The sequence below is a fragment of the Dama dama genome, chromosome 27 (genome assembly GCF_033118175.1).
Source record: "Dama dama isolate Ldn47 chromosome 27, ASM3311817v1, whole genome shotgun sequence".
Classification (NCBI taxonomy): Eukaryota; Metazoa; Chordata; class Mammalia; order Artiodactyla; family Cervidae; genus Dama; species Dama dama.
In genome coordinates this window covers 50,463,810-50,535,286 of record NC_083707.1, presented here as the reverse complement: position 1 = coordinate 50,535,286, position 71,477 = coordinate 50,463,810, and the positions used below count along the sequence as shown (strand labels likewise).

Sequence of the window (71,477 nt, the reverse complement as noted above, 5' to 3'; positions counted from 1 at the left end):
ATAGCAAAAGCAGACTGTCCCAATCACTATATTTAGATTTACACAACTCTATCTGCCTTAGAATAGGAAGTATTAACTATGAATGCTGACTGTGGCGCTGGGAGTTATCCTTCAATAAATCAGGGTCATTAAAAATGCAAACTCTTTAAAAATATAAGAGAAAGTAAACAGTATAACACAAAAGATATTTGTGTTAGACACTGTAGCAACAAACCTGTTAGCCTAGTCTGGGAGTGAGACATAAAAACATTTGGTGAAGGTAAATACTATCATTAAGAAACAATAATGTTTTTGTTATTCCTAAAATACAATGACATGCTAATGATGATAATTACCTCCAAAACAGTGCTAACAACTCCTTACATAATTAAATATAACTTTGCAGACTGTCTGAAAAAGTCAACTAATACCATAATAAGCAGTGTCTTCATTACCAAAATATTTTAAGGAAAGTTCTGGAAATTTTTGTGAAGAACAGAGAGGTTAAATATCATAGGCTTATTGATAATAAAAGAAACTTCACCCCCAAGGAAAAGTAGCATTTTGATGCCTATGGATGATATTGCATCACAATTGATTTTTGTCTAGGACTTTCAAGTAACCTGGAGAGAGTAAGGCAACAATTCACTACTGTCATTGTCATTGTGAAAATACCCTCTAAGTGATCCAAAGTGATTCGGTCTTGCTAAGGCTGCCACTAAGATCTTCCTGAACTGACTGCTTGGTGTTACTTATTCTATATCCTAGTCCTGGCACCATCATTGTCTATAAACCCTTAAGGGAGGACTCCAGGAATAGCAACTTTGGTATCACCTGGGAGCTTGTTAGGACAGGTTCAGGTGGTTCCACACACATTGGCACTTGAGAAGCACAGAAGACTCCTGAGGTCCTAGATTCTGTGATCTCATGTTGCTGTGAATGGGGGGTCTTAGTAACCTCATGGACTGTAGCATGCTAGGCTTCTCTGTCTTTCATTATCTCCTGGAATTTGCTCAAATTCACGTCCATTGAGTCAGTGATGCTCTCTAACCATCTCATCCTCTGCCAACCCGTTCTTCTTTTGCCTTCAATCTTTCCCATTATCAGGGTCTTTTCTGATAAGTTGGCTCTTGGCATTAGGTGACCAAAGCATTGGAGCTTCAGCTCCAGCATCAGACCTTCCAAATGGATATTCAGGGTTGATTTTCTTTAGGATTGACTGATTTGATCTCCTTGCAATACAAGAAACTCTCAAGAGTCTTCTCCAGCACCACAATTCGAAAACATCATTTCTTTGGTGCTCAGTTTTCTTTATGGTTCCCCTCTCACACCCATACACGACTACTGGAAAAACCATATCTTTGACTATATGGATCTTTGTTGGCAAAGAGATGTCTCTGCTTTTTAATACACTGTCTAGGTTTGTCATGAATGTATGCGAGCTAAGTTGCTTCAGACATGTCGACTCTTTGCAACTCTATAGACTGTAGCCCACCAGGCTCCTCTGAACATGGGATTCTCCAGGCAAAGTATACTGGAGTGGTTTGGCATGCCCTCCTGCAGGGGATCTACCACACCCAGGATCAAACCAGCATCTCTTACATCTTCTTCATTGGCAGGTGAGTTCTTTACTCTAGCGCCACCTGGGAAGCCCAGGTTTATCATAGCTTTTCTGTTATTTCTAAGTATAGAATAATAAGCCCGTGTTACTTTGTATACCTTCAAATATTTCCTGAGTCAGGGAAAACACAATTATTTTTTCCTTCTCATAGTGAGGATTTGTAATGCTTAAATCATGAGCAGTGCAATTTTTTTTTGTTAATTCTCCAGATGTGTAATTATGAGCTAGGCACCAGGTGGAATGTTTACACGGAATAGGACGCATGCAAAGTCTCTGAGTGATGTCTAGGAACAAAATCTTACGAAGGTTTGCGTTGATTATCCAAATAGTGTTCCTGGTATCTTGAGTATAACTCTGTATACAGGTCCTTAATAGACCAGGCAGGCTTCATGTTTCTTTGACTACATGGGATGAAAAGCTACCTCTGAGGTTCTATCTCTTGGGGGCAGTACAGGGACATATTTCTATAAAGTGCTTAAGATTTCTCTGGCCAAGAGGGTAACTACAGAACTTGAATTCATAGAGAGAATTTGATTATCCAATATGTTTTCCTACCGAGCAATAAATGGGGAGTGCTCAGTACATGGAATATCAGAAATCTAAAACAGCTCTGACATTGTTAAATTGGATATTTCACCTTTTTTTTACATCAAGAAGATGTGGTCTAACCACAAAGGAAACCTAGTTGCCTCTCCTCCAGTGCTCTTTGATCCTAGACTTACTAGCATTCTGAAATGCTTCCTAGAATGAATCACCTCCAGCAGCAAGCTGCACTCCTGGGCTGGGAATTCTAGATGTTCTTTCCATAGCCATTCATTGCCTTAGGAATATCTGGGGGACCCCAGGACCTCTCTGGAGGTTTTATTCCATTCTGATGGTTCATGTCAGGGTCTACACCAGCTCCGGCAATTAATTGGGAGCATTCTGCTTCAACAGGCATCCAAAGGGACATAGAACATCTTTCCTTTATTACACTTGAACCAAAATTAAGTTGCACAGAACAACATGGAGTAAATGATTAGTCCTAAACAACACAACCTTGCAAACATTATATCCGCATTCTAACTTATTAAGGCACCAAATGGTATAAATCTGGTTCATATCTTTGTGCCTGCAACTAGAAATGATGAACCATAAGCTTTATTCATAAAGTACCAGACCAGGGTACTTAATCTTCTGTGTGTAATGATCAGCATTGAGAGTCTGGTGAAGTTTACAGACTCTTCTGAATTTTTTTTTTTTAATGCATAAAATAAAATACATGGAATCACTGAAGATCTAATTATAATGAAATAAAGCTACAAAATATTTTTAAACCTCAAATTTCTGGCATAATGATACATATGCTACTTTATAATGCATTAAATAAAAATCTAGTGATAGGCTGAATAACTAGTAATGATGAGTGTAAATCGTGTTACATAGTACCTGCAATAGTTGGAAGGTGGTACAGAAATTCATGGTTTCTATAATCCTAGCAGTTTGTTACCTACGTCCCTAATTGAAGAGAATGCTAAATTCCAGGTAGAGTTTACTGAAATGAATAAACTTTTCTCAGTCCGAGTTCACATACTCTCTGTACTAGGCTGTTTTTGTCTGAGTTCAGCTAAGAACCTCATTCCACCTGTTGGCAATTTATGAGTTCAACTCTCACTACTGGAAAATAGTCTTCTGTAGCAATATCTTTCATCAGAGCTCCAATTTCACGGTTATGTTGAGACATTCTCTGTCAAAAGGTCTTTTGTGACTTTCAGTAAATTTCCCTCCGTTTTCACCTGTTGAGCGTTGCTTGAGACACTGTTGCCTGGGATTTCCCTCACTCTGGTGATTCAGCCTTATGACACAAAAGTAGATTTACCTGGCTAGCATTGTAGGGGTTGCTTTCAGGTTGAAACTTGGCTAGATTTCCCAGCCTCCAAGGTGTGTAATTTAGAAAACTCCTGTTAGTCATTTTCTGATCCTTCTTAAGAGGCATTTGTTCACGTCTCTCCCTGTTGCCAGAGGCACATACTGTTAGACATGCTAAGAAAGTAATGTATTTTCTACGTTCTTACTCATGGAGTAAAACTGCTCTAGAATACATTTTTTAAAGAGTCCATGAAGATATTTTTAAAAAACATTTAAAATTTTTTTCTCTTGGTAGAAGAATGTATGTTAGCACCTTTTGTGGGGGATAAAAAAAAGACTTTTTGTTTTTAGATTTCATTCACAATTTCTGAATAGACATGAAAAGCCACCAGAGTCCTTATGTAAGTTTGGGGAAGGAAGAGAATGTTATTTTATGCCAGCTGTGAAAATAGCATTCAATAAACATTATGCTAACAGCAAGAAATGGGAAACTGAACTCTCTGTCATGAATTCAACCTATTCTGTACTTCTAAGGGCAGAAAGAGAAGGGAGAAGAAAACGTGAGAAGGAGTCTACTGGAGCTCCTTTTACTTTATCCAAATAGGGGAGCTAGACTCGCCTCCATGCTGCTAAGCTCTTTCAAGAAACAGCCCACGTCTCTGCTCTCTTCTGGGAAATCATTCCCTTCTTCATTTCATAAATCTGGCTTCCATTGCCACAATGTTTTTTAAAACTGTGTAGAACGTCCTCCTTTTAGAGGAATTCACCCCCCCCTCCTTTTTTTTTAAGTCCTCAACTTCCTCATTCTTTCAGCAAAATATGACCCAGTGGACTTGTCCTTCCTTCTTGAAACTCTTTTTTTTTTTTTTAACGTCCCTGGCACAGTAATCCTCTGGATCTCTGGCCTTGCCTTTGCTATCTCCTCTCCCTCCTGCCCCTCAGTGAAGGTTGACCCCCAAAGCTCAATCTTAAATCATCATCATTGAGATGATGCACAGATCTGGATCCTACGATGAATTCCCACTTCTGGTCCTGTTCTTTTCCCCTCAAGAGGCTCCATTCATTCAGTAAACATTTTTTCTTGAGTGCTTGCATGCGTGCTCAGTTGCTAAGTGACATCTGACTCTCTGTGATCCCATGGACTGGGAAAAAACCCTGATGCTGGGAAAGATTGAGGGCAGGAGGATAAGGGGACAGCAGAGGATGAGATGGTTGGATGGCATCACCAATTCAATGGACACGAGTTTGAGCAAGCTCAGGGAGACAGTGAAGGACAAGGAAGCCTGGTGTGCTGCAGTCCATGGGGTCACAAAGAGTCAGAGATGACTGAGCAACTGAACAACAACCATGTATAATGGGGACACAGAGAGGACACACCTAACCCATCTGGGATAAGGGTGAGGAAACATTAATTTCATTTACTTGTGTCGTATTATTTTTTACTCCAGTGTTACTGAGATATAATTGACACAGAGCATTGCGTAAGTTCAAGGGGTTCAGCATAAGGACCAGACTTATGTACATTATGAAACGGTTACTGCAATAAGTTTAATGATCATCCATCATCTCATATAGAGATTAAATTAAAGGAAAGCATTCATTTTAATTCAAACATTAATTGACATTCATCCAACAAACTGTAGCAAGAAACAAACCATAGCAAGGACCTATTATGTGCTGGTTATCAAGTCAGGCACTAAGACTCCAAGACAACCCTAGTCCTTGCCTCTGTGGAGCTTGCAGTCTACCAAGTGGGAGAAACAGGCCTTAGACAAGTCATACAATTTTATAATTGAGATATTTTCTCCAAAGAGAGAAGCATAAAGTGACAGAGAGTGTTTAAGACGGGGAGGTGAACTGGCTTAGAAATCCATGAAGGGACTTCCCTAACAGTCCAGCGGTTGACTCCGTGCTCCCAATGCAGGGGGCACAGGTTCCAGCCCTGGTTGGGAAACTCAGCTCCCTCATGCCACACAGTGTGGCCCCCCAAAATGAAAAAGAATCAGTGAAGGCTTTCCTGGGGAAATAAACATTTATGCTGAGGCCTGAAGCAGAGTAGAAAGTGGGCAAAGTGAAGAAAGAGTATTCAGGGTGTATGATGACCCAGCAGAAGGAGACTTTGAGGAAGGACTATTTGGTTGATACCAAGATGATGAGCTGAGAAGGACAGGCCCAAGATGATTTGCAGGACTTTGAAGTTAAATAATTTAGCCTTTAAATTTTTAAAGACAAATTACTATTTAAAAACAAAGATCAACCAACCAACAGTTTTTAAACAGCTGATTGACAAGATCAGATTTCCATTCCCAAAAGGTCAGTTTGACCCCTGCTGCTGCTGCTGCTAAGTCACTTCAGTTATGTCCGACTCTATGTGACCCCATAGACAGCAGCCCACCAGGCTCCCCTGTCCCTGGGATTCTCCAGGCAAGAACACTGGAGTGGGTTGCCATTTTCTTCTCCAATGCCAGAAAGTGAAGTCGCTCAGTCGTGTCTGACTCTTAGCAGCCCCATGGACTGCAGCCCACCAGGCTCTGCCATCCATAGCATTCTCCAGGCAAGAGTACTGGAGTGGGTTGCCATTGACTACAGAATAAGAAATTGAGGGAGGCAGGATCCAGCAAGGAGAGAGACTATTAACAGTCTTCTAGATTGTTCCTGGAGAGCTGTTCAGATTGAGATGTGTGTTGGAGGGAGAAACTCTAAAGTCTGGAGGTTGGATGTGCTGGTAAAGGAGAGGTGTACATAGAAAACTTCACAGGAGAATCTGCTTCGACAAGAAGTTAGGGGAACAAGACCTGGAAGAGCTAGAATATCGCGGGGGCAGAGTGGGGTACGGACAGGGTGCCGTGATTCTGGAGGTGAAAAACTGAAAGAGGAGCCCGAGCTCTGGTCCTCTTTGAAGAAAGAATTCAGCAAAGAGACTGAAATCATGAAAATGATAAAAGCATTTATTAGAAGCAAAGTATGTGTGGAAGAAGCGACGTATGTGTGGAAAAAAACAAAACATATGTGGAAGAGCACACAAGTGAGCTTGGAGTGAGCTGCCCGCAATAAGGATGGCTTAGGTTGCTTATATAGGGGGCAGTTTTCTGGGTTTTTTTTCTAGCCAGTCATCTCCAGGTTTGGCCCTGGTGTGAGCAGGCATCTGTCAACCAAGATGGCTTCCAGTTGGCATCGTCCCCCTCCTTTAGAAACTTCCCCTAGACTGAGGGCTTCTCTGCACAAGGGTCAGGCAGGGAAACCCACAAGAATGCACGCAGTGAGGGCCAGTGCTCCTGCCGGTGTCCCATCCTGAAGCACCAGCGGCTGCTCAGCCTCAGGCCTGTCCGTCTCCTACCTCAGCAGGACTGGGCCACCAGCGAGTCCAGTCTGGCTCTGACAGTGGGGATGGAGCAGCCTGGGGACCAGTGACTGGAGGGTGGAGACACCTCTCTGCCTGCCTCGACACTTGTCATGCCTCACGACGCGAGCATCTTCGGAGTGCTGGGGAAGGGTTTCGGGGCGAGGCATCTGCCCTGAGTTTGTCTGCTTGCCGTGAGTTTTGAATGAATAGCCTTAGCTCCAAGGGGCTATGAAGGAGGAAAGGTTTTCCAGGCAGAGGAAATAAAAGATGAGAAATAGCAGGCATGCGGTTCTTTACCACTAGCACCACCTGGGAAGCCCAAGAAATAGCATAGCTCGAGGAATCCAGAATTGCTGGAGCAGGCGACAGGATGGGGAGGGGCAAGAGATGATGCCGGGGAGGAGGCAGGGCCAGAGGAGGGAAGGACAGGAGCGAGCCACCGAAGGCTTTATTACAGGAAGGGAGAGACGTGGGCTTTGAGTGGACCACTTAGGCAGCTGTGTGAGTTTAAGGGGGGCAAGAAGAAACAGAACATTGAGGAGGTTATGGAATCCGCCAGGGGCAACCGAATGGCGGCCTAAACTGGGACCATGGAGCAGAGCTGGAGCAGAAGGGAGGGAGGATCTGAAGAGATATCTGAGAGGCAAAGAAGCTATTGAGAGGAGGAGGCTGCAGGCTTCTGGATGAGCTAATGGGCCTGGGTGGAGCCTGGCAGAGCCAAAGAATGCAGGGTTAGAAGCAGGCTGAGGAGGAAAGATGACAAGTCCAGTTTGTAGCCTGTTCAATTTGTGAGCCACCGCCCTGGAGATTTCGAGCAAGCAACTGAAGAGAAAAACATGTCTGAAGTTCAGTAGAAAGATACAAGTTTGGGTGTCACCATAACAGTTTACTGGGGCTTCCCAGGTGGCGCTAGTGTTAAAGAACCCTCCTGTCAATGCAGGAGACTGAAGAGATGCATGTTTGATCCCCGGGTCAGGAAGATCCACTGGAGGAGGGCATGGTAACCCACTCCAGTATTCTTGCCTGGAGAATGCCATGGACAGAGGAGCCTGGCGGGCTACAGGTTCATAGGGTTGCAAAGAGTCAGATATGACTGGATGCAACTTAGCTTGGTATGGCAGCAGGTAAGAGTTTACTACTAGAAAATTGAAAAGCCTCCTCTCAAGTGGGTTTAGTAGAATGGTGGGCCCAGGCTAGAACCCCAGGCTCAGCGTTCATGCAATGTCTCCAGCTCCACATCCGCCCTCTAGACTCTTCGCTGAGGCTACTGCTGGGACTTCCGGTCCCCCCCTCCCTCCCCTTCTTCCCCCGCCCCGGCCCCTGCCCCTTGTCCCCCTAGTCCCCCTCCTCCCTTACCAGCTGGATTCCTTCTGGCTTCTGCCAGTGAGACCACTAAAGGGAGACAGGGAGGCCTGAAGGGGGCAGAATGGACTTTCTTCCTGCTTGTAATTGTTAACATTGTCTCTCAAGTCTCAGCACTGAGCAGCTCTGGTGAGGGTCCAGGTACCAGCTGGACTGCATGGAAGGGGCCCTCTGAGAACTTCTAGTTGCCCCTTGGGGATGTGGGGGAGGGGACATTTCCCCTTACTCTTCTTGTGCACTTTTGGCTGGCCCAATAATTAAAATGGATATAACACAGTTTAACAGGAGAAAAAAAAAAAAAAAACAGGTTCAATTTATACATGGAGGTCTTATAGACACGGTCAAAGCACTTTTATACTTTTTAGAGAAATGATAAATGTGTGAAGAATTGAAAGGACAAAGAAACCTAGACTTTAGGTACGTAATTAGTGAAGAATCCAAACAGAGTTTGGGCTTGGGGTAGTACATTAAAGAAGTAACAAGGTTTGTGTGTACAGAACTGTCTGCCTGAATTCCCAACTCTGGCAACAAGGGTGTCCTTCTCCTTCCAGGTGCAAGGAGGGAAACTTTCACAGGGGAGATTCATTTCCTGCTTTTAGGGAGGAGCGTCCAAGTGTCTCTCTCTCATAGGCTGTTCCTTTCCTGTTTTGGCCACACCTTGGAGCAGGCAGGATTTAGTACCCTGACCGGGGAACGAACCCGCAAGCGGTGGAAGCATGGATCTTAACCACTGGAGTGCCAGGGACGTCCCCATAGGCTGTTTCTTAAGTAATTTTGATTCAAAATAATATGCCATTGTGGCAAATTTTGGGGAGGCCCACCCTGAGCCCCAGCAATGATGAGAGTTCACCTCATCTCTTCCTTTGTTCCCCAGTTCTGGGAGTGGGAGTGGTTTCCTATGGCTACTGAGCTGGGCTACCTTGACATCCCCCTTCACATCTTCTCAACTTTCCATTGACTGTGTAACCGACCATCTTTCTGCATCAAAGACCCTCTCTTTGAAAGGCAGTTTCTATTTTTCTGAATGGACCCTGATAGGTGCAGACCCCGTAGGGCAGGCAGAGGGAGAACCAGAGAGGAAATGGAGAAAGAAGGATACAAAGAGAACTGGATGTGAAAACAAGGATGGTGTCTCACAGAAGCAGTGCAGCAGAGAGCCTCAGGAAGGAGGAAACGACAGGCTTTAAAAATGGAGCAGATGATCTGATCTAACAATCCCACTTCTCTGGGTATCCAAAAGAATAGAAAGCAGGGTCTCAGAGAGATATTTTTGTACCTGTATTTGCAACAAACAGTAATCTAAGGTGGAAGCAACTGAAATGTCCATCAACAGATGAATGGATCAAGAAAATGTGGTCTCTCCATACAATGAAATGGTGTGCTGTGCTGGGCTGTTGCTCAGTCGTGTCCAACTCTTTGCGACCCCATGGACCATAGCCCACCAGGCTCCTCTGTCTATGGGGATTCTCCAGGCAAGAATGCTGGAGTGGGTTGCCATGCCCTCCTCCGGGGATCTTCCCAACCCAGGGATTTAACCCAGGTCTCCTGCGCTGCAGGCAGATTCTTCACCATCTGAGCCACCAGGGAAGCCCACAATGAAATGGTAGTCAGCCTTAAATAGAAAGGAAATTTTGACCCATGCTATAGGATGGATGAACTCTGAGAACATTGTGCTAAGTGAAATAAGTCACACACACACAGAGACACAGACACTTATATACGTTATCTAGAGTTGCCAGATTTAAAGAAATAAAGTGGAATGGTGGTTGCCAGAGGCTGAGGGGAATGGGGAGTTGTTTCACTGTTACAGAGTTTCAGTTTTACAAAATGGTTGCACAATGCATATACTTAACACTATGGAACACTAAAGATGGTAAGAGAGTACATTTTATGTTATGAGTGTTTTGCCACACCCCGACACAGAATAGAGCAGAGAGGTCCCGGAAGATAAAAACTCTCTCAGTTCAGACCGTTGTTTTATGAGCTGGTTGGAGGTGAAAGTCAGGCTGCAGCGGGTTGAGGGGCAAGTGTGAAGTGAGGAAGTGGAGACTGACTCTCGAGCGGTCTGAGTGAGCAGCGGAGAAGTTGGGCAACAGTTAAGGGGACAAGTGAGGGCAGGGGAGGTCTAGGAGGAGAAGCTGGAGCATGTTTAGAAGCTGAAAGAAAGGAGTCGGCTGAGGAAGAGAGATGGCGTGTAGCCTGTGTGGGAGCAGAGGAGGCTGGGGCCTGGCCTTGGGCAGAAGGGACAGTCCATTCTCTGTCGTGGGAGGAAACACAGTAAGGAAGGGAGTGTGTGTTGATTCATTTCTAGATGGGAGGGTGACAGGGAAAGCATGCATGGCGCTCCTAAGGTTTTCTCTGTAACAGGAGGCAAGAGAGAAGGAGGGCTTCCTTGGTGACTCAGTGGTAAAGAATCCGCCTGCCTATGTAGGAGACTTGGATTCGATCTCCGGGTGAGGAAGAGCCCCTGGAGAAGGAAATCACAACCCGCTCCAGTTACTCTTGCCTGGGAAATCCCATGGACAGAGGAGCCTGGTGGGCTACAGTCCAATGGGTCACAAAAGAGTTTGAAACAACTTAATGGCTAAATAACAACAATTGACAGGGAAACCAGGCAGAGAAAGGATTCAGGTAGTTGCTGAGGGCCCAGCTGAAGCTGGAGGATTTGTAAGTGTTCTCTGCAAGATTGAGACATTTTTCTCTAGTAATTAAGTAAGCAGGAAGGCAGATTGTAACACTGAGCCAGGCTTGAAATGTTGTTTGAGATGCTACAGAGGAAGAGGGTACAAGGGAATAAAAGGTGCTGGTAAGAGCAGGATCTAAATGATCAGCCAAGAAGTCTGGGGTCATTTAAGGAGCTGGAGGAGCCAAGAAGAGTAAAAGAAAAGTCAATCAGGAAGATCAAGGGATCAATGTTTCCAGAAAGTCAAAGCATATGTAATGGGACATTACTTTGCCAACAAAGGTCCGTCTAGTCAAAGCTATGGTTTTTCTAGTAGTCATGTATGGATGTGAGAGGTGGACCATAAAGAAAGCTGAGCACCAAAAAAGTGATGCTTTTGAACTGTGGTGTTGGAGAAGACTCTTGAGAGTCCCTTGGACTGCAAGGAGATCCAACCAGTCCATTCTAAAGGAAATCAGTCCTGAATATTCATTGGAAGGACTGATGCTGAAGCTGAAACTCCAATACATTGGCCACCTGATGTGAAGAACTGACTCATTAGAAAAGACCCTGATCCTGGGAAAGATTGAAGGCAGGAGGGAAAGGGGACAACAGAGGATGAGATGGTTGGATGGCATCCTTGACTTAATGGACATGAGTTTGAGCAAGCGCCAGGAGTTGGTGATGGACAGGGAGGCCTGGCATGCTGCAGTCCATGGGGTCACAAAGAGTTGAACACAACTGAGCAACTGAACTGAACTGAATGGGAATGAGAAAACTGCAAACCTGGGAGGCTCAGCAGTCATGGGCAACAGGTAGGGTAACTGGGTGGAGCAGTTGCTTGAAATGGCTGAATCCAGTGTGACCTGAGGAAGAGGTGCAGTGGACGCCCGGACTCTGGGGAAGGACTGCGTTTAAGTGAGTGGGGATGGAAAGCAAGACTGTGAGCCAGGTCAGCACTGAACATCTATCTCCAGGATGTCCCATCACGGCTCACATTCATGGATCCAGAATCAAATCTAGCCTGTGTCCCTTCTGTGGGCCGCTCCTCCAGCTGTGCCGTTTCTGTAAATCCCGCTTCTCTAGATCCATAATGTCTTTTTATAAAAATGTATTTGTTTTTTTTACTTTTGGCTGTACTGGGTCTTTGCTTCTGTGCATGTGAGGGCTTTCTCTAGTTGTGATGCGTGGGCTTCTTATATTACTGAGAATGGGCTCCAGGGTGTGTAGGTTTCAGTAGTCACAGCACACAGCCTCAGTAGTTGTCGCATGTGGACTCCAGATTGCTCAGTAGTTGTGGCACATGGACCTAGTTGCCATGAGGCATGTGGGATCTTCTGGGATCAAGGATAGAGCCCATGTCCTCTGCACTGGCAGGCAGATGCTTCATCACTGGACCACCAGGGAAGTCCCATAGATCCATAATGTCTTGAAAAAAACATGAAACTCGGAGTTAAGACATCTAGATTCAAATTCTATCATTTCCTAGCCATGGACCATGGTGATTTCCTCAATATCTCTTATAAAACTTCTTTCTGCAGGGTTGTTCTGAAGAGCAAATTAAATGGGCATGTGAAAGCACCTACCCAAGTATAAAACCAGAAATATAATCAATGCTCAATAGAGAACAGTGGAGTCTGAATATGATATTTCCTTCATCTCCTATAATCCAGTTATCACCGAGACTCAATTCTTTCTCTTTATATTGCCTTCTCTAGCCTTCAGGAATTGTCACAACTCCTACCTGGTCACAATTCTGTCTCCCTTCTCTTCCAGAGCTCCTCCATCTCACTAATGGTTGTCTAATTTATCTTTCAAAAACAACACTTTTGTCACATTATGCCCCCATGTCAGGGTAGTGGGAAGAAGCAATGAACTTCAAGTCATAAGTCTAGAAAATATTTTGTTATTTTTAGATTCTTCATCTTTCTGGAATCCAGGCAGTCACAGAGTAAAGCCGGCAACCAGCAGCAAGCCAGTACAAATTACAGAAGCCTAAAGGTGCAGAAGGGGGCTTGTCAAGATTTGTTCAAGGACTTTATTGATGGAGTGGGGTCCTGAAATGTTTTATTCACCTGTAGATGAACCTGCTCACCATCCCTTTATCTCACACAACTCTTAGGGTACTTACTGTGAAGATCAGATGAGATAAGGGAGGTTTTGTAAAAGTCTGAAGTCCAGTATTTTCTGCCCTCTTCCCCTTTCCCGTATCAAGATCAGATTTTATAGCCCAACTCTCCAGACTTTCCATAAGTGGAGCTCATTTTGTTTCATCCCCACTTTGTTAGTTTTTTTCAACCGTGTTAGTCTTAGTTTCCCTTTATACTTCACACAGATGCAACAAAGTCATGCACTCGGAATATCTGATCAAGTGAAGCGACTGCTCCAGATTGCAGCATTAGGGTTAGTAGGGGAACCGTGGTTCCCTCAGTGGCTGAGGAGCAGCTAACACCCAGCTCCTCTGAATGCTGGGCCAGAACTCACCCAGGAGGTACCGCACTGCTGGGACAGTTGTCTGCCCGCTAGATACCTTTCTTTAGTGTCATGTGCAAGATGCTGGTCAAATCACCTTGTTTATCAATTAGCACCTTCATCAGCTGCTTCATCAGCTGGCACACCAGGGAGCTCAGCAAGAACCTTTCTTTCAACCTTGCAAAGTTCTAAATCTAATCTCGTCCCTCATTTGCTGGGACCTTGAATTTGTTCCTTATCTGTCTGGTTTCCTTTCTTCCTCTGACTCAAGGAATGCAAAAGAACTGTGTAAAATGCCAGATAAGCATACAGTTATCAGGAATAGAACATACTTGGATTTATTATTATTTAAGTTTATCTTTGTATAGATTAACCTTTGGACTGAGAGTACAGTTATATGAGAAATGATTAACATAATTCCTGGCAAAGCTATTTATTGATACACAAAGTTGTGGACGAAACTCAACACTGGTGTATTAAAGGGCTTAACAAATAGTGTTTAAGGAAATTTATGTAAGGAGATGTGTTAGATGTTGAAAGACATAAAAATCATGGACTTCCCCTGGTGGTCCAGTGGTTGGAACTCTGTGCTCCCAATGCAGGGGTCCTGGTTACATCCCTGGTCGGAAACCCTGGATCCTGATCCCCAACTAAGGATCCTGCATAAGGCAGCGAGGATCCCACCTGCTGAAACTGGGACCTGGCGCAGTCAAATAAATTCTTGAAAAATCGGTAGTACTTCCTTGGGCCTTTGGAGTTTGTGGTTTGGAAGAGGAAACAGGATGTGAATATGCTGCTGCTGCTGCTGCTGCTAAGTCGCTTCCGTCGTGTCCGACTCTGTGCGACCCCACAGACGGCAGCCCACCAGGCTCCCCCGTCCCTGGGATTCTCCAGGCAAGAACACTGGAGTGGGCTGCCATTTCCTTCTCCAGTGCATGAAAGGAAAAGTGGGCGTGAAGTCGCCCAGTCGTGTCCCCCTCCTAGTGACCCCATGGACTGCAGCCCACCAGGCTCTTCCATCCATGGGATTTTCCAGGCAAGAGGACTGGAGTGGGGTGCCATGGCCTTCTCCGGTGAACATGTCACTGTGATACAAATAGCAGGTGAGGGCTCTGGAGAAGGTGTGTGGAGGTGCTGTGAGCACAGAGTACGGAGAAAGCATCTCAGGTGGTGAAAATCAAGGGAGGCTTGGGAAGGAGCGTCATTGTTTCTGAGCCTTGAAGGATTGCCCAGGTTTGTCTTTTAAATAGACTGTTTATTTTAGAGTAGTTTCAGGTTCACAGCAAAGCAGAGAGGAGGGTACAATGTTTCCATACACTGTGACCCCACACTTTGCACAGCACACACAGGTTCAACCCCACCCCAGAGCGGTCCATTTGTTGCAACTGATGAACCAAAGTCAGTACATCATTATCACCTAAAGTCCATAGTTTACATTAAGGTTCACTCTTGGTGTACATTCTATGGGTTTGTGCAAATGGATAACATATATCCATGATTATGATGTTATGCAGAGTTAGTTTTAATGCTGAATTGAACTTGGGTCCATTTGCCCATGGTACACCAAAGCCAGTTGACTGACACCACTTTGTGGTGAAGGAAAGTACAGTGTTTATTGCACACACCAAGCAGGGAGAATGTGTAATTAAGATCCGAGTACCTTGCTCAACCATTTTGGTGCAGTAGACCCAGTTAAAAGGAGGAGGAAGAGTGACAACCCAAACTTCAATAAATCTTGGGAAAACAGATCTCATTCCCTGAGGAATTCAGGAAAATAAGTCTGAGATTCAATCTGGACCTGGTGTTTCTGGGGAAATTTTGTTGTAGCCAGGTAGTCAGTTGCCTAATTTTATCTAAACTAGCTTTTAACTTCTGAAGTGGTATTATACACATAACAGAAGCTATGGCCATTACACATATGTCTTATTTTTATGCTGAAATCTAATCTAAAGCAAAAAATTTAATAATTACACGAGGAGACCTTGAGACCATAAGGTTTCATTTCAGCTGCCAGCTGCCAGGGGACACTGCTTGAAAGCAACTGGTAGTGTGCCCAAGTCCAACAGAGTTCAGAAAATTCAAGTCCTCAGCAACACAATGTGTCCGAAATCTTATCCACAGTGGCCACACAGCCCCACTTTGGATGCCTGAACCACAGCCACTCCATTTTGACTTTCAAATGCGTTCCCTTCCTCAAGAGCCAAAGCAGATGTACAAAGCATGATCAGTGGGCACCAAACAGGCTACTCTGGTCATTATTAAGTTCAAGTTAAATTAGAAGGACTTCCCTATACTTCAGAATGTGAGTTTTTCTCCTATCATTTCCCTTTTGGTTTGCAAATCTTTCAATATTTATCCCTTGACCCCAGGGTGATTACTTCGTGTCCCGTGTCCATCCTATCCCTCGGTGCTAAGTAGGCCTTCTCTCTGTGTGTGTTTACACACACATACACATTTGTGTAATTATCCACTTTAGGGGAAAACTAATCAGACATTGTGAAGAAGCTCAGAGGTATGCTAATTTATAAGCTATGCATGTTATCAGTCGTACCTGATTATAGCACCAATATTTTACATAGGCAGACGCTTTACCGTCTGAGCCACCAGGGAATCTCACATGGGCTTTTAGCAGTGGACTTAAAGCAAGCGATGATACATGTCATGAGTAGTACATACTCTGTGACTGGAGAATTTTCTTTTCATCCTAAACACTGGGGGCAACAGTAAGATTAGAAGTAAAGCAATACCACTCAATGTTACAGGGAGACAAACATTTGTTAAACAGTTCAATTGAGTTAGGAGGATGGGTCTTACAGGCCTGGTCTGGGTTTCGGTTTCAACTCCCTACCGCTGCTATCTTCTTCTTGCTCTGATATGGGTGTCATTTCAGGTCAGCAGGCTTTCTATAGACCAGTCCAGGGCAGAGGCCCTTTCAAACTGGGAATTCACAATAAGCTAGTTAAGAGTACCCAGTTGTTGTTGTTGTTGAGTAGCTAAGTCATGACTGACTCTTTTGCGACACCATGGTCTGTAGCCTGCCAGGCTTCTCTGTCCACAGGTTTCTCCAGGCAAAAACAGTGGAATGGTTGCCATTTCCTTCTCCCAGTAAGGGTCCTTTTAGCTAGGATGGAGACAGTTCTTCAAATTATGCCCTTTCCAGTATGCATAATCTCCTGGTTGCAGGTTGTGGGGCATCTGATTTTTATCCAAAGATAGATCATTGTGATAAGCTTCAGAAACAAATTTAGAAACAAATTATCTTTTAATAATTCAATTAAACTTTACAATTGTGTAACATAACAAAGAATTAGCTCAGAGGTGAGTCTTAGATACGGACCTCAACTAAGAAAACTAGAATTTAATATCCTTTGAAACATAATCTTTTCCTCTCTAAAATTGCCTTCATTTTTTTGCCAAATATAGCCAAATTAAGATTAATTTGTTTGCTCAGACTGAACTTTTAAAAGGCCTCTCAAAAGCCATGCCAAGGGCTTTGCCTCCAGGTTCTATAGATTTGGGTGAATTCATCTCTTTTCAGGTTCTCCCAAATCTCTTGAGATTCCTTCAGCTGTCAGGCGGTGACCTTTCTTATTCAGTTTAAGGCTGCTGGGAACCTAAGTTTCCAATTTCTGGAGGGATGGGTACACAGAAAAGATAAATGTCTCAATTTTACCTACAAAGTTACAATTTACCAAGTTGCTATGAGTCATAATGAGTTTGAGGGAAGAGGTTTACTTATATCTGGAAAACAGATTAAAAGCCAGTAATATTTCACAACCCCACTGGTAGGAGAGAAAGGACCCCCTAGCCAGGGCCCAAACCAAGATTCCCTGGTTATGAATAAAGTTGCTATAGAACACCCGTGTGCGGGGTTTTGTGTAAATGATTGCTAGGGCTTTGATAAGTAAAAATGTATTCCAGACAGAGAGGTAGATTTGGAATCTTAGATCTTGTTCCAATAGCTGGAATGTAGACTATGAGAATGTAAGAGTGGCAGGTTGGGGCTCGGATGTGGAAGCCTAGAATACCATGCTCAGTAAGTTTGTCCTTGTTTTGTAACCAATGGAGTTGCCCAAAATTTTAGGGGAGGTCATACCTGGACGGAGAGACAGTAGTCACATAATGAAAATGTGCTTTACATTGAAACATGTGTATTATCATATGTGAAATACATCACCAGTCCAGGTTCGATACATGAAACAGGGTGCTCCGGGCTGGTGCACTGGGATGACCCTGAGGGGAGGGATGGGATGGGGAGCGGGGTGGGAGAGAGGGACGGGATGGGGAACACATGTACACCCACGGCTGATTCATGTGAACATATGGCAAAAACCACCACAATATTGTAAAGTAATTAGCCTCCAATTAAAATTTTTTTAAAAATCCAAAAAGAAAAAAAAAATGTGCTTTAGAAGTATCATTCTGGGATGATATCAGAGATCAAGTGACCACTTAGGAGGACAGAGGGATAAGCTAGACTAGTTCGCCTATTAATATTAAGAGAACCTAAAACAGGACAATGGGGATGGAATGGAAAGGAAGGGATAGAGGATAGAGCTTGCAGTTTTGCGGGAGATGGAGGAATTATTCTAAATTTTAAGACCAGTTAGCTAAAAAAATAGACCTAAGAAAATGGAAAGTGGTCACTCTTTGGCCAGAGACATGGAACAGGAGAGTCTTAGAAATGCAAACCACCTCTTGATAGAGGACAGTGAAACAGTTCTGTGAGCCCTGTCCACTCCTGGGGTGAAGATCCAGCCAGAAGAAGGGGGTGGGTGTGAGCTTTGCCTCTAGAAACAGAGCCTGGGAACCCCCTACTGCTGTGACTTTTGAACACTGAAAACTATGCAGTGTTTATGTATAGATAGCTAGTGTTCCTGTGCAGGGAGTGGCTACCAAACTCTTCCTAGGAAAAATGATTAAGCTTTGTTTTGTTTTGTGTGGTGTGAATAGTCATTATCTTTTTTATTTTTTTTAACTTTTATTGAGGTAGAATTGATGCTGAAGCTGAAGCTCCAATACTTTGGCCACCTGATGTGAAGAACTGACTCCTTAGAAAAGACCCTGATGCTGGGAAAGATTGAAGGTGGGAGGAGAAGGGGATAACAGAGGATGAGATGGTTGGATGGCATCACCAACTCGATGGACATGAGTCTGAGCAAGCTCCAGGAGTTAGTGATGGCCAGGGAAGCCTGGCGTGCTGCAGTCCATGGGGTCACAAAGAGTCGGACATGACTGAGCGACGGAACTGAGTTGATTTATAATGTGTTAGCTTCAGGTATGCAGTAAAGTGGTTCAGATATATAGACAGGTAAACGTGTAGATACATATATATATATATATATATACATATATATATATATATTCCTTCTCAGATTCTTTTCCATTGTAGGTTAGTATATGATAGTGAGTATAGCTCCCTGTGCTATATGGTAGGTGTGATTTTTTTTCTTTTTTTTTTTTTTTTACTTAATTTTGGCTTCAGTGGCAACTTTTGCATAAGGAGGGGAACTCTGGCTTCATCCCTGGAGTTTACAGCAGAGATGGGTGGAGATCCTGGCATCTGATTAGGCCCAAGAGAGAAAGAGCCTTTAGGGCTGGTTAGTAGATAGGTCTGAAGGCTTCCTGACCTGGGAGAGTAGGGTTAAATCAAGGCTTGAGGAATCAGGAAGAAAAGCAAACGATATGTGAAAAGGTGAAGGGTTCTATTCTGGACACTTGAGTCTGAGGTGCTGGCTCTAGGAAGACCAGACCTGAACTGATGTACTCAATGGTTGGAACGAAGCTAGTGTCAAATGAACATAGCTCTGAGTTGGCAAGGATGATCACACAGCAGTGTGTGGGTGATATGCCTCTATCTAAGACAAGGTTCTGCCCCACCCCCCACTGACCCAGGCTAAGATGATTTATCCCGGGTGAGCGAAAGACAGCCTGGCATTGTAAGAACTGGCTTGGACTTTGTTGAAGAAGAAATGATTTGGCTGAACAAGATGTTCCAGTGATTTCTTTGTAGGAATGAATCTGCTCACAGACAGTTGAGAAAAATTCCTGAGTCAGTCAGTTGATTGCTCTCAGAGGAATAGTCCTTACATTCTAGGGAAGGAATTAACTTGGCTTCTCAGAGTGCAAGCCTGTCTGCAGTTACCACATATACATGCCTAGCTCTCACTTCTTTCTGCTGGCAAGTCAACACATTGAGCAAGCGGACCCAACAAGCAGAAGGAGAGACAAGGGAAGGTCATGAAACAAAGTATCTCCCATAAAGAAAATGTTCCCAGCTGCATCCCTCTCCCCCCTTTCTCTGCCCCTTGTTTGTTTAGATATAATCCCTTTCTCTGATCTGTTGGCTTTTTTTTTTCCATTTATTTTTATTAGTTGGAGGCTAATTACTTTACAATATTGTAGTGGTTTTTGTCATACATTGACATGAATCAGCCATGGATTTACATGTATTCCCCATCCCGATCCCCCCTCCCACCTCCCTCTCTACCCGATCCCTCTGGGTCTTCCCAGGGCACCAGGCCCAAGCACTTGTCTCATGCATCCCACCTGGGCTGGTGATCTGTTTCACCCTAGATAATATACATGTTTCGATGCTGTTCTCTCGAAACATCCTACCCTCGCCTTCTCCCACAGAGTCCAAAAGTCTGTGTCTCTTTTTCTGTTTTTCATATAGGGTTATCATTACCATCTTTCTAAATTCCATATATATGTGTTAGTATACTGTAATGGTCTTTATCTTTCTGGCTTACTTCACTCTCTGTTGGCTTTTTAACCCAGCTCGCTTTCCTTTTCTGCTTCTACACTTTCTCTTGAATACTCCCTTAGAGGACTTCTCCAGGTAGAAAATCCTTTCCTTTAACTTACAGACTTAAAGTTTTGTTAGTTTTTTTTTTTTTTTTTCCTTCTTCCCTTGCTTCATTCTTCCTTGAGTTTACTGAGAATCCATTTCTTGTAGGATCTTCTGCTAAATGTGCCTAGCTACACATGAAGTCCAAAGACTATTCTCAACACCGAGGACTTTACAACTGAATAGAGCAAGCAATATTTTTTTACATCTTTTACTATAATATTCAGGTAGCACTAGTGGTAAAGAACCTGCCGGCTAATGCAGGAAACTTAAGAGATGCAGTTTCGATTGCTGGGTCGGGAAGGTCCCCTGGAGGAGGGCATGGCAACCCACTCCAGTATTCTTGCCTGGACAATCCCATGGACAGAGGAGCCTGGTGGGCTACAGTCCACGGGGTCACACAGAATCAGACATGACGGAGCACCTTGCATAGCACAGCACTATAACACTAAATGCAAAGTTGGAAGAAACTGAAAAGTGAGATAAAATAGTATGAAACAAGACAGGAAGTTCAAAAAAGGGCAGATTGCTTCTGGCTGTGTTATGCCTGATGTCCGAATCCCAGAGCAGGAAGAGAGAAGGCCTCCAAGACAATGCAACTCGCAGGAAGGGAAGTTTATTACTGACTCGAGCCAGGACTCTCCGCCCGCAACCAACGCAGTGGTGTGAGTCAGAGAGCCCCGAGCCCAAGCTGTTACACAAATTTATAGGGTGAGAAGCGGATTGGTTACACGTTTGCAAAGCAATTTCATTGGTCAATACTTTCACACGCACGCGGGACTTTCCTGGGGGTTTCCGCCCCGTTCCTAATTTCCTAATTGGCAAACATTGGTGAAAGCTAATTGGTCCTAATTGGCAAACAGTGGTCATTGTTAAGCAAAAGCTACCAGACAGTAGGAAGGCCTACTCCTAATCTAAGTTGCCTTACTTCTGCTCGCCTCACAGCTGGAAGGGGTGGGGAAGACTTCTTGAAGGGGGAGGACATTTGCATTAAGCCTTGAAAATTAGAGACAAGTGAAACATGTACTGTGTAGATTATAAAAAGCTATGGAAAATTCTTCAAGAGATGGGAATCCCAGGCCACCTTACCTGCCTCCTGAGAATTCCGTATGCTGGTCAAGAAGCAACAGTTAGAACCGGTCATGGAACAACAGACTGGTTCTAAATCGAGAAAGTACGTCAAGGCTGTATATTGTCACTCTGCTTATTTAACTTATATGCAGAGTACATCATGCAAAATGCTGGGCTGGATGAAGCACAAGCTGGAATCAAGATTGCAAGGAGAAATAGCAATAACCTCAGATATGCAGATGACACCACCCTTATGGCAGAAAGTGAAGAGGAACTAAAGAGCCTCTTGATGAAAGTGAAAAAGGAGAGTGAAAAAGCTGGCTTAAAACTAAATATTCAAAAAACGAAGATCATGGCATCTAGTTCTGTCACTTCATGGCAGATAGATGGGGAAACAATGCAAACAGTGAGAGACTTTATTTTTTGGGCTCCAAAATCCCTGCAGATGGTGACTGCAGCCATGAAATTAAAAGACACTTGCTCATTGGAAGAAAAGCTGTGACCAACCTAGACAGCATATTAAAAAGCAGAGACATTACTTTGCTGACAAAGGTCCGTCTAATCAAAGCTATCGTTTTCCCAGTAGTTGTGTATGGTTGTGAAAGTTGGACTATAAAAAAAGAATTGATGCTTTTAAACTGTGGTGTTGGAGAAGACTCTTAAGTCCCTTGGACTGCAAGGAGATCCAACCAATCCATCCTAAAGGAAATCAGTCCTGAATATTCATTGGAAGGACTGATGCTGAAGCTGAAACTCCAATACTTTGGCCACCTGATGCAAAGAACTGACTCATTGGAAAAGACCCTGATGCTGGAAAAGATTGAAGGCAGGAGGAGAAGGAGACGACAGAGGATGAGATGGCTGGATGGCATCACCGACTCGATGGACACGAGTTTGAGTAAACTCCGGGAGTTGGTGATGGACAGGGAGCCCTGGTGTGCTGCGTGGGGTTCATGGGGTCTCAGAGTCAGACACGACTGAGCACTGAGCGACTGAACTGAACTGAACTGAACTGAACCTTACTTCTTGTTTTTTTAAATTGAAACATTGTTGACTTATAACATCATATTAGTTTCAAGTGTGAGCACAGTGATTCAGTATTTTTACAGAGTTTACTCTGTAAAAGAGGTTTACTCTCTTTAAACCTATCACAATGGAGAAGGAAATGGCAACGCACTCCAGTATTCTTGCCTGGGAAATCCCATGGACAGAGAAGCCTGGCCGTCTACAGTCTATGCGGTCATGAAGAGCTAGACATGACTGAGTGACTGAAAACAAATTTTTTTTTTACTCTGAAAGATAATGTCATGTTTTTCAAAGGTGCTTTTGTAGCTGGAGGGGTGGCTTGATGCCTTTCAAATCTGAACACGTAATGCACCTCTTAGCTCCTCCTGGAACCCCATCCCTTCATCACATGCAAGTGTCTAGGTGGCCAGCGGCCACTGGGGCTGGAATGCAATCTCCACTGTCTCTGCTTATGCTGGTGGACAGAATACATCCTCCTTTTTCTCTATACCAGCTACAGTTTAGAAAGAAATTAGTTTCCAGTGGCTACTGTAACAGGACCTCAATTATGGACTTTGCGAGGCAGTAATCTACTCATTATAGCTTAAAAAAAAAAAAAGTATCACAGGGTAGTGGCTGTAATTCCTTGTTCTGTATTCTTGTTGCTTATCTATTTATATATAGTAGTTTATATCGCTTAATCCCATACTCCTAATTTGCCTGTCCCTCATTCTCTCTTCCCTTTGTAACCACTAATTTTTTCCTCTGTCTGTGAGCCTATTTTGTATATACAATTGTTTGTATTATTTTTTTAGATTCCACATGTAAGTGATATCATGCAGTATTTTATTTCACTAAGCTTAATAGTCTCAGATTTATCCATGTTGCTGCAAAGACATTGTTTCATTTTTTATGGCTGAGTGATATTCCATTGTATATACGTTAGGTTGGTGCAAAAATAATTTCAGTTTTGCATTGTTGAACTTTTCCATTTGATATTGGAATACATTCTTAAATAAATGTGCTTGTGTTATACATCATTTTAATGCACATTTTTTGCTTTATGTTTTTTTGCTAATGAATTATTACTTGCTGTTTCTTTTATATATATATATTAGACTATGGAAATGGTGTTAGACAAAAAGAAAATTCGAGGGATTTTTTTATTCAAGTTCAAAATGGGTCATGAAGCAGCGGAGACAACTCACAACATCAACTATGCATTTGACTCAAGAACTGTTAAGAAATATACAGTGCAGTGGTGGTTCAAGAAGTTTGGCAAAGGAGACGGGAGCCTTGAAGATGAGGAGGCCGGCCATTGGAAGTTGACAATGACCAAGTGCAAACAGTCAATGAAGGCGGTCCTCTCACAACTACACAAGAGGTTGCTGAAGAACTCAACATCGACCATCCTGTGGTCGTTTAGCATTTGAAGCAAATTGGAAAGGTGAAAAAGCTCCATAAGTAGGTGCTGCGTGAGCTGGCCACAAATAAAAAAAATTGTCATTTTGAAGTGTCATCTTCTTTTATTCTATGCAACAGCAACGGACCATTTCTGGACTGGACTGTTATATGCAACAAAAAGCAGATTTTATATGACAACCAGTGGCCACCAGCTCAGTGGTAGACCAAGAAGAAGCACCAAAGCACTTCCCAAAGCCAAGCTTACGCCAAAAACAGTCACGGGCACTGTTTGATGGTCTGCTGTTGGTCTGATCCACTACAGCTTTCTGAATCCCGGCGAGATCATTACATTTGAGAAGTATATTCAGCAAATGGATGAGCTTCACCAAAGACTGCAAGGTCTGCAGCCAGCATTGGTCAACAGATAGGGCCCAGTTCTTCTCCACGACAATTCCCAACTGCACGTTGCAAATCAGTGTTTCAAAAATTGAATAAATTGGGCTATAAGGTTTGCCTCATCTGCCATATTTACCTGACCTCTTGCCCACTGACCACCACTTCTTCAAGCATTTAACAACTTTTTTCAGAGAAAATGCTTCCACATTTTCTACACAGAAGATACTTTCTAAGAGTTCATTGAATCCTGAAACATGGATTTTTTTGCTGCAGGAATAAACAAACTTATTTCTTGTTGGCAAATATGTGTTGATTGTAATGGTTCCTATTTTGATTAATAGAGTGTGTTTGAGCCTAGTTATAATGATTTTAAATTCAGGTTCAAAACCATAATTACTTTTGCACCAGTGTTATACTATATCTTTATCTATTCATCTGTTGACGGGCATTTGGGTTGCTTCCGTACCTTGGCTGTTGTAAATAGTGCAGCTATAAACATTGGGGTGGAGAAGGAAATGGCAACCCACTCCAGTATTCTTGCCTGGAGAATTCCATGGACAGAGGAGCTTGGCAGGCCATAGTCCATGGGGTTGCAAAGAGTTGGACACGACTGAGCCGACTGTCACTCATAAACATTGGGGTGGAATATGTCATTTGGTTCTTCTATTTAACACATATTCCAATGCCAAAATGTTATATTTTCTATTTATAGATGATAAAATGGTGGACTTACTTGTGCCCTTATGTGCAGATGGGGAAGCTGGATTTAATGCATCCTAGGTCACACAGAGGAAAAGAAATGATGTCAGGATGATAACAGATATCAGTCTGTGACTAAGTTTTCATTAGTCTGTGGTGAAATGAAACAAAGAGGTTGCAATGTGTTTTTAAAAATAAAGTAAATGTTTTAAACATGAGGTTTATCTTTTATCCAGAGACTAAGTTTTTGGCTTTAAAATGTCTTCTTAAAATCATATGATGGTAATGATTGGCAGCATGGTGTTGCTTGAAATAAAAAAACCTCAAAGTAAATAGCTTCCAACCCTCTGAATATTCCATTGAAATACACTGGAGATACAGGAGTTTACTGGCCTGTGTGCTTTTAAAACTAAATGCTCAAACTAATTAACTTGCTAATTTAAGGAGCAGAAGATGATTGTCTAGCATATGAAATAAAATAACACCAAAATTGAAGGGAATACAGAGATCATCTGGTTTGCACAAACTCATTTTACAGATAAGGAATCTGAGGGCTAGAAATGTTAAGTGACTTCCGCAATGATGTGTTCTTTTATTTTTATATTTTCAAGTGGCGCTATTTATAGTTTATCTGATTTGTGTGAAAGGGTATGTGATCAAACAAAACAATGTTCTGTGGTCAGAGAGCCTCAAATTCTGTACAAAATGAAGAGGGTTTCTGGACCCAGTTCCATCCGGTGTCCTTGGAGGCTTTCCCACACCAACAAGTGAGTCATGGATGGCAGCAGGGTGTCTCGCAATTCAACTCAGTTCTGACACTGTCTCACCTGGAGATAGAATAAGATTCCACAGGTGAAGGGCTCAGTCCCACAAACTTGCCCCCTACTTCAGGGGCCAGGACAAAGTCCAGATTGTTACCTGTGTTTCTGACTGTTTGGCCATACATCAGAGGTTCCCACAACCCCCTCCTTGGGTTCCATTAATTTGCCAGAATGGTTTACAAAACTCAGAGAAGCATTTTACTAGCTAGAGTGCCAGTTTATTATAAAAGGATATTAAAGGGCATGAACCAACAGCCAGACGAAGAAATACATGAGGAGAAGTCCTGAACAAAGGAGCTTCTGTGGTTGATGTGTTTAGGGTCTGGCTCAGGGACAACGGAAGTCTTCTGGTTCCCCAACATGAAAGGTCCCCCAAAAACAATCAAGAAGCTGTCCTTTTTGGGTTTTTATGGAGACTTCATTACATTATCATGATTGACTAAATCATTGACCAAAGGCAACTGATTCAACCTCAGACCCCTCCATGTTCCCCAGAAATGAGAAACGTGGGGTGGAGATGGGGGTGGTACTGAAAGTGCCAACCCTCTAAAGTCATGGTCAGTTCTTCTGGCAACCAGTCCCACGCTTGAAGGGACTCTAAATGTCAACTTCCCTAAAGTGTTTCCGGGAGCAGAAGACAAGAGACCAAATATCCCATTGCTCTTATTGCTCAGGCAATTCCAAGGGTTTGGGGAGCTGTGAGCCAGGAACTGTGGATGAAGACCAAACATATATTATTCCTATAAATCACCACATTGCAGTCAACTTTAAGAAATATTTGACATCAATTCTTCTGAGTCTATACTACCATTTACAAGTACTCATGATATAATTGTGTTTTATTGTTCTGCACTCAAGAGAAGGATTGCAAGAGCTTACAAGACCAGGCAAAGTACTGACCTGTCAAAATACTCTTTCTGGGCTTTATTGCCTGTATGAACACAAAACATCCACACTACTTATTAACTCTCTGCTCCACTAATTATAGTCAAATGGGTGATATGGCCTACGCTGTGGTCTTCAAGGTTCGTTGGTGGTTCGTTTGGCTGGTATTTACTCCCTGCCTACTCCGTGTGACAATGCGGGATTGTTAAGACCAGCCTTGCCATCCAGAATTAGAAAGACTAGTGGAGGAATCTTGTTTGTGAAGGACTTCAAAAACCTGGTAGGGGATTACAGGCTGAAGTTGGAGGTTCCAGGGGGCCACCATTGTATGTGTTTGTGCTGAGGAATGACTCAATGAAGATGGCATCACAGGGGTTCTGGTATGGATGTATCAAGCAGATGAGATGGGGAGGAGCTTAGGGCAAGATGTGATCAGCATGTAGTTACTGAGGACCTGCCCTGGCTGAGGACTGAAGAAGGGAGGATGTGAGACTTTTCAAGGAAATAATGCTTGGAAATTGATGACTAAAGGGATTAGGGCCACAAAAGAAAGAAAAGTGAGTCAAGGGTACTTCTTTTGGAATTTTAAGTGATTAAGAAATGGGTAACGGCATTACAACAAAGCTAGGGGTGTTGGGAAAGAAACCTTTTCCCTAAGTTGAGGGGAAGAAACTCTGGGTCCTAGTACCTCTCCTTGTTGACCTGGATCTGTCTGTACATTCAGGGTTCTATATTTCAATGAGTTCATATGAAAGTCAATTAATGCTGCTAATGGTAGCTTATTTTATTACTACTAGATAATTACATTATAGAGAAGCAAACACATAATCTGCATGAAAGTTCTGGATTATCCTTTTTGATTACATCTCAAAAATAGACAAGCTCTGTCTTTGTTTTGGCTGAGGGAGAGGTATATGACTGGGCAGAGTTTGTGTCTCTTTGTAGAATCCCGGTCTTTTTCTACATTGAGGGTGGTGCACATTTCCAGTTCTATTCTTGGACCTGAAGAGCTGGAAATTTGGGTGTGGACTGGCTTGTCAAGCTAGAAGGGGCGTGAATTGAAGCAGGAGTATCAGAGCAACTTTGACCATGCTCTGACTTTTGATTCAAAATTGATGGGACTTGCCTGGTTGTCCAGTGTTTAGGACTCCAAGCTTCCAATGTGGAGGGGTTCGATCCCTGGTAGGGGAACTAAGGTCTTGCTTGCCACATGGCCATAAAAAAAGTGCTACTACTGGGCCAGAGATCAGATTTTAGGACTGAAATATCTTTACACTGCAAAGCAAAGTCCAAGCAAGTGTCTATAAGCCTAACTCACTGATAAGAATTTGGCCCTAGCCTAGTTTGGCCATCAAACCAGAGCTGATTCTGGGTTTATTATGCTATTTTGCAATCCAGTACCTACCCCACCCCAGTGTGCTGTGGACAGAGTATATAAACTTGTCTCCTACCATGCTTTCTTTTATAGAAACCCCATCACCCCAGAATAATTTTACTCATTTGTTTTATAAAACAGTAGTGTACTAGGTGGGAATCTTCAAACTGCACATCTTTGAAGATAATGCTTGAAGCCTATGGGGCTAGAAGTTTGAGGGGGCTGCTAAGTGCTATGCTTGAAGTCACTTTAGTAAGGAAAAGTGACAAAAAGTCTAAAGAAACTAGCGTCTTACGGATGCACATAATTAGAAGAGAAATCCCCCTTCCTTGTAAATTGTTTTTCAACCAAAAAACTGTGTGACCTATGACATAATTTATTGTGGCATTTCCCATCATCCTTTCTAAAGAATGTGAAGAGAACTAATTGGTTTGCCTTTTCCAAGTGGGGGTATTGTGGCAGGACTTCTGAACAATGAATATCATGTTTTTTTGCTGACATCCACGTTACGAACCAAACCCTAGGTGTGTGGGTAGCTTGTGCTTCAGACTGGGATGGCTCTTTACTCTCTGAGAAGGACACTTTGTACCTGCTTCTAAGGGGGGATAAACAAGATGCTTAAGCAGAAGACTGTAACACCCTGATGAACATGAGTACAAGAAGCAGATATCTAGCTCCAAAATCATACAGCTGGGATAGCCATGGGATTTACTGACAGATGGAAAAATTCTTGGGAATATTAGTTCTTATTTTGGCACTTAGAAAAATGAGTATAACTGAACAGGTGGCTGTCTATCAGTATCTCAAATTCCTCCCTGGGGAGGAAGCCCTGTGGTTTTTCTCAGCTAGATTCTAGCCCTGGACTAATCTCCAGGCCTCCATTTCCTTAATTATGAATAGAGCTTTAGATCCTTCCTCTGCTGGGGGTGGTGAATGGGGAGTAATTATTAATGGGTATGGAAATTCTTTCGGGGGTGATAAAACTGTCCTATATTTGATTACAGTGATGGTTGTGAAACCGAACAGGACCCTGTGGAGCCTTCCCAGATACAAAAGTCCCTCTGTTTCTCATTTGTAGGAAAAAGGTTTTTGTTTCCCAGTACTTCCCTGAGTTCCAAAGAACAGGCACTTCTGTTACTAATTAGGAAAGTGAAGGAACACGGAGACCAAAGAAAAGCAGTTGAGCAAAAAAAAAGAAATGACAATCATTCAGCAATGAAGTAGAGTCCTAGTTCCACCTTGAGGGGTATGCATAACAATACGGTATATATCCTTGAGCTATTCTGCAGAAACTAAGATCCCCCCACCCACCCAAGTGGAGAATGGTGACTACCTACTGACCAGAAGCACGTAGACCCCAGACCAACTGGAAGAAAAAGGGTGATGGTTATCATTCCCCAAATATCACCCCATTACCTCACTACCAACCCATCAGAAGGAAGTCCACAAGCTGCAACCTTCACTCCAAATGCTGCCTTTAAAAACCTCTCCCTGGGGACTTCCTGGTGGCCAGTGACTAAAACCCTGAGTTCCCAGTGCAGGGGGCCTAGGTTCAATCCCTGGTCAGGAAACTAGATTCCACATGCTGCAACCAAGACCTGGTGCAGCCAAATAAATAAATTAATTAATTTTAAAAAACCCTCCCTGAAATTTATCTCAGGGTGCCCTACAAAAAAGCATTCAGGTTTTTGGTGCCCTACAAATAAATGCTGTACTCTCCTTCACTACAATCCAGTGTCAGCTCATTGACTTTGCTGTGTCGCAGGTGAGTGGACCAGAGTTCAGCGGTACAACTCTGTGAATGTGTTAAAAAAAAAAAAACAAAAAAAAAACATTGAATTACACACTTCCAGTGAGTGAACTGAATTGTTGCTGAATGCAAATTCATGTGTCGGATGCACCATGAGGCCAGGCAAACCAAAATTGTTGGAGTTTGGAGAAGAGAAAGGTTTATCGCAGGGCCAAGCACAGAGAATGGGTAGCTCATGTTCAAAAAGCTCAGACACCCTGATAGTTTTCCAGGAAGAGTTTTATAGGCAAAATATTCAGGGAGGGCTGCAGGGCATGTGAATTTTTCTGATTGGTTGGTCCTGAAGTAACAGAGTGGTATTCTAGGAGTCTCAACCATCAGCTCTCTGTTTCCATCCAGTCTGGGGTCTCAGCATGTGGTTACCATCCTCCACCAACTAAGGGTGGAGGCCTTAGTTTCTGTGGAAGAACTTGGAGATGTATTATATTGCTTGAGGAGGAACTCAGTTCAGTTCAGTTCAGTCAGTTCAGTCGCTCAGTCATGTCTGACTCTTTGCAACCCCATGAACTGCAGCACGCCAGGCCTCCCTGTCCATCACCAACTCCCAGAGTCCACCCAACCCCATGTCCATTGAGTCAGTGATGCCATCCAACCATCTCATCCTCTGTCGTCCCCTTCTCCTCCTGCCCCCAATCCCTCCCAGCATCAGAGTCTTTTCCAATAAATCGGCTCTTCTCATCAGGTGGCCAAAGTATTGGAGTTTCAGCTTCAACATCAGTCCTTCCAATGAACACCCAGACTGATCTCCTTTAGGATGGACTGGTTGGATCTCCTTGCAGTCCCAGGGACTCTCAAGTCTTCTCCAACACCACAGTTCAGAAGCATGAGTTCTTCTGCGCTCAGCTAAGAATCCTTCCTAGAGGAGGAACTAGGACTCTGCTTTGTTGCTGTTCGGTTGCTCAGTCATGTCTGACTCTTTGTAACCCATGGACTGCAGCACACCAGGCCTCCCTGTCCTTCACCATCTCATGGAGTTTGCTCAAACTCATGTCCACTGAGTCGGTGATGCCATCCAACCATCTCATCCTCTCCTCCCCTTCTCCTCCTGTCTTTGATCTTTCCCAGCAGCAGCAGGGTCTTTTCTAATGAGTCAGTATTTGCATCAGGTGGCCAAAGCATTGGAGCTTCCACTTCAGCATCTGTCCTTCCAATGAATATTCAGGGTTGATCTCCTTTAGGATTGACTCGTTGGATCTCCTTGCAGTCCAAGGGACTCTCGAGAGTCTTCTCCAACACCACAGTTCAAAAGGACTCTGCTTTATTGCTGCACTATTGTTTCTTGACTACTCTTCCTTTGTTTATGCATCCCCTCACTTCCCTGGTTAACAACTGTTTGAATCTGTCTTTTGGTACTCAGGGAAGGTCTAGAAGGCTGAAGCCTTTTCTTTGCAAACGAGAAACAGGGGACACAGAAAGTCTTTTTGTACCAGGAGGGCCCCACAGGGTCCTGCTCAGTTTCAGAATGGTACCTTTACAAGCTGAATTGTGTCCCTCTCAAAAGCCATTTGTTGAGATCTTAACCCTCAGCCTTTCATAATGTGACTATATTTGGAGAGAGGGTCTTTAAAGAAGCAGTTCATTTAAAAAGAGGTCACTAGGATGAAGACTAGTCCAATATGACTGGTGTCTACTTAAGAAGAGGAAATTAAGACACAGACACAGAGGAAAGACCATGTGGAGTTCCAGGGAGAAGATGGTCATCTGCAAGCCAAGGAGAGTGACCTCAGGAAAAAACAACCCTGCCAACACCTTAATCTTAGACTTGAACCCTCCAGATTTGTGGCAAAGTAACTCCTCGGCTTTAAGCCACCCGGTTTGTGATATTTAGCCATGGCCGCCTGCAAAGATTACTTTTAAGCATCAACTTGGCAGAACAACCAGTGCTCGTATATTTGGTTAAACATTATTTTGGACTTTTCTGTCAAGGTGTTTTTGAATGAGATGAATGTTTGAATGGTTGACTTTGAGTAAAGCTGTTTACCTTCCCTAATGTGGGTGAGTCTCATCCAATCAATCAAAGCCTTAATAGAACAAAGACTGACGTTCCTGAGCAAGGAGCTCTGCCAGAAGACCGCGTTTGGGCTGCAGTTCTTCCCCGGGTCTCCAGCCTGCTGGCCTACCCTGTCGATTGGGACTTGCACCTCCACAATTGTGTGAGACGATTCCTTAAATTAATCAACAAATCTCTCTCTTTCTGTCTCTCTGTCTCTTTCTCTCTCTCTCTCTCACACACACGCACACACAGACACCCTTTACTGTTTCACTGGAGAACCCTAACTGATGTCTTGTCCTAGCAAACTAATACAATAATACAATGAATAATACAAACTAATGCTAGACAACGATGTAATGAATTGTATTTCGATAAGGTTGTGTAAAAAAAATCTTAGAAGCTTATACCTAAAATACTAACAATAATTTGTTGGTAGAATTTGGAGTGTTTTAGTTTTACTTTTAGTTTAACTTTTCCAGACTTGTGATTTTTTGTGACCATGTGTTATTTGTGTAATGATAATATAAGAAAAGATTTCCATTCAGCAGAAAGTTTAGAAGCTAGGTCAGAAAACACAGAACCAGAGGACGTGGGAAGATAGTGGGATGCATGGTAACACCACTTATTTGAAGATTAGATGAAGCATGAATCGGATTACATCTACTACAGTGAGAAAATCTCAGCATACAACACAATTCATTTATGAAAGAGCTATTAAGCTTGTTCTGGAATATGGGGAGTAAATGAATTTCTTTTTCCTATCAACTATTTTTCTGCCATTTTCAGTGATTCATTCAGCCAGCTAGCGAGCTTTTGCTGGGCACCAGCTATATCCAAGGACCTCACTAAATACTAGAGATTGAGAGGCAAACAAAACAGGCTCACTCCAATCAAAATGTTTACACTATGGTGGGGGAGAGAATACGGTACAACGTGATAAGGGCTCCTCTAGGGTAAGAATTGTTTGTGCACATAGGACAGGCTGTCAGCCTGGGAAAGAAGGAGATGAGAGGAGGTTTTTCGAATCCTCAGCACAATCCTACAAGTTTATTATGACTCCATTCTGTAGATGAACGCACTGATGCTCAGGGCTTCTCTGGAGACTCAGCAGTAAAACAATCTGCCTGCAATGCAGAAGAGGCAGGAGACACGGGTTCAATCCCTGGGTCAGGAAGATCCTCTGGAGGAGGAAATGGCAAACCAGTCTAGTGTTCTTGCCTGAAAAAATCCCGTGGAAAGAGGAGCCTGGAAGGCTATAAGTCCATGGGGTCGCAAAGAGTTGGACAAGACTGAACGACTATGCACGCATGTACCCTGAGGCTCAGAGAGGTTAGGTGATTTGCCCAAATGTCTCAGGAAGTAAAAGACAGGGATGTGAGCACAGTCTGACTCTGAAGTCCATGTTCTTTCCACTGTGTGATGTGCTGTGTCCCTTATGCTTTGTTATGTGTACAAGCAGACAAGTAGGATGCACTGAAATACAGAAAATTTAATTTCCACTTTGAAGTAAGGACACTTGTCTATAAACTCTATTATTTGTCTTAGTCTGAATTACCTTATCCTACTCTTTCACCAGTTCTCATGGTTGCTAATAATTGTAACAACAATAATGAACATTTATTGTTTCCTGTTGTAATTGGAAGTGTGGTCTGGCTGCTGTCTGCTCAAAAACCAATAGTTATAGCAGAAAGGAAAGTTTGCTTTATTTTGGATGCTGGCAAACAGGGAAGGCCATCCTGTCCAAAGGTTGACTCCCCACAACTAACGATCAGTGGGCTAGAGCGTTTGTAGACAGATGGAGAGGACTCCAAGCAGAAATAGCACAGTCAGCTCTGACAGTCATCTTGAAATTGGTCATCAGCTGTCTGACCAGCGTCATCTCGATTGTTTTACATACAGTTGATCTTCAGTTCAGGGTCTGTTTGCTTCCATTTCTTGAGGCCAGTTCTCAGAACTGTGGCAGCTCATGTCATCTACAATCGGCCATTGCATAGTTAACTTCTCCACCTGGTGCTGGTTTCGGTATCTATAAGACCACTCACAGGATATGGCTCAGAATATTATCTATAGCCCTTGAGAAGGAACTAAAGGTCCTTGACTATGCTTAATGACTAAACCATTATTATTTGGTCTCCTTTGACTGTTTTCCTTTGTTTCTGCACATTCTCACTTCCTTGATTAAACTTATTTATTGGCTAAAGTTTTTCACAGACTGTGAAGGGCAGGCAGAGGACATGGGGGCCAAGGACCACAGGGTCCTGCTCTGTTCACCTATGAGCCAGATACTATACTCGGTACTTAAGATCGTTTCTTTTAATCTTATCCTCATAACAACCTAATGTGGTAGGTTGTGGAATTATCCTTATTTTATAGATAGAGAAACTGAGGCTTAGAAGGTTAAGTGATGTTAAGTGGCAAAGCTGGGATTTGACCCCAGATCTAGATTTAGCCATTTTGCTGCAGTGCCAAAAACCGGACAAATGACAGATTAAAAACTCCTTGCTGGTTGCTTGCTTTTTTTAAACCAGAAGATTCTGGAATGCAATTGATCTTCCAGATCACACAGGAGTGATCAAGAATTTCTCTTCAGTTTCTGAGGAGGAGCCCCTTAAGGAAGTTTCAGCGTTCATTTTTATGTTGCTCTGTTCATTAGCTGTCTACATTGGAAAGCTGGGACTCTGCGTTGCTCTAAGACACAGACAAGGCTGCTGTGAAGTTTGAATTTGGGAAAGGTGAAAGTGTTAGTCGCTCAGTCGTGTTCAGCTCTTTGTGACCCCATAGACTGTAGCCTGCCAGGCTCCTCTGTCCATGGAATTCTCCAGACAAGAATACTGGAGTGGGTAGCCATCCCCTTCTCCAGGGGATCTTCCCCACCTAGGGATCGAACCCGGGTCTCCTACATTGCAGGCAGATTCTTAACCACTGAGCCACTAGCGAAAACAGAAGGCACAAAAATGGACCGTTTTGCAGATTCTGTCTGGGTAGTGGGCTCTGGTGTTCTATCCCAGTGGGGCCACATCTATGCTCCCTACAAAAGAAGCTTTGACGCTTAGATGGGAGAAACATGCCTGACCTTCAGGGGCAGGAAAAGGGGATGTGATAAGCCCCTGCTCCAGGAAGCGCTGGAACACGGGCTATGGCAGCAGCTGTGAAACCTCAGAGCTCTGGTCCTGCTGAAGGGCACTCTGTTCGGCTGTAGGGATGGCGAGGGGGCCTCTGGGGTCCTCCCCTACCGCCTCCCCGGGTTGCTCAGATTATCTGTGGACCATCACGGTCTGATCCCCTCCACCGGGCTGAAAGCAGGTCAGAGGCTGAGCCTTATTGACTGCATTCATCACCAGATACCCCTGCCACAACTCCCCTCCCCCGCAGTCTCCTCCCAACACTCCACTCTACTCCCCTGGACCCTCAGGCAGAGAACCGAAGAATTCGTGGGATGATCTAGCCCACACAGCAGGGAGACGGAAGCACAGAAGGGCAGATGGGATGGTGCAGGCCCCAGCAGGCTTGGCCCAGATCTGCAAGCTGGGTACAGCCTGTGATCGTCGTGGGCACTGGGAGTTCTGGATAGTGGTGGCCCCGCCCACCAAGGGACAGGGAGGTTGCGGCTCCCGGGAAGAGCGACGCCTATGATGGCAGTGCCGGTGGGGGTGGGCGGTCATCACAGCCAGAAAAAACCAGCGCTCAGCATCCACGGCGTGAAAGAGAACGCCAGGGACAGGTACCTGTGACAGCATCTATGCTCAGGGGCCAGGAACTTGTGCTGAGTGGCCGGATTGGCTGTTAGGCAGCAGTTTGGGCCAGCACAGGACAGATTAGGATCTGAAACCTCTGTTTGCTTATGACCCAGGGGCTTCCCTAGTGGCTCAGATAGTAAAGCGTCTGCCTGCAGTGTGGGAGACCCGGGTTCAATCCCTGGGTCGGGAAGATCCCCTGGAGAAGGAAATGGTAACCCACTCCAGTACTCTTGCCTGGAAAATTCCATGGACGGAGGACCCTGGTAGGCTACAGTCCATGGGGTCACGAAGAGTTGGACACGACTGAGCTTCTTTACTTTCTTTCTTTCTCAGGGGCTTCCTGCTTTGTAGGATCTGTTCGGGACACTCTTTAGAGACCTTAGGGTCTATTTTATACAGCAGGTGGGGGCTGAGCCAAATTAAAGGTTATCAAGCAGTCCTGGTAAACAGAATGATTTATTCTTAAAAAAAAAAAAAAAAAGAGCATTTACTGAAGCTGGTTAACCTTTGAAAGCCTGCTCTCATCCTTCATTTTCACAAAATTTAAATGAGGGGTTATAATGGTCAATGTCATATACACATACAGGCTTAGTGTTTGTTGAGTAAATCTACAAACACACGTACAAATCAGGTCGATTCAACAAATATTTGCTAGATGGTTATAAATGCCTTTATGAGGATTAGAGTCTAGATCAGTGGCTTAATTTTCTCCCTGTGACACAGTGAGAAATACAGTTTATGTTGTGACCACACACACACAGGTGGGAATAAAAAATTTCACCAGTTTTTATCTTACTTGATGAAATGCATCCTGATATTTTCCATTTTACTTTCTTCTATTCTACTTCTTTTTATAAAAGCTGATTAAGACCCACTGAACTGATTTCATGACCTGTTAATGAGTCACAATCTGCAGGTTAAAAACACTCATTGATATAAGTCACTGAATTTTAAATTTCATCCATATTTAGCTAAAAGTTGAGGAAACGAATTCAGAAGTTGGAGATCACAAGTAGACGTCTGCTCACTTGCTAGTGCTGTGTGCTCCTGTTCGTCAGGAGAGCCAAGCGACCGAAGGGAAAAAGCCAGTGACTTCCCATTGACCTTGAAGGAAAGTAGGAATTCACATTTGCCTTTTGGCTATCTTCCTATAAACCAGTGATCGTCAAGACAGACATTGACAAATGGATCTGTCATCACTGCAAACACAAAGGGTTTCCCCAACTAACAGGACTTTATTAAAGAGCTTATGACAGGGCCTACCCTGGTGATCCAGTGGCTAAGAGTGCTGGATCAATGCAGGGGGCCCAGGTTTGATTCCTGGTTAGGAAGCAAGATCTCTCATGCTTCGACTAAAAAATCCTGTGTGCTTCACCTAAGACACGATACAACCAAAAAACTAAGAGTTTTAACATATGCCATTGTTAACTAAGGGAAGACACATCTGAGGAGTCCTTGAAGATACAATCAACTCAGGAAATGCTAGCTCTGGAAAAGGTCTCTGATGTTAACGACTCAGATTTTAAATTCTGAGTCTATTTCATCAGGAACTGATGACTCTGGCCTTTCTGTCCTCCACCCTTATAATTCTCTGGTAGACATATGACACCCAATTTCTTATGTTATTGGCTTATAAATCTGGCTCTTCTACATTATAAACTGCTTGTAGACCAAAAACATGGTTTCTTCTCCATTTTTATATTCTCAGAATGAGACACAAAATAAGAGCTTTGTCAATGTTTCTAGAAAGATTAAATGATACTGGTTTGAACGGTATTAGTAGGAAAAATACAGACAGTTAAATTATTCAGGGAAAAAAAGCCACAAAAAAGAAAAAGTGGACTTTATGAAAATGATTTTATTTATTAAAAAAAAACTTAGCAAGTATAGCTGATTTACAATGTTGTGTTAATTTTTGCTATACAGCAAAGTGATTCAATTATATATATATATATTTCTATTCTTTTCCATTATGTTTTATCACACGGTATTGAATATAGTTCCCTGTGCTATATAGTAGGACCTCATTGTTTATCCATCCTGTATATAATAGTTTGTATCTACTAATTCCGAACTCCCAATCCTTCCTTTCCCCATCGCACTTTCCCCTTGGCAACCCCAAGTCTGTTCTCTTTATCTGTGAGTCTGTTTCCATTTCATAGATATGTTTGGTAGTTATAGTTTTAATTTTTTGAGGACCCTCCATACTTTTTGGAAGCCCTAAAGTCAAAAGTTTCAAGCAGATAAAAATCAATAATTCTTCATTCCTATTTCCTTTAAAATAATCAACTTCCAACTAACTAATTAAAAAATCTCCTTGATTTCAGAAACACATATACTGAGCAGTGTGAGCTTCCCTTTATTTATTTTCTGGCTATAATGTTCCCACGTTCCAGAGCACGTCTCCCGAAGGTGCCCTGGGGCTTCCACATTTGGAACCTTTCCTGGTTGACAAAGCCTATATTGATGGCAATTGTAAAGTCATCGTGGGTTAGAGACACCCTATTCTGTTCTACATTCGGCAAGTGGTGCTTCTTTTGAGTTTTACATCTTTAATGCGGAAGAGGATTGATGCCTGGATGTGGAGGGAGGAAGGAGGAAAAACAGATCACAGAGAATTTTAGCTAACATCTTCCAAGAAAGATAAGCGTTTCTACTCAGTATTCTGAATTTGCTGGCCTAAACTATATTACCAAAATCAAACTGCATTATATAGTCACCGCATGAAGACAAACGTCTCCTCCGGCAGGCCCTTAGCGTATGGCAACAGCAAGAAGAGGGAATGACTAGTCTCGAGGCCAGTGATTGGGCAGATTCAAGCTTTGGCCCACTCAGTTAATTCTAGGATGGATTTCACACAAGCTCAGGTGGGATCAATACCAGAATAATTGTGATAGATCAAATGCCACTGTACAGAGCGAATGCCATTAGTAAAAACTATGCTAAGGGCCCCAGGCCACTAACTCCTCCAGGACACCATCTGTTTTTTTTATTTTGTATTGGAGTACAGCTGATTAATAACGTGACAGTTTCAGGCGGACAGCAAAGGGACCCAGCCGCACATACGCATGTATCCATTATTCCCCAAACTCCCCTCCTGTTCAGGCTGCCACATAACATTGAGCAGAGTTCCCTCTGCTATCTAGTGCGTCTATGTTCGTTACCCACTTTAAACACAGCACATGAAGGGCACCATCCTGAGAAGCACTCTAACTCATGTGCTTAGATGCCCGTCTGTGCTGGATGTGTGGTGTTTCTGACAATTGGAGTGGATTAGCAATACATAGAAAACGCTGCTTATAAAATTGGATGCATCCAGTTCTATTCCACAACACATTATCATCACCAGGAAAGAGAAGATCTTGCGATTGTTGCCCAATTTGAAGAGGGTCACCAGGGTGATTCTTTATTAGAAGCCATTCAGTAGTAGCCCATAGACCTTCCCCCAGTGGCCATCTCTTACACCATAAATAGAAAGCCTATTTTGTCCTAACCAATTTACTCCCTCCCTGCCACACAGAGGAAATTAGTGCTGAACAAAATGTTCATTTACTTAATCTGTTGTTGCATTTAATTAGCTGTTAGGAAAAAAAACACACACACATTTTTTTTCTTTTTTAGCAAGCTAACTTCTTCTTTTTTTTTTTCCATTTATTTTTATTAGTTGGAGGCTAATTACCTTACAATATTGTAGTGGTTTTTGTCATACATTGACATGAATCAGCCATGGATTTACATGTATTCCCCATCCCGATCCCCCCTCCCACCTCCCTCTCCACCCGATTCCTCTGGGTCTTCCCAGTGCACCAGGCCCGAGCACTTGTCTCATGCATCCCACCTGGGCTGGTGATCTGTTTCACCATAGATAATATACATGCTGTTCTCTCGAAACATCCCACCCTTGCCTTCTCCCACAGAGTCCAAAAGTCTGTTCTGTACATCTGTGTCTCTTTTTCTGTTTTGCATATAGGGTTATCGTTACCATCTTTCTAAATTCCATATATATGTGTTAGTATACTGTATTGGTCTTTATCTTTCTGGCTTACTTCACTTTGTATAGTGGGCTCCAGTTTCATCCATCTCATTAGGACTGATTCAAATGAATTCTTTTTAACGGCTGAGTAATATTCCATGGTGTATATGTACTACAGCTTCCTTATCCATTCGTCTGCTGATGGGCATCTAGGTTGCTTCCATGTCCTGGCTATTATAAACAGTGCTGTGATGAACACTCCCAAAGCAGTGTCTCCAAAAAAATTAAAACTAGTTTTTTTAAAGTTGGCTGGTGATAAAGGCCGTTGCAGGAATGCAAGTGCGTGGGGAGAAACTGACCAGGCTCTTAGGCCTGGGAAGGACGTTCAAGGTGGGGACTGAACAAGGCCTGGAAGAAATGGTTAAACTCGGGATGGTTACTGGGAGGGTAACCTGGGCATGAGAAATAGACACCGAGTGTAAACACCTGGGGGGAGTGACTGAGATAAGCGTGAGTGTGTCAGTGAACTGGGAGAAGGGCACCAGATGGGAGGAAAAGGCCATGTGGGCAGCTCAGGCAGCCAGTGTGGCCAAGGGATGCCATCTGCCTTCGCTCACCCCTGGGAATGAGCGGCTCCTAGAATTTTGTCCTACTGGGTAAGTTGGCCTTACTTCAGTCCTGGCCCGAAATGCACAGGAAAAATCATCCTCATGGACATTGGATGGAAGAGCCCGTAGCCTGCCAGCCTGTGACCTCTTAGGGGGCGGGGATCATGTCTTTGTATTTATATATTTATCTTCATCTTCCCTATGTCCTTGTGTTGAGCAGAGAGCCTGGCACAGAGGAGACTCTCAATAAATGTTTATTGAATGAATAAATATTTGTTTAATAACACAGTCGGGGGGCACACAGGGCAAATGTGGTCAGCAAATAAACACTGAGCTCTAAATTATGTCTCCAAACAGAAATTCAGCAAAGTAGAAAGATTATTTGTTACATTAATGGGTCGAGGGAAGACCTTGCCCTGGAGTTCCGTATTTAAAACTTACTTTCCAATGTGTAGAATGTGTATAACTTGTAATCAAAATCAAGGTCTGATACTCTTAACACTGGAAAAAATGCATGATTCACCAAGCTCTGAAGTAGAAAAATGTTCTGTAAAAGTTATCGCATTCAATGTGTTCTCCTCCTACATCCCAGAGAGACTTTTAAAAGAAATACAAATAGCTCATCCTTAAAAAAAAAAAAAAAAAAATAGAAATGTCACTTTATTGTTAGAGTTGGGGTTGCTACGTTACTTAATGAAATTCAATGTCACTTCTGCTCATCCAAGAACAATCATTCTTTCCTTCTCTCTCTTTTTCTTTTTGGAATTATGTATCTGAAGCCTAAATAAATATTCATTTGGGGAGAGTGAATTCTTAGCACAAAATTTGTAATAATGAATTCAGTTTTTTTTTTTTCGTTCTAATGAAGTTTTAAATTCAAGAACAAATAGAGAGGAACGATTAGAATTCTCTTTTCTCCAGAGATCAAAGAGAGAAAGACAGCTCATCTGATTCTTCTACGCCCACTTTGTACTGTAAAGTGAAATGACATACAATTATCAGCTTTCTACCAGGTCCCTCAGTTTTAAATGACAGGCAACTCAGGAAGAGCTGAATTTACACCCAACAAGAACTGAATTAATAAAGTGAGGTTAATAATGCTCATGTTCTATGATTGAATGTACTTGTGGTCTAACAGACACATGAATTTAGTCTCTGTTTTCAGAGGCACAAAGTGAGAGGTGAAAATGCCCTAAGAGGTGCAGAGGATTCTGTCTTTCCGTTCCTCCACCAGCTTCCTGCCCACTCCCACTCCTCAGCCCCACTGCTACAAGAGAAAACACAGAACACTGGAGGCTGAGTGATACATTTATGCCCTTGACAAAGGTAACCAGGGTGGTATGCTGAATTTTATAAAAAAAAATTTACCACGTGAAGCAAATCAGTTAAGTAGATTGAATATGTCAAATTTAGATGGACCAGGAGTTTGCATATTAGCTAAATCTTTGTATTGGGCTTTGTTCTCTTTTTCACTTTGTATTTCTCAAGTTACCTTAAATATTTATAAATTGAACTTCTTTTACTAAAAAAAAATTTTATCAACAATGTTTACAAACCGAAAAAAACACCATAGTTTATTTTTTAAATGTATTCTATGGGAGGATGTGCACAGCAATTAAAAAATATTTCTTAGATATTTTTATGCTCAAAAGTGCAAGAATTAAAAAAGATCTGTAAGGATTTCCCTGGTGCTCCAGTGGCTAAGACTCTGCTCCCAATGCTGGGGGCTCCAGTTGCATCCCTGGTCAGGGAGTTAGAACCCACAGGCTGCAGCTGAGGATCCCATGTATGCAACTAAGACCCAGTGTAGCCAAATAAATAAATAAACATTTATAAAATAAATTAAAATTTTAAAAGACCTGTAACTTTCTATTCTGATTACCCTTGTTGATTTTTTTTTTAATTGAAAGCAATAAATACATTTGGTAAGAAAAATTCAAACTACACAAAAAGGTATACATTTGAACTAAAAGCTTCCTTCTTCCCCCAGTTATTCTTCTCCAAAGAGACTCCTGTCGATTTCTTGAGTGTCTTGGAAGAAAAAAAGGGCTATATCAGATTTCTTCTAAAAATTTTACATTGAGTTATAATATATTCTCCTCTGAACCTTGCCTTTTTTACTTAGTAATATATCTTGAACATTTCTTTATATCAGCACATATAGATCTACAGTGGCCAGGACTTGAAAAGGTCAGGTTTCATTCCAATTCCAAAGAAAGGCAATGCCAAAGAATTCTCAAACTACCGCACAATTGCACTCATCTCACATGCTAGCAAAGTAATGCTCAAAATTCTCCAAGCCAGACTTCAACAGCATGTGAACCGTGAACTTCCGGATGTTCAAGTTGGTTTTAGAAAAGGCAGAGGAACCAGAGATCAAATTGCCAACATCTGCTGGGTCATCGTAAAAGCAAGAGAGTTCCAGAAAAACATCTATATCTGCTTTATTGACTATGCCAAAGCCTTTGACTGTGTGGACCACAACAGTGTGGAAAATTCTTAAAGAGATGAGAATACCAGACCACCTGACCTTCCTCCTGAGAAATCTGGATGCAGGTCAGGAAGCAACAGTTAGAACTGGACATGGAACAACAGACTAGTTCCAAATCGGGAAAGGAGTACGTCAAGGCTGTATATTATCACTCTGCTTATTTAACTTATAGGCAGAGTACATCATGAGAAACGCTGGGCTGAATGAAGCATAAGCTGGAATCAAGATTTCTGGGAGAATTATCAGTCACCTCAGATATGCAGATGACACCACCCTTATGGCAGAAAGTAAAGAAGAACTGAAGAGCCTTTGGTGAAAATGAAAGAGGAGAGTGAAAAAGTTGACTTAAAGCTCAAAATTCAGAAAACTAAGATCATGGCTTCTGGTGCCATCACGTCATGGGAAATAGATGGGGAGACAGTGGAAACAGTGTCAGACTTCATTTTTGGGGGGCTCCAAAATCACTGCAGATGGTGATTGCAGCCATGAAATTAAAAGACTCTTACTTCTTGGAAACAAAGTTATGACCAACCTAGACAGCATATTAAAAAGCAGAAACATTACTTTGCCAACAAAGGTCCGTCTAGTCAAGGCTATGGTTTTTCCAGTAGTCATGTATGGATGTGAGAGTTGGACTATAAAGAAAGCTGAGCACCAAAGAATTGATGCTTTTGAATTGTGGTGTCGGAGAAGAGTCTTGAGAGTCCCTTGGACTGCAAGGAGATCCAACCAGTCCATCCTAAAGGAGATCAGTCCTGAATATCCATTGGAAGGACTGATGCTGAAGCTGAAACTCCAATACTTTGGCCACTTGATTCGAAGAGCTGACTCATTTGAAAAGACCCTGATGCTAGGAAAGATTGAAGGTGGGAGGAGAAGGGGACGACAGAGGATGAGATGGTTGGATGGCATCACCGATTCAATGGACATGAGTTTGAGTAAACTCCGAGAGTTGGTGATGGACGGGGAAGCCTGGTGTGCTACAGTCCATGGGGTTGCAAAGGGTCGGACACGACTGATTGATTGACTAAACTGAACTGAACTGATAAATCTACTTTTTTATTCTTGTAAGGTTCCCTAGAATTCCATTATATAAACGTGCCCTAAATTTTTATTTAAACTGTCCCCTACTGATGGACATCACAACAATCCTTTTGTTATTACAAAAAAGTTTCTATCAACATTTTTTAACATATATCCTGATGTTGTTCTTCGTTATGTATTTATAAGGTAACCAGGGCTAATGTGGGCGTCCCAGGTGGCGCTAGTGGTAAAGAACCTTCCTGGCAATGCAGGAGACATAAGAGACGTTGGTTTGATCCCTGGATCAGGAAGATCCCCTGGAGGAGGGCATAGCAACCCACTCCAGTATTCTTGCCTGGAGAATCCCCATGGACAGAGGAACCTGACAGGCTACAGTCCATGGAATCACAAAGAGTCGGACACAACTGAAGCCATTGAACATGCATGCAGGCAGGGCCAACGTAGACAGTTGTACAGGTAGTACACTACACAAAGTGACTCCTTTGTATGGGCACCAATCACTTTGTAGACGTCATAACTTTAGTTTTTTAATTTTTCATTTTATTTAAAGATTTTTTTATTGGCCTATAGTTGATTTACAATGTTGTGTTAGTTTCCGGTAGATGTCACAACTGCAAATACTTATTATGATAATTTTCTGGCAGATAAACATAAAACGTCTTGAGGAAGAAATCCTTTTTTTCTAAGTTACAAAAAATCATCTCTGCCCTGGGTGAACAACGAGCAACTGAATTGCTGAGCCAAAGGGCACATGGGGGCTTCCTGGCGGCTCAGTGGGAAAGCATCTGCCTGCCCGTGCAGGGGACACAGGTTTGATCCCTGGTCCGGGAACAATCTCCCATGCCTCAGAGCAACTAAGACTGTGGGCTGCAACTGTTGAGCCTGCACTCTACAGCCTGGGAGCTGCAACTACCAAAGCCCACGTGCCCTAGGGCCCGTGCTCCGCAACAAGAGAAGCCATGGCAATGAGCAGCTCATGCACCACTAACTAGGGAGTAGCCCCTGCTCCCCACAACTAGAGAAAGTCTGAGTGCAGCAGCGAAGGACCAGTACAGCCAGGGCAAAACTGGGTGATTTGCCTGCTACCTCCTTCCCCTTCCTTCCAGGGCACCATCTAATGTATCGTTTCTCGAAGGAACACAGACCGGCAGGAAAGGGAAGCAGCTGCTCTAGAACCTAAAAGCCTGCAGACTTGATTCCTAAACAGACGTGTGTTGATCAAACTGACTTCTTTTTTTCTTCTCTGGAGGGATTAAGTGAACAATATCAGGAAAGGCGTAGGAATACTGTGATGGAGCTATGGTGGGATGTTGGTATTATGGGATCAAAGATGGAATTGTTGAAATACATCTGTTGTGGGCTATTAGAAAGAGTGCTCTAGTGCTATAATTTTCGCCAGTCTCTCAAAGAGGAGTCAACCGTCCCAGTCGCAGCCTGGATCTCTTTCTTTCTTTTTCTTTTTTTTTTAAATGTTTGACCCCATCCCGTGACATGTGCGATCTTCGTTCCCCTGACCAGTATCACCAGTATCGAACTTGCAGTGGCAGACAGAGTCTTAACCCCTGGGCTGCCGGGAAAGTCCCCGAGTCTGGGTTTCTAACCCAGCCCACGTTATAGAGCACTTCTGAATGTGGATGTATTGTTCTGATGGCCAAACTGTGACTGAGGTCTTTCTCATTGTCATCAAATGGCTACATACTCATCAGTCGGGAATTCTACAGGATTCTACTGTAAATGCAACATTGAAGGGAAAGTAAACACAATCCTAAAACCAAGTCGTTGATGAGGAAGGAGCGTGTGTAGCGATGCCCACAGCGAACTGAAGAAAGGGACAAGGGAGGTGGCGGAGGGGAGGAGAAACCAAGGTGGCAAAGGTCAAGGGTGAGAGAAGGGAAGACCGCAGAGGGTGGGAACGGCCTGTAGAGGTGAGTGCCGAACCCTCCCACGACTGTGACTGCTCAGAGCAGGAGAGGAAGCCTGGTCCATCAACCAGCTTGGAGTCTTTGGGCAAGACCCCTATTCACTTTACCAGCCCCTCAGCCTCCCTGCTGTCGAAGAGGTCTGAGAGCGATCCCTTTCCTAGGACTGTGGGAGACAACACGACGGAGAGCATGAGAACGCCTGGGGATGTGAAAAGCAGGGAGAATGTGACCTGTGATCGTGTTGGTGGGCTTGATTTTACTCTCCGGCTATCTATTGTTTCAATTCTCTGCCGCAGTGAGGCTCCTGGGGCTCTCTCCCTGGGCCCTTGCAGAAACAGGAAACGAACACAAAACTTTTCAAAGTTTGCAAAACAGCATGGCCTGTAATGAATCTCTAGCAACTATCAGGGACAGATAGCCTAAAAAGGCCTTATTATGCATTTCCCACTCACGATAAAATGTCAATCTGCTCTATGTTTCATCTTCAAGGACAAAAACGCAATTGACGGCCAGCCCCGAGCGTGTTTAAAGGACTGCGATGTTCCTGGGAGTAATCACTTCGTCTTTCACCAGGATGAGTTCCGAGGAGGAGGCCTCATCACCCAGCTCAGGTAAGACAGCACGGAATATTTTCTGGATTCAACCAATTCTATTCAACACTGTCGCTCAACACAGTTCATTGATTGCTATAGATTGAACCAGTTGGGCTGAGAAATGTTTACATATTTCTAGGATTATTTTTGCAAGTAGTAGGGGTTTTGATGATGGTGTGGGGGTACGGGTGATGGTGTGGGTAATTAATGTCTCAGCTAGGAAAGATGTTTAAACTTGAACTCTTAAAAAAAGAGAAGAAGAATCAGCCTGCTAACTCAGGTTCGATCGCTGGGTCTAGAAGATCCCCTAAAGAAGGAAATGGCAACCTGCTCCAGTATTCTTGCCTGGGAAATCCCATGCATAGACAGAGGAGCTTATCCATGGGGTCATAAACAAACAAAAAACTTGAACTTCTTCTTTTTTTATTTTTATTTGCACTTATTTTATGCTGAATTTATTCCTGCACCATAAGGTTTTGCTTCCTCAGTTTCTTCTGGGGCATTGTTTTCTTCTGTCCAACCATCTGCCCTTTTTCAGTAAGGCTCACTGGCCAGTGGCTGGAGTTCATGGGGGTTAATCTGACTGTGAGCTCTGTAAACCCAGAGGCATACCCTGGGGCTTTGCTCACCTGAATGAGCTCAGCACCCAGTGAGAAGTGACATCAGATTAGTTCAGGATCACTCTCTGCGCGTTAAAGCATTTTCGGCAAACATGAAGCACTCTAGGGTCCACCAACCCTGTGCCAGCCCTCTTGGCCTGGGCGTTCGGCCACTGGGACGACGGAGGGGCGCATGTTGCTTCTGCAAAGTGACATCTTTCAGAGACTTGCCGGCTTTTCAGATACGCACACTTCGATGATCTGGGCAGTGAACATGAAGATTTGAGCCTCTGGATTTGCATGACTTTGTGGGTTTTCTGGGTTGAGTAGCAAACTGTTTTCCGAGATCATCTCAGGCTACTTAACAGAAAAGTTGGAACATATTCTTGCTTTCAGTACTGACAATGACTGTCAAGTGATATAGTCAGGAAAACAGACCGCAGGGCAGCCAGATGCTGGGCTGGACAAGGAAACGGCTGAGAGCAGCTTCTTGCTCTTGGTTGGTAGAACTGGAGAGACTTCGTAGGTAGGCTCCTGCCTCCCTGTGCCTGAAGGTATTTAAAGAGGGAGAAACCCTGTGCATCTCCTTGTGCTATCTATTGTATTCAAAGATTTGAAACAAAAAGTTGCTTTTGTATTAAAATAAACCAGCTCTGTAGTAGAAAGTGAAAAGTGAAAATCGTTCAGTTGTGTCCAACACTTTGTGACCCCCATAGACTCTACAGTCCATGGAATTCTCCAGGTCAGTATACCAGAGTGGGTAGCCTTTCCCTTCTCCAGGGGATCTTCTCAACCCAGGGATCGAACCCAAGGCTAGCCTGAGGGACTGCTCTTTGTCACCTCCTCTCCTGGGCCCTTAATGACTTCTACAGACATGGAAGACCATGTCTTCTCTCTGCCCTCTGTGGTCTCCAGAGGGCACCTGGGAGCACTCTGCCTTGAAACGAGGAGCTCCGTGAGCAACTGAAGAACAAGGAAAGAATGAATGAGAAACTGGCATTCCTAATTTGTGGCTGAGCAGGCAGCTGATTAGATTTCTTTTTAGAAGTGAAAATCAAGGGAGAGTTTGGCCTGACCTGGAGGTATTTCCTGAAAGAAGATGAGAGGGAAGAAACTCAAAACCATCCCCTTTAGGCAAGTTTCCCGAAGCAACCACACACAAGTACAGAAGGAGGGTCTTCTGAACATCCTGACCCTAAAGAGGAAACCATATTGATTGCTGCCAGCCATTTGTCCTCATGTGCCAAGTCTAAGTCGACAGTGAATTGCTGACCAATTTAGTTCTGCCTGTTGTCTTTTTCATCAGTAACAGCAGACTCAATAATTACCCTCTTTGATTTTTCCAGAGGCATCAGCCCCTGAACTTCCGACAATAAGGAAGTATTAATTGAGAGTGAAAATAGAGTTGTTAAATAATAAAATGAAATAATTACAGTATGTGAAGGATATTGTGTCATAAGTACATCAGTCTGTTGCAATCAAATTATCAAAGAGGCTTCTAATTCCCAGAAGAGCTGAGCTGTGTCCCAAGGCCATATTAGGTGAACCTTTGTTGCTTCGGCATTATGTCTTGGTCTGGATGCTTCCCAGATTTTGCTGTGTCTGGGACTCTCTGAGGTCGTTGGCTATGTCCATGCTCTTTGTGGGAAGTGTTTAACAGAGCAGAATTTGGATCAGCAAGGCTCCTGAGTACCAATTCTGGTTGTGCCCAGATTTTCTCTATGACTTGAAGCCAAACAGGCAAACTTGTCTGCCTTTTGTTTTCCCGTTTGGCAAATGAGGAACACATTAATTCTCTGCCAAATGTATCAACACCTGCATACAAAGAAACTTTAGACCTGAGGGGTTATTAATAGTCTATCTGTTGTATTTCCGTCCATGGGGGCAGGGGGGCAGGTATATTTCAGTCCTGAGTCACCCGTGAGACTTGGCAGAGAATCCTGACACTTGCATCATAGATTTTATTTCTCTATCTGCTTCTGTGGCCTGGCTTAATTTTATCTGCTTTTTGGTCATCCTAAGCACTGCATAGATTAGTTCAGTGCAAGGATATGACCTCCTCAATCTTATTCCCACTCTTGGCAGATAATCCAACTCTGGTCTTCCTGAGAAGATAGAGGCTGATTTGGATGAATCGAACTTGCTCATTCTTCTCATTTTCACGTTGATGCATCTCCATCTCTGTGGTTGTCTCCCAGTTTCAGATAAAAATTGAGGAGTGGGTGTCGGGAGGGTCCTCTCTCTCTCCCCTCCAGAGCCAACTCTCTCCCCTGTCCCCTTGATCCCTCCGTTCAGCTGTTCCTATCTTACTATTCACTGCTTGCACTACCTACCTCTTAGGTCTCCTTTGCAACAGTTTTGAAACACATCCAAGTTGTATTCTATTTTAAAATCACCCAGCAACACGGTAGTGCCTTTCTTGACCTTGCTGTCTCCACTAGTCTCTTTATTGCCTTCCTTTTACAGTAAGATGCCTTCATTCCCCTCTCTCTTCCCCAGCTCTGTAGTCTAGCTTCTTTTCCCTGTTGAAACGGCATTTTCAGAGGTCATCTGGGTGCCCGTGTATGCCCGAAGAGGCTTTTGTTTTAGCCTCATTCTTATTTTCTCAAGGCATCCGTTTTCTCTCCCTCTGCTTTGTCTTCCAAACTTCCACTCTGATATACTTCAGTTTATATTTGTCCACCTGTCACCCAGTTAGATTTCCCAAACTTGCCCACTGCCCAGTATCATGGCCAAGGGTCTAAGCTCTGACATGAGCCCACTTGTGGTTGAATTCTAACTCTGCCACTAATTAACCATTCGACCTTGAGCAAGGTCATCTCTGTGCTTCAATTTCCCCATTATGAAAATGAGAATCATAATTAAGAGTACTAACCTAAGAATCAAACAAGATGGTCTATGCACTATCTACCCCAGTGTTTGGCACTCAGAAATATTCAATAAACATTACCTATTAGCATAACCAGAAGCTCCTGGAACTTTTAAAAAATAGAACTTTTTCCTTTTTCCCACACGTTGCCCAAGTTACCCAACACACACTCAGACAGTAAATAATTATCAACAAATAGATGTATGCACTTGGGTGGAGAGTCCAGGGAAGAAAGAATGATGGAAGGGAGGTTCTTAAATTGCACAAGGACTTTTTATACACAGGCTTTTTTGCTTGACTTGGTTTTCCCAATAAATCATTTACATTATTGAGAGTTCAAATCAGTCCTTTCAGGACCTGTTTGCTGGGCAGGAAGCGACATCAACGGTCAACGCTCTGGCTGGTGGTGCAGTAATCAGTCACAATGAAGCCTCCGCTTGGCCGGGAACACCGTGTCCCGTCCTGAGATTCAAAACTATTCCAACTGGATTAGGGAGGGAAGCGCCGCAGCGCCTGCCGTTCGCAGGGGCTCCCTGGAACCGGTCCACTGAGCGATGCCGCCATCTAGCGTCCGCCCCCGGGATCGCGGCTGGGCAGGGCCCTCTCATTCCGCGCAGGCGAAGGAGCCTCAGAATTGCAGTCCTTTCTTTAGAAACTGTGGGTGGGACTCGGAGTGAGGGGCGAATAAGGGGCAAACACGGCACAGAGAGGTGGGAAAACACCTCATCCCGGTCTGGGGAAGGAAAGGATACAAGGGGGCTTGTGTCCACCTAGGACAGGGCTGTGGTTATCAGAGGTCGGCCCCCTTCCCCACTTCAAGCCCATCTAAACTTTGATTTGTGTTGTTTTCCCTCATCTGAGACTTTCCAGCACTCTGCGCTGACCCGTTATCCTGAACAGACCCTGCTTCTCGTTTCCTTTCTTCTATGTTAGGAATTCAGGGCTGGGAAAATTGAGCCGAGTCATCCCATCTGGCGGCTACCCCGGGAACAGCAGCTCTGCGCGGTGACCCGGGCTCCGGCCGCACCTGCCGCATCGCCACGTGACCGCAGGTAAGGGCCGGCTCCCGGCTGGGGCCACGGGGCTGCGGCTGGAGGAGGCCACGGTCCACTTGCATCCCCAGACCTTTCTGGAATGTCACTTGGGTCACCGCATCAGAGAGTTGATATTCCCTTTGTAAAACTGTAGTAGGCGATTTGATGAAGACTTTTTTCTTTTCTTTCACAAACTATGCTAATCTATCTATGACCAATAGATTTTGATTATTATATTAAGATCATTGTATTAAGAGCTTTAGATGAGGGTGGGGCCGAAAAGATACCGATGCTTCAAACTCAAGTGTCTCTGTGGTGTGTCCTTACCTGGCCAGCACTCAGGAGATCGTCTAGGAGCTGGATACAGGCTTAGAACACAGTCATGGGAAGTATAGTTTTGGCGTCTGAAACTCCTCTCTGCTAGTAGCTATTTTACTTTGAGTTGTTTATGGCCTAACCAGCTGGCTCAGTGGTAAAGAATCTGTCTGCCATGCAGGAGATGCGGGAGACCGGGTTCCATCCCTGGGTGGGGAAGATCTTCTGGAGGAGGAAATAGCAACCCACTCCAGTATCCTTTCCTGGAGAATCCCATTAACATAATAATCCCTGGTGGGCTACAGTCCATAGGGTCGCAGAGTCCGACAGGACTGAAGTGACTAAGCCTGCACACATAGACATGGGTTGTTTATATTACTCTAAACTTCAGTTTCTCCTCTAAAGTGGGCATAAGTAAACCCATCTGTCAAAATTATTGTAAAGGTTAAATGAAATAAAACAAAGACTTCTTATTTGAGAGATTGGGAATGGATTTTAGAGAGCTTATGGTTGAAGGAGTGAATTACTGATATAAAACATGATATTGATATAAAACATGACATCAAATATTTTACCTTAAAAGGTAGAATTTCCCAGTTTTTAATGTGGGGCCATGGCCTTTTCTTTGAACGTAGAATCCTCCAGGGGGTGTTTTTTGAGCTTTTTTGCATAAGCCACATGCATAACACTGCATCTGTGAGGTCTAGGTTGGGTTTCTTTCAATGTAGTGAGAAATTAAAGACATCTGGGAAGACTCAGGTAAAATAACTTTCTGTACGAACATTCCAATTCCAGTAAATCATTACAGATTATTAACACTGTTTTCAAACTTCTGTCCACCCACACAAATCTTAATTGGACAGCATTTTTTTTTAGCCACTTCCCCATTGTTGAAACCTCCCAACATATTCAATTTTGTTTTCACAGAAACAACTCCCTTTCTCATATTTCATCAGTTTCTATAATAGTTAAAATTCACAGTTACAGTAACAAGTACAGCTGCTATAAACTGATTCTTGGTAAGCATATGAGGACTAATGCAGCAGAAGTTAAGTGAGTACTATGAGCCGCAAGCACTGGTGTGTATGTACCATTCGCAGAGGGCCTGCAGAATATGGTTAACCTGGCAAGTCGTTTCAGTAGAGGTCAGCTAAACAGCCTCTCCTGCAATGTATACAAAGTGCTAAATGTAGTGCCTAGCATACACAAGTGTCCAGTTGTGGTAGCTACTAATATTATTATTATCATTAATAACTTCAGTGTTGGAAGGATTGTTGCAAACCTACCAATTTCTTTCCCTCTCCCTCATTTAACAGATAAGAATTTTGGTCTTCATAATATAGCTTTTAGTTTTAATGAGTTAAAAGATTATTGATTATAAACCTAACATTTTGAGTCAGAAGGAATTAAATTTGCAGAGGCATTTGGGAGTCAGCCTAAAGGGCAAAACTCACCTAAGTCATGTCTGTTCAGAAAGACCAGGTAAGAACACAACGGGGCCATGAAGACAAGCTTCAGGGTCGCTGTGACGGTGAAACTGTCCCCATCGGGGGCAGGTCATCAGCACAGAGGGAAGGACTTTCCAGACGGGGAAGAATTCACTGGAGAAGGTGCACAGGGGTGAACAAAACTCCAAGCAGAGCCTGGCCTTAGGCTCAAGGCGTTCAGGTGTCCTCCAGACTGAGAGGACTCAGTCATGCTAGAAAAGGCGTCTGAGTCACCCAGTAGAAGAACCCAACTCTCGTAGTGAAGAATGGCTGTTTGGGGCCAGTGGGCTTATGAGTGGAATTATGAACACCTATGGAGAAGGAAATGGCAACCCACTCTGGTATTCTTGCCTGGGAAATCCCATGGACAGAGGGGCCTGGTGGGCTATGGTCCATGGGGTTCCAAAGAGTTAGACGTGACTTAGCAATTAAATCGGAGAAGGAAATGGCAACCCACACTCCAATATTTTTGCCTGGAGAATCCTGTGGACAGAGGAGCCTGGTGGACTGCTCTCCCTGGGGCCACACAGAGTTGGACACGACTGAAGCGATTTAGCATGCATGCATGCGTGGACACCTAAGTCTTCAAATCCACACACTCTGTTTCTTCATCGTTTGCTTATAACATTCCTCTTGGAGATTCTGTCTTGCAGCAGGTGGAGATGATCCTTTTGTTTGATTGGTTTGGGTTGAAAGGGCTTAATTTGCAGAGAGGAGGAGGGAGGCAGGCAGCAAGGCAGGTGGGTGAAAGGAGGCATTTGAGAGGCCACAAGCTCGGGAGACAAAACTCAGGTGAAGGGCTCAGCAGCCCCAAAGTAACTTTTACGTTTGTTGTATTTTTTAAAACAAACCTTTAAGAATAGTATCCAAGAGGTATGTCCAAATCACAGCCTGTACAGCTTGGCCTGATTTTAATTTTATTTTGAAAGAGAAATTCAATGTGCAGCCTTAAGTGAGTGGAGTTTGCCACTTCTGGAGTTGGTTAATTTCCTCCTGAATATCCCGGAGGTTCTTCTACGCCAGCTGTGTGGACCGTCACCAGGCATCCTGTAAACGCAATCAGGCCCTCCGCTCCCTGGGACTCTGATCCCGTAATTATGGAACAGGCCTGGCACTTCTAACAAGCACTCTGGGGCATTCCGACATAGGAGGCCCAGCCAATACGGTGAGAAATGCTTTGCTTTCCCCACCCCAAAGATGGAGATGAGCCCTGACACCTTGAGATTAAACAAAATCACAGTTTTTCTCTTCTGCTGGGGAGATGGGAGTTGGTGAGCTACTGTGGGGCCCTGTGTTTTTCTAAACACAACTGAATCCCCCAAGCAGGGTGCTCAACCTCACATACTTTGCTCAGCTTGAGAGCCTTCCATGGCCTTAAATTCTATTAGGTGTGCCTCTTAAGAAATGACAAGGCTGGGACTTCCCTGGTGGTCCAGTGGCTAAGAGTCTGCCTGCCAGTGAAGGGGAAATGGGTTCGATCCCTGGTCCGGGAGGATCCCACGTACCATGGGGCAACTAAGCCTGTGTGCCACAACTTTTGTGCTTGTGTACTGTGTTCTAAAGCCCAGAAGTCAAAACTGCTGAAGCCCATGCAGCCTAGGGCCCTCTGGCCGAAACTAGAGAGTAGGCTCTGCTCACGGCAACTGGAGAAAACCTGCCTGCAACAACAAAGACCCAGTGTAGCCAAAAATAAATAAATAGATAAATTTCTAAGAAAGAGGTGAGGCCTTTCCCTTCTGAGACCTGGGGAAGCGGCCTGGGTGGTGAAAGCCCTCAGCTGTGCTCTGCCAATCCTGCAAGAGAGGCCAGAGTGAAGACCAAGGAAGCAGGTTGGCTTTCCTTCCTTCGGGCATGATTTTCTTATGCCTCGGAACAGGGACACCAGCTGTTTATTACTGAGGCCTGTGCCCTCCTTGGGGAGTGACCATCAGCTCGAGGGAACTTTCTTCTTCTAAGCTCCACATACCCACGGCTCAGCGCCCGTCAGCTCCGATCCAAAGCATTCAGCCTGAGGAGTGGCAGGTTCCTTTGATACAAGAGGTTGTGTCCAGAAATTCCCCAGAAAGGAACAACCAAGCATGTTTTTTTTTTTTTTTTTTTTTTTTGCCTCAGTGCAAAATTTTAAATCCCTTCATTCTGGAAGGGGATGACGTAGTAATACTGTGGTTTCTTTCTTTTTTTTTTTTTTTAAAGGCCCTGGATCTCAAAGTGTGGCGGTGCCTAGACTGGGACCATCCCAGCATCACTTGAGAGCTGGTTACAAATGCAGATTGATGGGTCCTGCTTCTGGTGTACGGAATCAGAAACCCTGGGGACGGGCTCTGGGAATCTGTGTTTTAACAGGTCCTCCAGGTGATTCCGATGTGCACTTAGGTGTGAGAACCACTGGCTCAGTGTGAAGTGTATGGGAACACCTTTATTCAAGAAACAAAAACCATCTTGCTAGGGGACTTCCCTGGTGGTCCAGTGGTTAAGACTCCACTCTTCCAATGCAGCCGGTGTGGGTTTGATCCCTGGTCAGGGAACTAAGATCCCACATGCCATGTTGCCGTAAAAAAGAAAAAAATCTTGCTAGTTAGTGGGAGTGCAGTGTTCAGGGGTGGGGAGGTGGGTGGGGGTTTGGGGTCCCTCATTGCAGTGGTGAGGGGAGGTGTGCTGTCTAGGGATGAAGGAGCAATAGAGACAGGGGTTACAGGGTGAAGAGGTGTCTTCATGGGTCTCCTGAGTGTTTTCTGACTAAGAGAGCATTACTGAAACCAGCTTGGGTTGGGGTAGGGGGGCAAAGATGATGGAGAAACCAAATCCCCATGTACCTTCAGGTCACAGAGTCAAATGTTCCGAAGCACAGCTGTCTAACAGGACTGGGTTCTAAGCAGTCACCTGCATTAAATAAATTCAGAACTCTAGCAAAATTAGCAGGGCCAACTTGTCCTGGCTTGCCCAGGACTTTTTGGCTCTTAGCTCTGAAAGTCCCATGTCCCAGGAAACCCATCAGGGCCAAGCCCCAATGTGATTTTTTTGCATACCACCAATCTATTCTCCAGTTCCTGGGTGGGTACTGACTGGGTGCCCCACAATTCATTTCCATTTAGTTCAGTCAACTCAGACACTATCTACTTGGAGATAGCATCAGATCCCACAGGTTAAGGGCTCAGTCCCCATACTTTAGAGGCCAATCCCAAGTCCAGGTTGTCACCAGTGCTTGTGACCAGCCAGCTGTAGACTGAGGGTTCCCATAGCCCACCCCTTGGGTTTGATTAATTTGCTAGAGCGCTCATAAAACTCAGAGGAACATTTTACTTCCTGAATCACGGGTTTATTATAAAAGGATATAACTAAGAAACAGCCAGATGGAAGAGATGCACAGGGCAAGACGTGGAGAAAGGGCAAGGAGCTCCCTGCCTCTCCAAGTACACAGCCCTCCCTAAAGCTCCATGTGGTCCCCAGTCTGGAAGCTCTCCATCCTTTTGGGGTTTTGTGGCGGCCTCTTTACCCAGGCACGGTTGATCAAATCATTCACCACTGGTTACTGAACTCAATCTCTAGCCCTTCTCTCCTCCCAGGAGAAGAGGCGGTGAGACTGAAAGTTCCAGCCCTCTGATCACTGGATTTGTTCCCCTGACAACCAGCCCCCACCTTTAGATGACTTAGGGCCACCTCATTAGCATGAGAGAAGATGCTTTTATGGTTCTAATCACTTAGGGAATTCCAAGGGTTTTAGGACCTCTGTGCCAGGAATGGGGCCAAGACCAAATATATGTTTTTTCTTATAAATCATAATATCACCAGGGCAAAACAAGATGATTGGTCACTAGTCTATTCAGTAACTGCATATTGGAATTACTTGGTGAGCTTTTTAAAAATACTCATTCCCAGGCCCACCTCCAGAGATGATGGTAAACTTGATCTGGGGTGTAGCTGCTGCTGCTGCTGCTAAGTCGCTTCAGTCGTGTCCGACTCTCTGCGACCCCATAGATGGCAGCCCACCAGGCTCCCCCGTCCCTGGGATTCTCCAGGCAAGAACACTGGAGTGGGTTGCCATTTCCTTCTCCAGTGCATTAAAGTGAAAAGTGAAAGTGAAGTCGCTCAGTCGTGTCTGACTCTTAGCGACCCCACGGACTGCAGCCCACCAGGCTCCTCCGTCCATGGGATTTTCCAGGCAAGAGCACTGGAGTGGGGTGCCATTGCCTTCTCCACTGGGTGTAGACAGGGCATTAAATGTTTCAAAGTTCCTTAGGTGATTCCAACATGAGCAGGGTTGAGAACCACTCTAGCTACATGCCTGTCAATTCTACTAAAATTTTTTTTAAAAACCAAAACAAAGCTTAATGGTTTTGACGAAGCTGAACCCCAACTGCACACTATACACAAAAATTGACTCAAAATGGGTGAACAGTCTAAGAGTTAAAACCATAAAAATCTTAGAAAACATAGGGGTAAATATTTGTGACTGGATTTGGTAGTGAATTCTTAGATATATCACTTGAAAGCCTGAACAACAATGACAACAACAAAAATAGATAGATTTTGTTAAAACTAAAAACTATTGTGCATAAAAACATTATCAAGAAAATAAAAAAGACAAAGTACTGAGTGGGAAAAGTATTTGTGAATCAAATATCCAATAAGGGTCTTCGCTGCACTAAGTCGCATCAGTCGAGTGTGACTCTGTGACCCCATGGACTGTACCCACCAGGCTTCTCTGTCCATGGGATTCTCCAAGCAAGAATACTGGAGGGGGTTGCCATGCCCTCCACTAGAGGATCTTCCCAACCCAGTGATCGAACCCAGGTTTCTTAGGTCTCCTAGTTTGGCAGGCAGGTTCTTTACCACTACACCACCTGGGGAGCCCTTGGTAAGGGTCTAGTATCCAGAGTGTGGGACTTCCCTGGTGGCTCAGATGGTAAAGAATCCACCTGCAATGTGGGAGACCCAGGTTCAATCCCTGGGTTGCAAAGATCCAAGGAGGACATGGCAACTCACTCCAGTTTTCTTGTCTGGAGAATCCCCATGGACAGAGGGCCTGGCAGGTTACAGTCCCTGGGGTCACAAAGAGTCAGACACCATTGAGCCACTAGGCACACGCATGCACTCATCCAGAATATGTAAAGAGCTCTACAACTAAAGAACAAAAAGGTAGACCAACTCAATTAAAAAATAGGCAAAGGATTTTAATAGACATTTCTCTGATAAAGGTATGCAAACTACAGACAAACATACTAAAAGATACCAGTAGTCATTTAAAAAGTGCTAATCAAACCCAGAAGGGCAACCCACTTCACACCCACTAGGATGAATGTAATAATAATTTTTAAAAACTGGAAACTAAGCTTTTGGTGATGTGGGAAGATTGGAACTCTTGCACATTATAGCCACTGTGGAAAACAGTTTGGCAGTTCTTCCAAAAGTTAAACATAGACTCACCATGGTGATGGTTTAGTCGCTAAGTCATGTCTAACTCTTGTGACCCCCATGGACTGTAGCCTGCCAGGCTCTTCTGTACATGGGATTCTCCAGGTAAGAATACTGGAGTGGGTTGCCATTTCCTTCTCTGGGGGATCTCCGCGACCCAGGAGTCAAACCCAAGTCTCCTACATTGCTGGTAGATTCTTTACCGACTGAGCTACGAGGGAAGCCCATATAGAATCACTCAGCAATGATTCAGCAATTCCAATGACTCAGCAATTCCACTCCTGGGTACATACGCAAAGAATTGAAAGCAAACGCTCAAACACTTGTACACCATTGCTCATAGAAGTGCTATTTGAAGTACCCAGGAGGTGAAAACAACCCAGTGTCCATCAAAAGATGAAATGTGGTCTTTCCATACCATGAAATATTACCTAGACATGAACAGGAATAAAGTACCAGTATGTGCGATAATGTGGATAAACCTCAAAAACATGCCAAGAGAAAGAAGCCAGACCCAAAAGGCCATAGTATTGTTTGATTCCATTTATATTAAATATCCAAAATTAGGTAAATTCGTAGAGACAGAAATCCAATTAATGGTTGCCAGGACTGGGCGGGGAGGGTAGAATGGTGATTTCTTAATGGGTATGGGATTTTCTTTGATGAAAACGTTTTAGGACCTGATAAAGTTGGTGGTTGCACAACGTTATTAAAATAGTTAATTGTATGTTACATGGATTTCATCTAAAAAGAAATCAGTGGTTCACTCATATACGAATTAAAACTAAATTAAATTTAATTACATAATTAAACTAATCAAATTTAACTTAATATTACAATTAAAACTATAAACTCTCCAGTCAGTCCTTCACAGCTGGCCTTAAACTACTTCCTGATGCCTTATCTTTTACCACTTTCCTGTTTTAATTGTTATTATTACCTTTCCTATGAAACATACTACATGGAATCCCACTGGAATCTCGATGCGTACAGTATGCTTCAGCCTTTCCTTTAAAGCTCTCTTGCATGCAGTGGGACGTCTCTACCAGCACTTCTAGCACATAGCCTTTTCTTATCTCCTGTAGCTTTCAACTTTGCATATTTGCTCTCAAAGCATGGTACTCGGGATTGGCAGCCTTGATGTTACCTGGGAGCTTATAAGAAAGGTAGGAAACCCCACCCCAGACCCACTGAGTCTGAATCCGCATTTTAACAAGTTCCTCTGATAACTCACGTCTGATAACTCACGTCTGAGAAGCACTGGTTTACACCAGTGGGTCTCAAATCAGGCTGCAGATCAGAATCACTTTGCAAGCTGTCTTTATTTATAATGTATTGGCTTGGTCAAAAAGTTCGTTTGGGTTTTTGGCCAACCCGATATATTTTAAATAATATACACACGTGGTAAAATTGCAAGCTGTATAGAAACAAAGAAGAACAAAGAGCTTGGCTTAGCACCTGGTTCTTCAAGGAATAAGCCCTAACCCACTGCAGGCTTTGACCGAGGGTGCACTCCCAGAGGTGGGATGTCATTGTGGTTTTGATCTGTATTTCCCTGATGATTTGTGATGCTGGTGTTGCTCTTTATCTTCTGATGTGACTGGTCCATCTCCTTGGTGACAGCTTCCCCAGGACAAACCTCAAGGATGCTTCTTCATAGAAGAAGCACCTGGCACTGGGCTTTGAGTGTCTGTGGCTCATATGATGATTTGTTCTTTTTTTAGTTCCATGGACCAAACACCGGGAAGAATGCTGGGCCAGCCCCTTTCCAGCCCCACCACCCAGCCCAAGAAGAAAAGCACGTCAGTGATGTCTTTCTTTTCCAAGGTCTGAGACAAATTATTATGAACAAATGGCCTGTCTCAGCAGCCACTTTGCGATACGTGTGCTTGCGGGTTCTTTCCATTCCTTCTACTGAGGTGCCTCTTCTGAAAAAAGTTTGATGGCAGCTCTTAACACGAATGAATTGTTTATAGGATAACAAGAAGATGAGTTGGGAAGAATTTAGCTTGCTGTGAACTTAATGATAATAATATAGAATGAACTGCAGTGAATATTCAGAAATACTGATGAGCCTTGGTAATCACACAAACACCAAATAGGGCTGTGGGTCTCGTCTCTAGCCCCATCCCACACCCTCTACTAAGGATAATTAGGATCTTGTCTGGATCTTGCCTGAATCTTGCATTATCTTGGTTCTGACTCCAACACATTGCTGTTTATGTGGTGCCCAGAACAACATGCCCTTCTTGGTATCAGGGCTCAAATCTCTGATATCCCATCTCTTGCCCTACAGTTAGAGTTTAGACCTTGAAGTCCAGATTTCTGCATCAGCCACATAGTGCTTCCCAATATGCATTATTTATGCATTTCTTTTCCTAATCTTCATTGCTCAGATGCTCGCATTCTGGGGTAGGACATCTTTCAGGTGCCCTGAAATGCTTATCGATGTGCTTTGCTAATTGTGTCAAAGGCTCTTGAGAGGTTGAGTGAAATGAGCACTGAGAATTGACCCTGGGATTTAGTCCTACTGGGGACAGAGAGTGGGGGAAGGGGTATGGGTGCCATCAGCCTGATGGGTGAAGGTTCAAGAAAGAATGGAGAAGAGGACCTGGAGAAAGTGAGTGTAGACACGTTTTTCAAGGTTTAGCTACAAGGTGGAGCAGAAAAACAAGGAAGAGCTGTGGGAGGAAGAAGGTCAAGGAAACCCTTCTTTGGGACTTGGGGAACACAGCTTCCCCTGTCCTATTAAAGACATTGGGCTTCTCAGATCACATGAACACTCCTAAAGCCCCGTTGTCTCAGCTCTGTCACATCCACAGCTGCCCAGACACTCCTCTCCGTAATCCCCCCAAACCTACCTCAACATGAGCTCTGCATCATTTTTCTCCACTCCCTTTTCTCTTCCTCCATTCTTTCCTCCAATACATAGATTAAACAATGTATTCCCAGCAAAACCCAGGTGTCTTTAGGTGGAGAAAGAAGGAGTAAAATCAAGCAGCAAAACAGGTTTTTCTTATAGGGAGGGATCAGGGTTGGTGATGGGTAGGGTGTCACTCTGAACACTTCCAAATCAATGTGTTTTTGACCCACCACCTAGGTCTCTTGGAATCTGAGGCTTCAGAAGCAGGAACCTCTGAAGAATGTGTTTTTCATCTTGGCAGAGACAGCCCGGGACCCCAGTGTTAAAAAGCGTCATATGGTGATGAGAGGCCTGGGAACCATGGCCTGTGAGACCCCGGACAAGGTAGGAAGGGCAGGGGGCGCTCGGCCAGCCCTCGTGGCCTGGAGTCCCCAGGACTGGGGGTCCACTGCTGTGTAATGGATCTCCATGGCCTGGCATTCATATCTTGCCATTTTCTTGGGTCAGGAGTCCAGGTACAGTTCAGCTGAGTCCTCTGCCCAGGGGCCTGCAAGGCTGCCATCAAGGTGTGGGCCATATTGCATTCCTTTCTAAAGTTCAGGGTCATCTTCCAAGCTTTGGGAGCTGTTGGAAGAATTCATTTCTTTCCAGTTGTAGAACTAAGGTCCCTCTTTCCTTGCTGACTGGCCGTCCTCGGCTCCCAGAGGCCGCCCTCACACAGCATGGCAGCTTGGTTCTTCATGGTCAGCAGGAGAGTGTCTCCCCGTCCTGTCTGCCTTGGGATCTAAGGGAACCATGGAACGACATCCATCACCACCGTGACGTTTGAGAGGTCAGAAGCTCTCAGAGTCCCTGGCTCCTCCCACCCTCAAGGGCAGGAGACTGTCTAGAGGCTCATGTGACTCCGTTGGGGTCAGTTCAGGGTCATCATTCCTCAGTATCATCAGCCTTGGGATACAGAACCACAGGCAAGGTTAACACATGGCTGGACATCACCCTCTGGTGAATTTAATTTTTCTAAGAATTTATGTTTGTTTAGGAAAAGATGTTTTCCCCACTTCTTCCTTCAGCATCTGTCAACTTCAGTGCCATTTCGTCTCATCCCCTGTCAAAGTCCCTGATAGGCCATCTGTCCCTAGGTCACTCAGCCAACCACCCTCCGTTACGTGCCCTCCCCAGCCTCACCCACCCACAGGGCTAGGCTCCAGACTGCTCTTTCCATTCTTCCAAGGCTGAACTGGGCTCTTGGGTCAGATTATTGAAAGCATTTGTTATTTTGCTGAGAGTTATTGCATCCCATGCTGAAGAAAGCCACGACCTCTTAGTCCAAGCCCAGGTTATTGGATGATTAGAGGTGGAGTTGCTTTCCAAGCCATGCGGAGTGACTGCTGTGCTGCTAACGCTTTCCAAACCTTGCTAACAGGTGAGAAAGTATAAGAAGATTATCCTAGACCTGCTGGTGCACGGTCTGTATGACCCAGTGAGCTCTGAAGTCATCCATGAAAGCATGAAGACCCTGACCATCATCCTGGGCAAGATGCAGGGGAAAGCCTTGGGCTCCTTCTTCATAGACATCACCCTCCAGACCCGGACTCTGCTCGATGATGTAAGTGAGACGACGCGGGAAGATTCCAGGTTCTTAAAGTCACACATGTGAGCCCCCGCTGATACGTTGCTCAGGAAACAAGGCCTCTGCTATTCACTAGTTATTAAGAAATTGTGGCTCAGCTGGTAAAGAATCTGCCTGCCATGCGGGAGACCTGGGTTCGATCCCTGGGTTGGGAAGATCCCCTGGAGAAGGGAAAGGCTACTCACTCCTGTATTCTGGCCTGGAGAATTCCATGGACTATATAGTCCATGGGATTGCAAAGAGTCAGACATGACTGAGTGGCTTTCACTTTCAACTTTCTTGTTGAGAGACTGGTACTGTGCTGGGGGTTATGGAAGACATATAAAGATATGTAGGATTCCATCACCACCCCTCAAGGAGTGTTCGTCTTAATAGAACCGTGAGTGTATACACACTTAACGATGATGATGCCCACGTGTGTTCAATGGTTTCTTACAAATGTGATGATCAGAGTAGCTCCTGTTTAGTGAGCTCCTACTGTGTGCAGGCATGTTGCCAGGCAATGAGCATGGATCGTCTCATCTTCACGATAACCCGGTGAGGCAGGCGCTGTTACCTTCACTTTATAGAGGAAGAAACCAAGGCCCCGAAAGGTTAGATAACTTGCCCAGGGATCATGGAGCGAGTTAGTGGGTATGAAACTAGGCCCTCTGCTCAGGGCCTGCACTTTTTTTTTTCTGTTTTTTAAAAAAACTTTTTTTATTTGAATTCTGTTTTTATTGAGGTATAGTTGATTTACAATACTAGCTTCAGGCATACAGCATAGTGATTCAGTATTTTTACAGTTTATACTCCATTAAAAGTTGTTACAAGATAATGGTTGTAATTCTTAGTACAATATATCTTTGTTGCTTATCTATTTATTGTTTTAATTTTTAAAATTGATTTTTAATTGGAGGACACTTGCTTTACAATCAGGGCCTGCCCTCTTAACTGCTGGGTGACAAGGCAGGCTGAACAAAAAGTGCTTGGACACATGTTACACACACACACACACACACACACACACACACACAGAGGCAAGACCTGTAGAGCAGGGAACAGACCTTGCATTTACTCACAGAGCCTCTTGCATGAGTTATGCACAGCTGATTCCCCAGGAGTAACTCTGTGAGAGCCGGGTGACTGCACCCCACGGGAGGAAGAGAAACCCGTAAAGTCTGGGGCCTGAAGCTTATGAGTAGCTGCTGGGACATTTGCCTCCCCTCCTGCTCAGGGAGACAGAGAGGCCTGTGCTCTGGATGTGAACCAGGGCTCTCTGGGGTGGGGAGGGAGGTCTCCGCTCCACCTCCCTGGAATATTAAGCAGATATCTCCAGGGAGGTGTCTCTAAGTCTCTCTGGAGGTGTCATCTTAATCGCCAGGGCTTGTTTGCCATGCGATCTTGAGGGGTGGGGGGGTGGGGCACAGCATAAGCCTTTGTTCTAGAATTCCAGGCATGAGAGTCCCTGGAAGGAGTGTTCAGCCTTAGGGAAGAAGGGAGGGATATTTTAAATAGGACCGGGGATCGGGGCACCAATCCTAATTTATCAAGTCTCGGGAATGTCATTGAGCACACGTGAGCGTCAGCGTCCTCAGTGTATGTATATGCAGGGCCCCATTACAGCCAACCCTCCTGGGTGGGGCGGACGGGGGTGATGGAATCCTCTGTGTGTGTACGCGGCGGGCAAAGATGGGTCTTGAAAGAGGGAGGATTCTTTGTGCACATCAGCAACCGAGGTTCCGGCAAACTGGATTTCCTCCAGAGGAGAGGAGCGGTTAGGAGTTAAGGTCGTGAGTGCGGGGGGCGCAGGAAGAGTAACTGGGGAGGATAAGCGAGGACTTCGAGGAGGAGGAGCCGGGGAGGACGAGGACTTCGAGGGCCTCAGGGGAAACTCCTCAGTCCCCTTTCCAAGCGCATTTGCTTCGGGGGTACTGCTGCAGACCCTCCCGTGGGAGTGTTGTGTAATACATAAAATAAACGCTTAAGGACACTGAATCTGAGAGGTGAAAAATGGAATTCCAAAAAGTTTCTGGCCCCACGTTTCTTGGTTAAGTGAGTATGAGCTCTTTTTATCAGCTCCATCTTGTGACTGAGGAAACTGAGGCTGAGGGGGTCAAGGAACTTACCCCAGGTCTGGCTTTAAGGAGTAAAGAGGTAACCCATTTTCCCATGCAATCATTTTTTAAAGCCTGGTAGACTGTGAGTTTTGATCAGAGAGCCCTTGTCGTGGTGAAACCTGGGGATACTCATGGGGAGCTCTGACAGTTCGTAACTCTGTCAGAGCATCCTTCCCTGCCTGCCTGTGGGGTGTCCCCGTCAGATGACTGTCAGACTCCTGGGGGAACAGACATCCCCTTACATCTCATAGCATTAGGGTAGTGCTTCAGGTAGAGTCAGGACTCAATGAGCACTAGCTGAATTGAATTAAACACACACACACTGGTAGAACAGTGGAGAAAGTACAACACTAAAGCAATTTCTGTATGTGTCACACGTGCTAAACATTGTTTCACAAGAGATCATTGGTGTCCAGTCTTGCTGAATGTCTGTGGCCCCCCAGTTCTAGGTGAGGAGGCCTGTCCCAGTCCGGTTCCCTCTGGTTGACCTGGAGCTGGTGAGGATCAGGAAACATTGATTTATTCCTTCACCATGAGTCAGGAGACTGGGTTACCACTCTGGTTCTCTGTTCCCTCATCCTGTGACTCTGGGCAAATCCCGATGTCTCCTCACCTGGGCAGGGAAAGGCCTGGACCAGACAGCTCCCTGGGGAGATGGAGAAAGGACTGAAGCTGCTGACCTGCAGTCAGGGACACACCAGGCAATCAGATCCAGAGCTGGAGAGCTGGCAGAATGTCAGGAAAGAAACAATGGCTTCTGCTGCATGTGGGAGAATTCAGACCAAAGTAAAGAGAGATGGCCTGGCAAAAATGCTGGGAGTATTAACAGGGAGTGGGTCATATGACACAGCACCCCCCCACCCCCCCAAAAAAACCTCATTTTGGGTTGACATGGAAAAGAGCTCCCAGAGAGATTGATGAAAAAACCAAGGTGCCTAACAGTGGAATGGTCCATGTCCATTTGTGTAAAAATGTGGGAAAGGCTATATAATAATGTATATTTTATTTTTTCCTTCTTAATTTTCCAGAGGGCTGCATACAAAATATATGACTTTGTGGGGAGGGAACTTTGGTGGCAGGTAGAGAAGTGTAGGAAGGAGACATACTTTTTTTCTTTTTTATAAATCGTTTTGGTTTATTTTGAATTAATCGAACCTGGGTCTCCTGCATTGCAGGCAGATTCTTTACCATCTGAGCCACCAGGGAACCCCATAATACTTGGTTATTTTGAATTTCAAACCCTGTAAACATCGTCAATCTCCAAAATGTTAAACAATGAAGAAAAATTCTGGGGACCTGGGAGTAGCCACAGGGATGCCCGCGTCTAACCCCGAGCCTGCTGGAGGAGCGCCTCAGCGCAGACTCAGGGGGTCTCCTCTCCATCCCCCAGCCCAGCCGGCTGAGTGCTGAGACGGGAGGTCAGGGCCCACGTGGAACGTGCAGGGAGTAGGGCCTCACTGTCCCGTGATGCAGCTCTTTGTGGTACTGACCGGGGCTTGTTGTTCTGTTCACGGGGGACCCGCAGGAGAATGACAGCCTGAGATACTCTGCCTTTGTCTTGTTTGGGCAACTGGCTGCCCTTGCTGGACGGAAGTGGAAGAGGTTCTTTACCCGTCAGGTGAAGCAGACTCAGGACTCCCTCCTGACCCACTTACAGGACAGGAATCCCCAGGTGGCCACGGTAAGTCTGAGCCTCTCCGGGCAACCGCCTGGAACTGCAGCACCATTTGCGGAGGTAGCGGGGAGGCAGCCCTGCTGAGTCGGGATGCCAGGTCCGTCGTGGACGCTCAGAGGAGCATCCGTGTGAGTCCTGGAGAAAGTGCCTCTCTGATGGCTGATTGATTCCTCTCTGAGCAGGGGTGTTCTTCTCCATCTGGTCCTGTCCTGCCTGCCTGGTCCCGGCCCCTGTAAATGCCAGATACAGTCAGGTTGATGGAGAGGGGGCAGGGAGGTGCTGGCTGACTCTCTGGGGCAGCAGCTCCTCTCAGAGGAGATTCGGTCACTCCCAGCTAGCTTTTGTCATCGCACCTGGTTCAGATTTGGCTTCTTAGCTTCCTATGAAAAGTGAGAAGTGTGTTAATGGCTCAGTTGTGTGTGACTCTTTGTGACTCCATGGACTGTAGCCCACCAGGCTCCTCTATCCATGAGATTCTCCAGGCAAGAATACTGGAGTGGGTTGCCATTCCCTTCTCCAGGGGATCTCCCTGACCCAGGGATTGAACCCGAGTCTCCTGCATTGCAGGCTGATTCTTTACTGTCTGAGCCACAAAACTTTTGTTTCATTCTTGGAGAAAATGTGTCCTAATGAGATTGGCTGGACCTCAGGGCTGCTTTAGAGCAGGTGAGAGTTTCAAAACCATCAGGAGCAAGTGAAAGTGAAAGTCGCTCAGTCGTGTCTGACTCTTTGTCGGGCCCCATGGACTACAGAGTCCATGGAATTCTCCAGGCCAGAATACTGGAGTGGGTAGCCATTCCCTTCTCCAGGGGGTCTTCCAACCCAGGGATCGAGCCCAGGTCTTCCGCATTGCAGGTGGATTCTTTACCACCTGAGCTATCAGGGAAGCCCAGCAAAGGGTTCCACTAAATCACTGATCTTCTTTAAGGTGGTGCGTGAAGGAAGGAGAGGGAGAGAGAGAGATTGAGATCGAAATTGAATTTAGGAATCTAGGATGACTTTTTAAAATAGGTTTTTTTTTTACTTTTTATTTTGTGTTAGGGTATCACCGATTAACAATGTTGTGACAGTCTCAGGTGAATAGTGGAGGGACTCAGCCATACATACACATGTATCCATTCTCCCCCAAACTCCCCTCCCATCCAGGCTGCCCAGTAACATTGAGCAGAGTTCCATGAGCTGTACAGTAGGTTCTTGTTGGTTATCCATTTAAATAGAGCAGTCCACTACTTTTGATGAGACAGGAAGGGTTGTGGTAAACTCTAGCTTTGCCCTCCCCACCAGTCCGAAGTTATAGACATGGTCGTTGCATAAGCATAAATCCTCTCAAAGTTATGTGCCAACCTGGATGGGAAGAATTTGGGGGAGAATGCGTACATGTATACGAATGGCTGAGTCCCTACTCCATTCACCTGAAGCTATCACAACATTGTTCATCAGTTATACCCCAATACAAAATAAAAAGCTTAAAGTTTGAAAAATAAAATAAAAAACATAAGCATAAATCCTTTAAGATTCAAATCTTCAAACTTCCTGGAAGTGACTTTCACACACCCAGTGGTCCTCAGACCACAGGTTGGTGCATTCCTCCTCCTTGCTTTGGATTATAAAACTCTCATGTTTTTGACCATAACGTGGTAGTATTATTTCTCTCAGGCCTGCAAAACAACTTTTCGAGCCTGTTCTCCATATCTGAGACAAAGCAAGGACTACAGCTTCCAGAATGAGGAGGATCAAAGGAACCCGAAACTCTGCCGGCAGCTGGTGAGTGAGCGAGGGCAGGAGTCGTTCTTCCAATCCCTGCGCAGTCGGTGCCGCGTTAAGGTGGAAGGTGGTCGGCACGCCAGGGAGTCACCCCCATAAACAACTCAGGCCGAGAATGTTTCAACTGTAATTGACCCACAACGCAATGTAAATGGCAAAACGCCCAGAGGACTGTGCACAAAATACACGGGCAGTTCCTGTTTAGATCTCTGTGTGTGTATTAGGTCGCTTAAGTTGTGTTCGACCCCTTGTGACCCTATGGACTGTAGCCCGCCAGGCTCCTCTGTCCATGGGATCCTCCAGGCAAGAATACTGGAGTGGATTGCCATGCCCTCCTCCAGGGGATCTTCCTGACCCAGGAATGGAACCTGCGTTATGTTATGTCTCATACAGTAGCAGGCGGGTTCTTTACCGCTAGCACCACCTGTCTTAGATTTCTGGGTGAATGCAAGTGATTCCTCCTCCTCCTCTGAGAACCTGAAAGTTGTTTATCCTCAAGCTCAGCTTTTGATGACCATCAACTCATTCTAGAGTCGAGGAGGTTTGCCGGATCCTTCCCTCACGTGTCCCTTTGCCAATTTCTTTCAGAGCCACTACCATCCCGAGCTCCTGCAGTTCTTCTATGCAAATAAAATCCTGTAAACACAGAGCGGCAGGGAGGTGGGTCCAGTGAGCGCATGGCTGGGGGCTGATATTTCCCCTCTTTTAACCCTTTGGATGCTCTGTTGCCTCTGGTGATTGTGATAGAAAATGGAATGTTGGGAGAGCAATTGATGGCAAACTTAAGGCTGTGGAATTGTATAGTTGCATCAAAACTAAATTCTAAATAGCTTATGTCTCATTTTCTTCCACACAAGTTTGATGACAAGGTGCGTCCTTTCTTTAAAACATTTAAAGTATATGTGGATTCAGTGCTTTTTTCTCAGCATTTTTCTTCTTAAGGATATGTCTGTTGCCAACCTTTCTTTTTAATTTTTAAGGCTTAGGAGAATATTACCTGAAGTTTTTTTTTTTTTTTTTGCTATTGATCCTTTGCCATTTGTTATTAATACCTTTTTCTGGTGAGACCTATTCAAAGTTGGCCAAGGTACCAAGAAGTTAGCGTGGAGGGCAGTTTCTAGTTCATCGTCATCAACAGTCAGTATCTCCAAGATCATTCCAAACAATAGTTAATAAAGAGGAAAAAAATCAATGAAGCATGTGTTGAAAAACCTTGAGCTAATGGTAATATGTGGAATACCAATAATGAATAATGTGTATTGAGCATATTTATAGTTCACTGGGCACTCTCTAAGCACTTTGCAAGTATTATTTAATACTCACAACAAGCCATGAGAAAGGTACTATTAGCACCCTCGTTTTATAGGTGAGAAAACTAAAGTGAAAGTCACTCAGTCATGTCTGACTCTTTGCAACCCCGTGGACTATAGCCTGCCAGGCTCCTCTGTCCATGGACTTCTCCAGACCAGAATACTGGAGTGGGTAGCCATTCCCTTCCCTAGGAGATCTTCCCCACCGGGGGACCAAACCCAGGTCTCCTGCATTGCAGGTGGATTCTTTACCATCTGAGCGACCAAGGAAGCCCAAGAAAACTAAGGCACAGGGAAATTAACTTGCCCAAGATTTCCCAGTAATTAATCGAACTGGAATTCAAATCCTGACTATAGGAGCCTACATTCAGTCAGCACACTGCCTTGTTATGGAATAACTGATGGATGGTTAGAAATGTAGAAAAAATAAAATGTAGAAATGTAGAAAAATAAAACTAATTTAAAAAAACCACCGCTGCTGCTCTTCTGTTTGATTCAGTTAACTTTTGCTTTTATGTGTACTGATGATACATTTTTATTAATTATCTCTTGGCTACTGTGTCAGTTTTTTGGTGATCAATCCTATTTATAAGTGGGGTCACATTAGTCTTATAATGAGTTAAGTTTCACAGTCCCTTTTGTAAAAAATCTTATAAATTTATAAAAAGGAAAAAGTCTTATAAATCTTATAAAAAGGAAAATCTCACAGTCCCTCCCACCTTCCCTCCAGCCAAATGTCTTCTCAATCTTCTCCTGGAAATCCTGGTATTTGCTGCTGATCTTGGCGTTTGGGTCATACCTGGACCAACTATGTCCAGCCTTGAAAATGGAAAACACAAGAAGGTCACAGATGCTACAGAGGGATCGTGATGTCAGTCTGAGCACCAGGAGCTCAGTTTTCTGTCCTCTCTCTCCAAAGACAGGACCGCATAACGCAGACGAGAGGGTGAGACGTGTCCTGGGAGAGACAGGCTGTGGGAGGGGGCAGAAGGGACGGCTGGAGCCAGGCGTGAGTGGGCTTGCTTTCTTTCTGTCTTGACGCTTGGGTACTAGACAGCAGGGGCTCTAGGGAGTCATCCAGACGCGGGACTGAGCTGGTGAGATGATTCTGAGCCGAGCCCTCTTCCTTCTCAGATGGTGGCCTGTTCAAAACTAAGCTGCAAGGTTGGTTCAGAAGTACTGCGGTTCTAGTCAGTGATCAGTGACTGCGTGAGAAATGACCGCATTCAAACAGGTGGGGGTGGAGGCGGGCAGGCAGGGTCCACACCCGGAAGCACAAACATCTGTGCACTTACGGCCCCTTGGTTGATTAAAGTTGTGGAAGATGCTGTAGAATCACTTTAAGATTTGTGGTATATCATTACTTTGGTGTCCTCCAGGGGATCAGGCCTCCTGTCCTTGGGTGACTCTCTGCCCTCAAATCGGGGCTGGCTTCAGGACCTGCTTTAGCCAGTAGCACGTGCTGGCAGGGCCACGTGCCGGTTCTAGCTATGCTTTAAGAGCCCCAGCAGCTTCCTGGTTTGCAGTCTGGGTGAAGCCAGCTGCCGCATCAACAGCCAGACTACCAGGAAGGAAGAAGAATGGCTGAAGTCTCTGTTTTGGAAGGAAGACCAAGGTAACCACACGGAGATGGCACGTGGAGGAGAACTGAGGACCCCTATTATGGGGCTCCCCCTCTCAAGAACGTTGTCCTCTTGCTCTCTGGATAGGTCCTGCTTGGCCAGTCCCTGCTTCATTCACATGACTATACAGTCCTCTTAATTGTAAGGCTTAATTATTCCCTGGTAACTGATGAGGCCACCTGATGTCAGTTCCCCCCTATAAATGGTAGCCTCCTCCTTCCTGGAGTGGAGAAGGAGACTGCTGGCATGTGCCGCCTGCCCTCTGCCACACATGCTGGGTTGTTGCTCCAGGAGCCTTTGTGTAAGATCCCCTGTCTAAGAAACTGTAGATGTCCCATTGCCATCTCTGGGCTTTTTCTTTGCTGTCTCTGGCCTCAAGGCTGGGCAACTACAAAGCTCACAGGCCTTCAAGGTGCAGGCCACCCCAGCCCTTGGTGAGGTCTGAGACCCAGACATATGACACAAGTTGGCCATTCTAGCCAGACCCCAGTCAATCAAGCTACCCCAGCTAGTACCACATGGAAAAGCCCCACTTGTCTCCATCAAGACCATCCCAAATTGCAGAATTGTGAGTAAGGAATCAAGTGAGTGGGGTTTCCCAGGTGGTGCTAGTGCTGAAGAACCCATCTATCAATGCAGAGGTGTATGAGAGTTGAGTTTGGTCCCTGGGTTGGGAAGATCTCCTGGAGGAAGGCGTGGCAACCCACTCCAGCATTCTTGCCTGGAGAATCCAACGGACAGAGGAGCCTGGCGGGTTAGAGTCCATGGGGTCGCAAAGAGTCGGACACGACTGAATCAGTTTAGCACACAATCAGGTGAGTGTTGTTTTTTAGT

General features: G+C 44.5%; 1 protein-coding gene across 5 annotated transcripts; it reads left to right on the top strand.

Moving 5' to 3' along the window:
- The first annotated feature begins 45,874 nt into the window (after nucleotides 1-45,874).
- Nucleotides 45,875-69,465, top strand: MRO (maestro). Of its 5 annotated transcripts, none has more exons than XM_061131081.1 (7): nucleotides 49,870-50,089; nucleotides 50,366-50,484; nucleotides 59,405-59,507; nucleotides 60,781-60,927; nucleotides 61,967-62,149; nucleotides 65,798-65,953; nucleotides 67,604-68,291. In XM_061131081.1, exons 3-7 carry the CDS (start codon nucleotides 59,409-59,411, stop codon nucleotides 67,808-67,810), a joined length of 792 nt encoding a protein of 263 aa, XP_060987064.1. In that variant the 5' UTR covers nucleotides 49,870-50,089; nucleotides 50,366-50,484; nucleotides 59,405-59,408; the 3' UTR covers nucleotides 67,811-68,291. The 5 variants fall into 5 exon arrangements, with proteins under 5 accessions (XP_060987066.1, XP_060987064.1, XP_060987065.1 ...); XM_061131082.1 differs by having other exon boundaries at nucleotides 49,870-50,142; XM_061131085.1 differs by lacking the exon at nucleotides 49,870-50,089 and adding an exon at nucleotides 68,300-69,465 and having other exon boundaries at nucleotides 50,098-50,484; nucleotides 67,604-67,711.
- Nucleotides 69,466-71,477: the final 2,012 nt, after the last annotated feature.

Bases quoted from the DNA above. Each gene is read 5' to 3' on its own strand.
- MRO (XM_061131083.1), top strand. From the start codon at position 59,409: ATGGACCAAACACCGGGAAGAATGCTGGGCCAGCCCCTTTCCAGCCCC. The intron at 62,150-65,797 runs GTAAGTGAGACG...GGGGACCCGCAG, and splicing joins CCCGGACTCTGCTCGATGAT to GAGAATGACAGCCTGAGATA. The intron at 65,954-67,603 runs GTAAGTCTGAGC...TATTTCTCTCAG, and splicing joins GGAATCCCCAGGTGGCCACG to GCCTGCAAAACAACTTTTCG.